The 53,702-nt window shown below is 42.7% G+C and overlaps 1 protein-coding gene across 4 annotated transcripts; it reads right to left on the bottom strand.

The window, feature by feature from the left end:
- Positions 1–7,463: 7,463 nt before the first annotated feature.
- Positions 7,464–50,397, bottom strand: ZCCHC8 (zinc finger CCHC-type containing 8). Of its 4 annotated transcripts, none has more exons than XM_067473106.1 (13): positions 47,775–50,397; positions 47,160–47,234; positions 46,550–46,655; positions 42,393–42,470; positions 41,973–42,076; positions 41,463–41,528; positions 38,947–39,010; positions 37,655–37,797; positions 37,387–37,529; positions 36,066–36,190; positions 16,994–17,077; positions 16,717–16,831; positions 7,464–11,818 (listed from the first exon to the last, which is right to left on the bottom strand). In XM_067473106.1, exons 2-13 carry the CDS (start codon positions 47,177–47,179, stop codon positions 10,932–10,934), a joined length of 1,935 nt encoding a protein of 644 aa, XP_067329207.1. In that variant the 5' UTR covers positions 47,180–47,234; positions 47,775–50,397; the 3' UTR covers positions 7,464–10,931. The 4 variants fall into 4 exon arrangements, with proteins under 4 accessions (XP_067329207.1, XP_067329208.1, XP_067329209.1 ...); XM_067473107.1 differs by having other exon boundaries at positions 38,947–39,007; XM_067473108.1 differs by lacking the exons at positions 41,973–42,076; positions 46,550–46,655; positions 47,160–47,234; positions 47,775–50,397 and having other exon boundaries at positions 41,463–41,550.
- Between the last annotated feature and the right edge of the window lie 3,305 nt (positions 50,398–53,702).

Here is a 53,702-nt window from a genome sequence, read left to right as displayed (position 1 = left end):
ACATGGATTTATCAAAAACAAGTCATGCCAGACTAATCTGATCTCTTTTTTCGATAGAGTTACAAGCTGGGTAGATGAGGGGAATGCCATGGATGTAGCATATCTGGATTTCAGTAAGGCCTTCAACAAGGTCCCCCATGACCTTCTGGCAAACAAACTTGTCCAATGTGGGCTAGGCAAAACTACGGTGAGGTGGATCTGTAATTGGTTACATGGACGAACCCAGAGGGTGCTCACCAATGCTTCCTCTTCATCTTGGAAAGAAGTGATGAGCGGAGTGTCGCAGGGTTCCGTCCTGGGTCTGGTCCTGTTCAACATCTTTATTAATGACTTAGATGAAGGCAGGCATGTAGCTGGGGGGGGGGGGGGGGAGGCTTGAGGGGCTTCAGCCCCCCCCCCCCCCCGAAATTCTCATGGTGGTTCGCGAAAAGGCCTTACTGGTGCATTATTTAAACTGTTATGTTTATTCATATCATGATCTGATCACCATACTCAATATATCCCATATGCATGGGGGTAATGGGGTAATGATACAAAAGGTTTGCTAGGCTAGACCCTCTTTCACTCAGACTCCCCCCCCCCCGAAATCCCCCTGAATTTTTTTTAGCCCCCCCGAAACGAAATCCTGGCTACGGGCCTGGATGAAGGGTTAGAAGGCATGATCATCAAGTTTGCAGATGACACCAAATTGGGAGGGATAGCCAATACTCCAGAAGACAGGAGCAGGATTGAAAACGATCTCGACAGATTAGAGAGATGGGCCAAAACTAACAAAATGAAGTTCAACAGTGACAAATGCAAGATACTCCACTTTGGCAGGAAAAATGAAATGCAAAGATACAGAATGGGGGACGCCTGGCTCGAGAGCAGTACATATGAAAAAGATCTTGGAGTCCTCATGGACAGCAAGTTAAACATGAGCCAGCAATGTCATGTGGCAGCAAAAAAAGCCAATGGGATTTTGGCCTGCATCAATAGGAGCACAGTGTCTAGATCTAGGGAAGTAATGCTACCCCTCTATTCTGCTTTGGTTAGACCACACCTGGAATATTGTGTCCAATTCTGAAGAGATATCGACACACTGGAATGTGTTCAGAGGGCGACTAAAATGATCAAAGGTCTGGAGAACAAGCCCTATGAAGAGCGGCTTGAAGAGCTGGGCATGTTTAGCCTGAAGAAGAGAAGGCTGAGAGGAGACATGATAGCCATATATAAATATGCGAGAGGAAGTCACAGGGAGCAAGCTTGTTTTCTGCTTCCCTGAAGACTAGGACACGAAACAATGGCTTCAAACTACAAGAAAGATTCCATCTCAACATTAGGAAGAACTTCCTGACTGTGAGTCGTTCAGCAGTGGAACTCTCTGCCCTGGAGTGTGGTGGAGGCTGCTTCTTTGGAGGCTTTTAAACAGAGGCTGGATGGCCATCTGTCAGGGGTGCTTTGAATGCAATATTCCTGCTTCTTGGCAGAGGGTTGGACTGGATGGCCCATAAGGTCTCTTCCAACTCTTATGATTCTATGATCTTTTAAATTGGTGTATATGGTATCTAGAAAAAAAATGAAACACATTAAACTGTCTGAGATCACTGACTATGGATGGACATTTGCACACAATCAGGAAAGTTACATGGTCTAGGACCACCTTGCGAAAGTCCAGAAAAATCTAATATTTGCAGTAGTTGTTGTGGCTGGGAGAAACAACAAATGTACTATGTATTGTTGAAGGCTTTCTCCTGACATTTTGCCTGTATCTGTGGCTGGCATCTTCAGAGGATCTTCATCTGAAGATGGCAGCCACAGATGCAGGCAAAACGTCTGGACAAAATGCTGCTAGAACACATTGGCCATACAGACCGGAAACCACACAACGCCCCAAATAATTTATTGCTTTTTCATCTGTTAATCCAGGGTGCTTATTACAAGCAAAAAGTTGTCTCCAACATGTATTTCCTTAGTTTATTCCTTTTATACTCACCTTTCCTGCCCACAAGGACTCAAGTGGCAAAGCAAGGGAAATTATTAAGAGGGATGACAACCCCCCCCCCCCCTTTTGTGGAAATGGCACTGTGGGTGGTACCAGAGCAAAGCCAAAGATCCATAGGGCCCAGGAGAAAATGCTACAGAGGCTTTGAAAGCGGAATCCCACTTATAGTTTTTATTCTACAGGAGCACAGACACCCTTCCCTGCTCAAGCACCCCAACTCTTGCCATTTTCTGAAAGAAGCTGGTAATGACGGTGAGTTAAAATACTGCTTCTGCCAACCGCACACTGCAGCCATAGCGTTGTGAGGCTGCAATGATGTGCCTGTCTCTGCGAAGACCTATCCCAGTTGAGAAGACTTGTTGACAGCAACAAGTGAACCCTTAAGAACAACTGTTCTTACCTTTTTATTGTAGAGTAAAAAACTGGTTGAAGAGGCAACCTAGACAACCCATGGCCACCACTGTTCTAGTGCGTCCACCAAGAAAGCTGGTAAGAAGACAGGGCAATTCCGTTTTGTTCTGATGTGGGTCACAGACATATTTTTCCAATAGTCACTCAAGTCCTGGAGCAGCAGTAGTAGCAGTTGTTACAATACTAGATCCGGTGTGAAAACTTGGAAGCCCTTCCTTTCACTACCGTCAAGGAGGAGTGCCTCATATTTTGCTGCCTCGGAGAAGAACAAGACCTCTATGTCATCTGGAGAAAGTAGGGAAACTGAACTGATGCGGTCTGTGGAGGCTCTCACAACTGATAACTGGCCTCTATCTTAAAATGTAGAGAGCAATGCCTTGTAGACGGCTTTCTCCAGATGGAGAGGCATTTAAGGAATCTTTTATAATAATATAATAATAACAACAGTTTATTTGTACCCCGCTACCATCTCCCCAAGGGACTCGGTGTGGCTTACATGAGGCCGAGCCCAAATACAACAATACAGACAATAAACAACAATACAAGCAATTAAAATAAAAACACAAGCAATAAAATGTACAACATTATCACTAAGACAACACACAATTAAAAACAGTGGGAAGGCCAAATGTAAAGTTAAAATTGGAAATAATGTTGGGACCTGGACGAAAGGAAATAGGGTGTTTGTGAAGGGCGTACTAGCAGACCTAAAGAAATGTAAAGTGCTTTGGAGGACAAAGTGCTATGAGATCATTATTCCGGGAAGGCACACTGGAACAGCCACGTCTTCAAGCTCCTCCTGAAGACTGCCAAAGTTGGGGAGTGCATTCCAGAGTCGAGGGGCCACCACCGAAAAGGCCCTCTCTCGTCCCCACCAATCGCGCCTGCGATGCTGGTGGGATCGAGAGCAGGGCCTCTCCGGATGATCAAAGGGATCGAGTGGGTTCATATATGGAGATGCGGTCACGGGTCCCAAACCGTTCAGGGCTTTGTAGCCAAGAACCTGCACCTTGAATTGGGTCCGGTAGATGAATGGCAGCCAGTGGAGCTCCTTGAACAGAAGGGTTGTCCGCTCCCTGTAAGCAGCCCCAGTTAACAACCTGGCTGCCGCCCATTGGATCATCTGAAATTTCCGGGCCATTTTCAAGGGCAGCCCCACGTAGAGTGCATTGCAGTAATCCAGTCTAGAGGTGACCAAGGCGTGGACCACTTTGGCCAGATCCGCCTTCACGAGGTACAGTCGCAGTTGGCACACGAGTCTTAATTGTGCAAAGGCCCTCCTGGCCATCACCGACGCCTGAGCTTCAAATGTCAGTGAAGAATCCAGGAGGACCCCCAAACTGCGGACCTGTGACTTCAGGGGGAGTGCAACCCCGTCCAGCACAGGCTGCCACCCAATACCCCGGTCTGGTTTACGATCGACCAGAAGGACCTCTGTCTTGTCGGGATTAATCTTCAGCTTGTTCCTCCTCATCCAGATAGTCACAGCTGTCAGGCACTCGACTAGCACCCGAGGGGCTTCCTTGGAGTTAGGTGGAAAGGAGTAGTAGTGTTGTGTGTCATCTGCATAGAGATGGCATCCAACTCCAAAACTCTGGATGACCTCGCCCAGCGGTTTCATGTAGATGTTAAAAAGCATGGGTGACAGAATGGAACCTTGCGGGACCCCACAGGTAAAAGGCCAGGGGTCCGAGCAGGCGTTTCCCAGCTTCACCATCTAGGATCGACCCTCCAGGAAGGACCGGAGCCACGACAGAGCCGTACCTCCAAGGCCCATCCCAGAGAGGCGTCCCAGAAGGATACCATGATCGATGGTATCGAAAGCCGTTGTGATGTCCAAGAGAACCAACAGGGTCACACTCCCACTGCCCAGCTCCCTGCGGAGATCATCCACCAAGGCGACCAAAGCCGTCTCAGTGCCATGGCCAGGTCTGAAACCAGCCTGTGACTGATCCAGGTAATTGATGTCATCAAGGAAGCCCTGGAGCTGAGCAGCAACCACCCGCTCCAACACCTTGCCCAAAAAAGGGAGGTTTGAGATTGGTCTATAGTTATTCAAGACCGTGGAATCAAGGGAAGTATTTTTCAGGAGTGGTCCAACCACAGCCTGTTTTAAGCTTGATGGAAAAATTCCTTGCTCCAACGATGCATTAATGATTAACATAAACCAATCAATCAGACCATCCTTGGCTGATTTAATTAGCCAAGACGGGCAAGGGTCCAGAGCCGATGTATTAGCTCTCACTGCCCCAAGGGCCACCTCCACGTCCTCAGAACCAACAAGCCGGAAGGAATCCCACAAAACTGGACAAGCAGATGCCTCGGTCACCTCTCTTGGAACTGCGATCAAACTGGAATCCAGCTCAAGACGTATCTGAGCAACTCTGTCTGCAAAGTGCTGTGCAAATTCGCAGCACTGAGTTCTTGGGTTGTCGAAGGTCTCCTCCACCTCAGGAGGGCGAAGAAGCTCCCCCACAACCCGAAACAACTCCGAAGATCTATTAGATGCAGATGCTATACAGGCAGTCGTGAAGGACTTCCTGGCTACCCGTATAGCCACAGAATAGGTCCTAAGTGAGGCCACAGCCCGTGCTCGGTCAGATACATCCTGAGATTTCCTCCATTTGCACTCTAGCCTCCTTCTTGTGCGTTTCATCACTGCCAGCTCCCCAATGAACCAAGGAGACGGTGTGTCTCTGCGCAACGATAGGGGGCGTTCGGGAGCGATCAAGTCTATCACCCTGGCCATCTCACTATTATAGCAATCGACCAGAGTATCAACATGATCGCCAGGCTCCACGGCAGGAAGAGCCCCAAGATTCCTCAGGAATCCTTCCGGATCCATCAGTCTTCCTGGGGCGGATCATCTTAGTTGATTAAAGCATTTAAAGAATTTAATCCTCCTGGAGCCAACAGTAATAATCCTGGAATTGTTTGCAGGCTTTGCTTCTCCTCATTAGCTATGTCCTGCTCTAATAAAGCAGTCGACAACTTTGAGACCAGGATCTAATGGGTGACACACACTGGCTAGGCATAAGCATTACTCCTTGCGAGCTGCTCTGTCGCTGACAGGGATGGGAATCATACAGCCTTTCAGATGTTGTTGGACTGCACCTCCCAGCATACCTCACCATCGGTCCTACTGGGAGGGTGGTCAGGACTTGTAGGCAAATGACATCTGGAGGACCACATGATTCTCACTCAGCTCTTTTGAGCAGCATCAGAATGAAATTGAATTGTTTGTTTTTCTCCTAAGCATCTACTGCAGTTTAGCTGGATTGCTTCTGCTTCAGTACCTCTCCTGTAAAGCAGGCCACTGCTCAGCTCACATTTAAAGAGCACATAAGGACAGTATGCACCACAAGCACATCGCCCCAAGAAGCAGACTGACAAGCTGTTACAATGGGTCCAACTCTGTAGTAATTGCACTTATGAAAACAAAGATGTAGCAAGCACTTTTATCTCAATCTCTTATTCAAGATGGGCTACATCCGCCTGGCTGTCAGTACGCCAGCGGGGCTGGCTTTCCCAACCAGGAGAGAATGACATTCTGCGATCCTCAACAGATGTTTCCTTTCACTCCTAGTCAATGCAGTACTTGTGAGAAGTGCTGCTACATTGACAGCCCCACACAGGCAAGCTCTTTGTTCCCCGACATGCAGCACAAGCGGAGTCTCTTGTGGCAACGAGACCAAGTAATGCTTTCAATCCCAAAACGGCCTGAAGAGAGTGCATGAATCTGTGCAATGTGTGTGTGTTTAGGAAGGACAAACACTTACAGGCTCTGAGTGGTCTAAAGGAAACCTTCACCTGATGAAGTGGACTGGAATCTAGGTGAGCTTAGGCTAGAAATGTCTTTTTCTCCATTTCAGAGCCCCTCTGGGATTCCTTCACATTTTTTGTGCTGCAACCAATTAACATGGCCCTGCCAAGAATGCTAGGACAAATCATATACATATGCTCAGCCAAAGAAAGATGTAAGAGTTTTGTAGTTCAGCAACCTAACTTCAAACATGAGGCAGGAAACTGGGAACAGAGAGGCCTTTCTGGTTGGTGCCACCCTGCCTCTGAAATGTTTTCTTCAGCAAAGCTTACCTGGCACACCATCAGGTACTTTTAAGACCTCCAAAAAAAGCCAGTGGACAAGGCCCAAGGTCTGCAGTTGTGTGTGCACATTCCTTGTTTGTTTGTTTTTTTAATGTGTAGTGACTCTTTTTTTAACCTCCTGGTCTACTTTTTGCTTGATCCTATTTAACTTCTTGCCAAAATGGCCACATTTTATTATTTTATATGGTTTACATTATTTTTTTTAACCTTGAATTTAATTTGCTTTTCGAAGGAGTGGGACCCAGGCTAAGTTAACAATGTCCCACTGAAACCAATGAGACAAATTAGTAATGTCAAATTTTAATTCCAACTCATTTCAATAGCAGGAAACATCAAGGCCAGTTTACTTCTGCTTTTATTGATTTTTATATATTAAGATGGAAAGTAAGCATCTAAAACAAAGGAAACTACAGTGCTTAGAAACGAAAGCAACTCCTTCAATCTAGCTAAACCCAGTTGCAACTGACTCCGATTAGGATGAAATTCCTTTTATTTTCAGCACAGCTCAGACCCAACAAGTGATTCTGATAAGCAGGAATCTTTGCCACTCACTTTTTTGTTTTATTTAAAAGATTGATAAGCTGCCTTGCAGACTAACCATCGCTAAAGCAGCATATAAAGGTTAAAACCACAAAACACTGAACAATGGTAAAGGAAAACCCAACACTTTGAACCAAATAAGCACAAGATATAGACTATGCCCACAAAGGTGAACAATTGAGGGTCTGTTTGAAATCCTGAAATAAGCGCTGACAGATATCACTGACAGTTTCCACAACTGAGGGGCCGCTCCTGAAAAGGCACTTCCAACTCACATTCTCAGCGTGGAATGAACTGTCGACGAGTGGAGTGGAGAAAACGTCAAGGCTGGCTCATCTCACTCTCATTCACATCAAGCATTGTAGCTCACTTCTTTTAATAATCTTGCCTTAGTTCTCACAGAACACACACACAGACACAGTCAAGGATAAGAAAATCATAATTTTAATGAAGCTGGCAATAAAAAAACTCCCAAGCTAATGGTCATAGAGTGCGTTTTAAAACCAAGACTCCGAAAAAGACCTGAAACTGAACAAATGTGAAATATATCAGGGAAGCTTATCTGGAAAGAGCACCAAATCAAGAGGCAACGACTGTACCCACATCTGGATATATGCAGCAAAAGGTTACCTTTCTTTTGGAAGATATAATGGTGTAGGCGTGGAAGAAACAAAGGAATTACTAGCACACATTCCATTGATCCATTGAGCGACACACACAATTGCTATTAACATTTTTGCGCCCTTCTATCAATAATGAAATAACCTGTAGAAATCCTGTGCCATGGCATCTCCAGTTAAAAATGTAGGAAGTCAGGAATGGGAAATCTGTCTGAAAGAGATCAAGTGTAGCTGGAGACTGGCAGTCCCTGGTGCAAAAAACCCAAACCATCAGTTAAGAGTCTACATCTTAATTAATTTTCCAGCGAAAGCAGTATTTCCTGCAAATCTGGAGTACGTTGATGAATTTTTTTTTAAAAGAGAATCTCCTAAGAAAGTAGATGGTGGTGAAAGAGGAAGAAGAGGGTTATGTTGTACTTTTAACACTGCCGTAAAGGAGGTTTAAGAGAGCCAGTGCAATGTTGTATTTTGAGTACTGGACTCTGGAGACCAGAGTTAGGAATGGAAACCTACTGAAGGACACTGAGCAAGTCACACTTTCTCAAAAGGAGGCAGAGGCAACAGCTTTTCTAAACAAGAAAAGCCCATTTACTGTTGTATTATTTCAGGTTGCGTTCGACTTAAGGTATCCCTAAGTCATAAACAATCTGAAAGAATACAGCAGCAAATGGGAAAGTTAAACAGGTTCAGATTTGCCAACCATATATGCCACATTCTCTCTCTCACTCACAAAGATATACAAAATAACACAAGGGTTCCTTGTGGCACTCTAATCATGGCAGAGTTTTGCTTCATTCCAAGGTTGACTTTGATCCTTTCTTAACAGTCATATTCAGCATCACTCTGACAGAACAGCAGCTATGCACCATCAAAATTAAAAAAAAAAAAAACAGTGAAATATGCCCCACATCTCAGTATCAGCAACCTACTTCCTTTTTGTGGGCAATCCTCCCTTGCAATCTCCCAAGCCCTGGCAGTTCCTATTTAGGCCAAATTTTAGAAACCCAGACCAAGCCCAGTTGAGGCGGTACAGCATGTGCACTCCACAGATCACATCCAATATAGTCAAGAGCATGGACACGTTTCAACAATGTTTAGCTGCTCCACCCTTTCTCTAATAAGCCACACAATCCTGTAGGCTTGTGGTTCAGCCCCACTGCTAATTTTTTGTGTGAAACCTCAAATATGTACACATAGATTGAATGCAACCCACCCGAAGAGTTAGACAAGGAACTAAATTTTCAAACATTCTTATTCCGCCAAGAGAGATGGCGATACAACTTCTGCGTACAAAGACAACATATTCCAGGATTTTAAAAAAACATAGGGGAAACTGGTCTTTCCATCATCCCCTGTCCAACCAAAAAGTTGTTTGCTGGAAACAAAACACCACACTGTTCACATCAAGGATCCTTAAACCATTGGCTCCTCCAGATGTTTTGAACCACAGCTCGAACGCTTCCTTTCAACCACATTGACTGGGCCTTCTCCAAACATCTGGCAAGTCAAGAGTCCCTCATTCCTAACATAGCTAGATTACCAAAGAGGCATGTTACGTTCTTACTTAATGTCCTATTAAATCACGAGAGAGTTCAAAATATCACAATAGGTGTTTGGACAAATTTTTAAGCAATATACACCCAGCACTTGTTATAGCACTTAAAAAGCAAATTCATTGTGTGTTACTTGAGTGTCGCTGGGAAGGATTGTTTCAAAGACACACGAAAGCATCACATAGAACGAACATCTGTCCTGACACTAGTTCTCTCTGAATAGTTCTAAGACTTTTTTTCAACTTCAAATGCTCATCCAATTTTCCCAACATCTAATGTGCTATATCTAAGACTAGTGATGTGGACTGATCCTTTCAGAGCGCTACACATTACAACCTTACACATTCATATAACTGAGTGGAATGTCCTAATAATGTTGGGTTTTCCCACCTTAAGATCTATATATGAAAACAACCAGTGTAAAGTATTTTTCAAAACATGGACCACATCCAGGTGTCATCCAGATGCCCAATTTGCATGAGAAATAGAACAACAGGTAGAGGAAAGATCATGATAATTGGAAGCCAACTCTGAGACACATTTGCTGGAAGAAAATAATGCAGACCCCTTGTGGAAGGCAAAAGACAGGGGGTCTGGTGAGTGGATAAGAGATAAATATGCCACTTGATTTCTATAGTTAAAAGAAACAGAAGATATAAAAGTCAACGAGTTACCCTTTCTTGCCTTACATATGCATGGAACAGAAGGCAAGAGCGTATCATTGGTTTGCGTTATTTACAGGCATATGTCTCCTAATGACAATGCTGGAAACTTTCCTGGCCATAGAATCATAGAGTAGGAAGAGACCACATAGGCCATCTAGTCCAATCCCCTGCCATGCAGGAAAAGCCATAGCTACATTAAGGTTTCCTTTAACACCCACATTAAAAAAAAACAGGAAGAGGGAAAAATCCCACAGAACAGTATAATGTTTAACTACAAAAGGCTTCCCAAACTTGATTTTCTAACAGCAGGATTTCTAGTGCTGACGCCAAAGCTTACATAAGCGAAAAATTCCCCCCCCCCCCCCAAAAAATATCATGTTTATTAAACCACTGTACACAAGCATGAAAACGTATGTACAGGAAGTTCAACTGTATGACAACTTTACCAAGGAAAAAAAAAGCAGAAGTGGCACTAAAAAGACAGACCCACATAAATTACTTATAAAACTCCTCAAAAGGGTACCCACAAATGCTAAATCATCCCTGATGATTCCCACTGGAATTTTCTTTTTTTCCAGTTGGAAGGGAAAACATGTTAAAAAGTTAATAGCTTTTTAAAAACTACCAACAGCGAACTTATTTAAGGGAAGAACCAATCACGATGGAAAGCACAGGGTTTTACGTTCACAGAGCAATGGCCTCCATTTTCCGCTGCTGCAAATTCACAAAATCAAAACACAGCCAGGAAGATCAACTGCGATTGGGGGAACCATTTCAGAGGATGGAAGGAAATGCGATAAGAAGCTCTTTCTTATAGTTGTGGAAATGTTTGTCCTGATGCCGTCAGTTGCTCGAAGGTCAAAATGGAAGCCCTATACATCGAAAAATAACACCACACAATTTGAGGAAGAACAAAGTAACTGCTTTTGACTTGTCTGCCCTTAACAATGTTGTGTTCTTTTTAAAATGTAAGCATCTACAAAACAGTTTCCCAAGCCAATTGAGAAATGGGCTTCTTTTTGGGTAAACCTGTGCTGCAAGAGCCAGGTAATTAAAGGGAAGACTTCTTATTCTTTTGCTGGTTCCGCGGGGAATTCTTTAGCACGCTTCTTATTCGGAGATAAATCCCAGTGGACTCCGCCATGTTCTCGAATTCAAAAGGTGTTATCCCTGCTGCAAACTTGCTCATGTCAGGGATGGGGCTGGTGATTTTCAGGGCCACATCAGCACCGGGAGCAATAGGAGGATCACCACCACCCTTCTCATGGTTTACTTCATTCACGGAAGTGGAGAGGCAGTTCTCAGCCGTCTTTTCAGAATCCACGCAATCAAGCTCTTCCTCTTCGGTTAAATCAACCAGTTTCTCAGCTGAGATTGGCTTGTTATTGCCATGCTCTTCTGTTAAATCAATCAATTTCTCAATAACCATTGCCTTATTCTCAGATTCTTCTGCTTTCAGTTTCAGCTCTGTGTTGTCCGAGAGCTCTGGTTCCAATACTTCCACATTCTTGGGTGTTACTTCTTCCAAAAGAATCTCAGGCTCAGCCCTCAAGGGGGATGATGCCACCGAGTTGCCTGTTAAAGGTGTCCCCCCTGGAAGGTCAGAGTCACTGTTGGCTCCATCAGCCTGCTCCAGGGCGGCCCAAATGAGGCGCTGCTGCTCTTCCAGCTCTTCCAGCGTCAGAGTGTCTTCATCCATGGCAGAGCCCTCTGTTCTCAGGGCAGCAGAATTGTTGGCTGTTGCCAAAGCAGAAGCATTGCGGGGAAGCACTGAAGATGTTGATATTGGAGGCTGAGGAGGGGTAAAGTTGGGCGGCGTGGCAGGTGGGGTACCTCGCGGCAGCGGCGGAGGAGTGGCATTCAATGGAGACCCTGGAGGCAAGGGAGGTTGGAAATGGAAGCCATCATAATTGGGAGAATTCTGCACCATTTCAAAGTCTGGAATGAAAAGAAAGAGCACTTTTTAATAATGGTCCTGCCAGTATTCCTACCTGGAGCTGTTCGACTTCAACCACTAGAACTTTTTTATTAGAGGATGATTATGATTCTTAAATGTTCAATGGTTAGGACAGGGGTATGAAACTCATTTTCATGGAGGGCCACATAACCTCATGATTGCCTTCAAAGGGCCACTGAATCCATGGATGGCACATCCATGGATACAGAGGACCAACTATATATACATACACACACATACACACACACACACACACACACAGCAGTCAGTGTTCTTTAGTGGTGACCCAATTTGGGTCTCCAGATGTTACTGAATGAAATCTCCCACCCTTTTTGATTATCTGGGGATAATGGGAATTGCAACCCAACAGCCCTTATGGCTCTGAAGTTGGGAAAAGTTAAAGAGCATTTTAGCCACGAGACTTGTATATCAAACCCCTCTCTCCTGATTAAACAGAAAAAGCTGGAACCTTCCAGATGTTACTGCATCCCAACTCCCATCAGCTTTAGCCATGTCTAATGATGAGTACAGGACTTGAAGTCCAGCATCTGGAGGGCCACATAAAATGACATGGTGGGTTGCATTCAGTTCACGGGTATTGAGTTTAACTCATGTGGGCTAATATCAAGCTGTTATTAAATAAGATGTACTGACATTTTGAAAACCCCCATCTTCCACCCCTCTAGAGATTGATTTGTATACCTATTTTTATAACTTATATGTTATAAGATATATATATATATATATATATATATATATATATATATATATATGGAAATTGCTACAAAACAGGAGCTTTTTTGTTGAGTTCCAGGATCAGAGAAGCAGATGGCGAGGACAGAAGAATGGCCTGCCTCAGAGGAGCGTGCTTGCTCCATCAATCTCCCCTATTTGGGCAAAGTCCTGGAACGTGTGGTGGCCTCGCAACTCCAGGAGTTCCTGGTAGACACGGATTATCTAGATCTGGCGCAGTCTGGCTTTAGGCCGGGACATGGTACCGAGACAGCCTTGGTCGCCTTAGTGGATGATCTTCGCCGGGAACTGGACAGGGGGAGTGTGTCCCTGTTGGTTCTGCTGGACCTCTCATCGACCTTCGATACCGTCGACCATGGTATCCTTCTGGGACGCCTCGCGGGAATGGGCCTTGGGAGTACTGCTTTGCAGTGGCTCCAGTCCTTTCTCGTGGGGCGATCCCAGAAGGTGTCGCTAGGGGACTCCTGCTTGACCCCACGGCCATTGTACTGTGGAGTCCCGCAGGGTTCAATACTGTCCCCTATGTTATTTAACATTTACATGAAGCCGTTGGGAGAGATCATCTGGAGTTTCGGGGTGCAATGTCATCTGTACGCAGATGATGTCCAACTCTGTTACTCCTTCCCACCTACTACTAAGGAGGCTATTCAAGTCCTGAACCGGTGCTTGGCCGCTGTAACGGACTGGATGAGGGACAACAGATTGAAACTAAATCCAGACAAGACAGAGGTACTCCTGGTCAGTCGAAAGGCCGAACAGGGCATAGGGTTACAGCCTGTGCTTGACGGGGTCACACTCCCCCTGAAGGCGCAGGTTCGCAGCCTGGGAGTGATCCTGGACTCATCGCTGAGCCTGGAGCCCAGGTTTCAGCGGTGGTCAGGGGAGCTTTTGCACAATTAAAACTTGTGCGCCAGCTGTGCCCGTTCCTTGGGAAGTCTGACTTGGCCACGGTGGTCCATGCTTTGGTTACATCCCGTTTAGATTACTGCAACACTCTCTACGTGGAGTTGCCTCTGAAGACTGCCCGGAAGCTTCAATTAGTCCAACATGCGGCAGCCAGACTACTAACGGAAGCGGGGTACAGGGAGCACACTACTCCTCTGTTGCGCCAGCTCCACTGGCTGCCAGTCTGCTTCCGAGCACAATTCAAAGTGCTGGTCTTAACCTATAAAGCTCTAAACGACTCCGGCCCAATTTACCTGTCCGAATGTATCCTCCCCTATGAACCATCAAGATTGCTAAGATCGTCTGGAGGGGCCCTGCTCTCGATCCCACCGGCCTCACAGGCACGGCTGGTGGGGACGAGAGACAGGGCCTTCTCGGTGGTGGTCCCTCGACTCTGGAACTCCCTTCCACTGGAGATCAGAACTGCCCCTTCTATCTTAACGTTCAGGAAACAGGTGAAAACTTGGCTTTGGGGATTGGCATTCGACGAATGTGCCATGATCCTGTGATATGGATGGATGACGACGAATAATGATTTTTGAGGATGACTGACCACTGTAATTATATTATTGTATTTTGCTATTTTAATGTTTTAGTGTGATTTAGAATATGATGTTTTAATGACTGTCTGTAATATTGATGTTGGAAACTGGCCTGAGTCCCTCGAACAGAGGTGAGATACAAAACTGCTAAATAAACAAATAAATAAATAAATGTTTAACATTTACACAAATGATCAGCCACTGCCAGAAGGGACAGAAAGTTTCATCTATGCTGACAATCGTGCCATCACCACTCAAGCAGGGAGCTTTAAAATGGTTGAACAGAAGCTCTCTGAAGCTTTAGGTGCTCTTACTGCCTATTACAGGGAAAACCAGAAGATTTCTAATCCATCTAAAATGCAGATATGTGCTTTTCACCTTAAGAACAGACAAGCATCTCGAGCTCTGAGGATGACCTGGGAAAGAATCCCACTGGAGCATTGCAGCACACCAAAATACCTGGGAGTTACTCTGGACTGTGCTCTAACTTACAAGAAGCACTGCTTGAATATCAAGCAAAAAGTGGGTGCTAGAAATAATATCACACGAAAGCTGAGTGGCACAACCTGGGGATCACAACCAGACAAAGTGAAGACATCTGCCCTTGCGCTTTGCTACTCTGCTGCTGAGTATGCTTGCCCAGTGGATGTGGCTCTTAATGAGACATGCCATATTATCACAGATGTCTACACCCTACACCACTGGAAAAATTATTGTACCACCTGCTATCTGCTGGGAAATAGCAGCCTGCAGTGAAAGGACCAAGGCATTGACATATCCGGTCCATCCTCTGTTCAGATATCAGTCAGCAAGCCAACACCTTAAATCAAGAAACTCCCTCCTGGGCACACAGAAGAATGGTGACCTGGAAGGTGCTGAACAGGCTGCACTCTGGCACCATGAGATGCAGAGCCAATCTTAAGAAATGGGGATACAAAGTGGAGTCCACAACATACGAGTGTGGAGAAAAGCAAACCACAGAACATCTACTACAATGCAGCCTGGGCTCCGCCACATGCACAATGGAGGACCTCCTTATAGCAACACCAGAGGCACTCCAAGTGGCCAGCTTCTGGTCAAAGGAAATCTAACACAATGCCAAGTATTTAACTTTGTGTTTTTTTATACATTGTAACTGTATTGCCAATTTGCTTCTGACACAATCTATGTGTGTGTGTGTGTGTATAAATATAAAAATAAATGTTCTGTGCATAATGAGTACCTTAAAAACAAAAGAACCAATGAGCGAAATCACACCAAATTTGGCAACAAAATGTCTCACTACACAAGGAGTGACCATCAATCAAAAAATTATGATTTTGTCATTTGGGAGTTGTAGTTGCTGGGATTTATAGCTCACCTACAATCAAAGAGCATTCTGAACTCCACCAACGATGGAATTGAACCAAACTTGGCACACAGAACTCCCATGACCAACAGAAAATACTGGAAAGGTTTGGAGGGCATTGATCTTGAGTTTGGGAGTTGTAGTTCACCTATATCCAGAGAGCACTGTGGACTCAAACAATGATGGATCTGGACCAAATTTGGCATGAATATTCAATATGCCAAAATATAAACACAGATGGAGTTTGGGGGAAATAGACCTTGACATTTGGGAGTTGTAGTTACTGGGATTTATAGTTCACCTACAATCAAGGAGCATTCCAAACCTCACCAACGATGGAATTGGGCCAAACATCCCACACAAAACCCCCATGACCAACAGGAAATACTGTGTTTCCTGGTGGTCTTTGGTGACCCTTCTGACACCCCCCTGGTGACCCCCCCCCTTGGTGTATTGACTTCCCAGGTTGAGAAATGCTGCCTTAAGGCCATCCAGTCCAGCTCCCTTCACCAGGGCAACAAAACAAAGCCCTCCTGACAAAAGGCCATCCAGCCATTCACACACACACATATATGTATATGACAGATGCAGTATCAAAGATTTCAAAGGGAGCCCTAAAGAAGGACAATGATATGTTACATGTTCCAGTGTAGGCAAACCAGACAATCTCCACATCAACACTGGCAAAGAAACAACAAGAAATACTGTTTACCCTCAAACATAAAGACATTACATATATTAGAAACCAACACATTCTCATTACTTCATTTCCAGATCACCAGACTGGGCCACAGCAACGCGTGGCAGGGGACAGCTAGTAAATACATAAAATTATATATCTCACTGTTTCTTAAACTGTGTCCCGACCCCAAATGGAGCCCCCATCTGCTCAATGTTGCGGTCACAAAAAAATTGGAAACAGTAAAAGGTTTCTGAATGCAATCAATTACACAAGTTTATTAACAACAATGTACAGGTTTATAGTGGGCTATGCAGAAAGTTGTACTCCACAAAAAGAGAAAATTCGCCTATCTAGCATGCCTTGTAAATACTGATATATTATTAATAAATGTCTGATTTCTATGCCTATTTTTTAAGCCTGTATACCCGAGGTCATGTAAAACTTTATCGAGCCAAAAGGGGTCATGAGCAGAAAAAGTTTAAGAACCCCTGATATATTTTATGAATCTTATGAAGATAGGATATAAATAAATATTACAATGATTTGCAATGATAATGATAACACTACTACTACTACTACTACTACTACTAACAATATAGGAATGAATACCTGAATCCATCTCCATGTCAGCTGATGATAGTTCGGCATTGTTTCCTTTCTGTCTTTTTGAATGATGGGAGCTCTGGTGAGACGAAAGTCTTTTACTGTTGGACTTTGGGCCGGCCTGAAGACACATCATAGAAAGAAATGAGAGAAATCAGGAGCATTACACACTCACAGACAAGTATGTTTTGCAATATGGGAGAAGGCGGGAGAGGACAAAACATTTTTGTTAAAGAGAAAAACCACCATGCAGGGATTTTACTCCCATATTGAATATATTCACCGAACGGTAGGTAGAAAGATAGTGAGCAAAGATGTCCTTCTGCTGAGATGGCTGAAGGGGCACCGAACCAAACAACCTCCATTCCTGCAACAAAAGAAACACAGATCTATTGAGAAAAATTGGGTATTTAAGAAGATACAAGAGCAGAGTAATTGAGAAAGGGGGAAATGAACTGTTTTCAGTACATTTATCTCCCACTGTTATCTGGCGGTGTGAGAGAAACCACACAAGGAGCCTCACAACGAATTTTTTAAAAAAACACATTAAAATGAAGTCAAAAGAACAGGTGATCCAGTAAAATTACAAAGCAGAAGGGGATAAATGTCTTCTGGAAACTAATGACGGGCCATGTGTACCGTGAAAGGGGGGTGATTCTAAAAAGCTGAGGAGCCATCGGTAAAGAGCCCCTGCCCCTTGTATCTCTCAATTGATTTTTCTTTTTCTAGGTTAATATTTTTATTAGTGATTACATAGAAATAACATGAAACAAAAGAACATTATATATACAATATTAAGACTAAAAAAAGAAAGAAAGAGAAAAAGGAAAAGAGAAAAAGAAAAAAAGAGAATATATATAAAAGTATACATATCTTAAAAAGTTAAAAAAAATGCTGACTTCCATTCCTCTTCCTAGTGCCCGTAAAACATTCTATTTCTATATATTCTTAATAAAATAAAATTTCCCCTCAATTGTACAGCCATTGGTCTTCTTATTTATAGTCCTTGTTTATATAGTCCTCAAAGACTGTCCAGTCCATCCTTTTTATTCCATTTTCATGATTCTGTTTTAACAAGAATGTCAATTTATCCATGTCCTTAATTTCTATTGTTTTGTCTATCCATTGCATTTTAGAGGGGATTGGTTGAAGTTCCCATAATTTTGCAAAAGTCATCCTAGCCGCCGTTACAAAAAAAGTATCAGTATTGGAATCTTTAAATGTATGTCAGTCAAACATTTCTAAAAGGTAGAATTCCAGCTTAATTGGAAAATCAATTTTTAACATTTTTTTTACATTCATTATGTACCATTTTCCAATATTCTGTTGTTTTTTCACATGTGGTGGTCCATGTATGAACCTACTTGTGATTTACATTTCTAGCATTTATTATCTGAATTTTGTACACCATTCCTAGTTTTTTAGGTGTAATGTACCACCGATGCAACATTTTTAGCCAATTTTCTTTTAATCAGTAGCATAAGTATATTTTAGACATTTTGTCCAAATTTGTTCCCACTCACTTAAATTAATTGTTCGACCAATATTCCTTGCCCATCTGATCATAGTTTTTAATTTTTTCTGTTTCTGTAGCCCATCCAAGCAGTTTATCATACATTTTTGTTATTGTTTTCTTTTCCAAAATTCTTTCTTCTCAGTAAATCCATTTTTGTCCTTGTTAAAATATTTCTTAATTTGCTTATATTGAAACTTAGAGACATTTTTAAACTGTAGGGATATTGGTAGATTACATACCTGTGACCATCTTTCTTCAAGTGGTGCTCTGTGAATTCACACATGTGGAGTGACTGCGCCTGCGCAGGCACCAACGGAAAACTTCTCTAGTTTAAACTTTTCAAGTTTTGGCGGTAACCCTGCCCAGTCACCGGCAGGCCATAAAAGGCGCCCCGCGTATACGCTACGCAATTCCTATGCCGCAAGGCAGCGAGAAAGGCAGAGGGGAGAGGGGATGCTGGGCAGGTTTGTGTGAATTCACAGAGCACCACTAGAAGAAAGATGGTCACAGGTATGTAACCTACCATTTTCTTCGTGGTCTCTGTGAATGCACACATGTGGAGACTAGCAAGCTAAGGTCCCAGAGGCGGAAAGAACAAACCGACCCCTTCCTTTGAAGGACCAAACAACTTTATTGTGGTATCAAGACCTTACACAAAGTAAAGGACAGAGTGTCCCAAGCATAGCAATGCATAACGATTCATGGCCCAGCTGCCTACCATACATCATAAACACGTTCATACCGACATACATATGGAGGTAATCGAAAAAGCTTTTATAACAAAGAAATACGGCATCGGGGAGCTTCCCAATAGCGAGGCCAAACACAGTTTCAAAAACATGTGAATTATCACAAACATTCGCAATGCCTCAGTCGAAAAGGCATTGGGCACATACTAAAGAACAAACATTACTTGGATACCCAGCATGTATAGGAACAGGCAAGGAATCATAGTTACTTCTTTCCCCCATTAACACATGGGATATTTCCTTGACAGAAAGAGAAACTGGGTACAAACAAGTGATCGCATAGAACCACATATGGTTCAGTTCAGGAGAGTCTGTTCTCGGTACCGAGAGTCCTGGTACCGGGAGCTAGGGAGGACAAGGGGCCAAAATTGCACGACCAAACACCGTGTCTGTCCTATGCCTAGTGTCCCGTCTATGCCTAGTGTCCAGTCTGTAATGAGACACAAACGTCAAAGAATTGGACCAAATGGCCGCTTTGCAAATCGAGTCCAAAGGGATCCCCCTCAAAAAGGCGGTCGAGGCAGCCACAGCCCTGTTCGATCAAGCCCAAACGACCGGTGGCGGCTGACAGCGGGCCAGCTGGTAGCACAGTTTGATGGTCGAAGCAATCCAGTTAGATAAACACTAGGATGATACTGGCAGGCCCAGCTTGTCCGGTGCATAAGCTATAAAGAGTCTCTGAGTCTTTCGGGATTGTGACGTTCTGTCCCTATAAAACAATAACGCCCTTCGAACATCGAGAAGGTGTAGTCTTTTCTCCGTCGGGGTGGACGGAGATTGAAAAAAGGAAGGGAGAACAATGTCCTCATTAACATGAAAGGGGAAGACAATCTTTGGAAAAACGATATATCCACGCGGAGAACCGCCCTGTCCGCATGGAAAAGCAGGTGTGGGTCGTCCACCTTAACGCCGCCAGCTCAGACGGGCGGAGGTGACTGCCACCAGAAACACCAGAAACACCACCTTCCAGGAGAGCAGACAAAGGTCGACTGTCGTTAAAGGTTCAAACGGCAGTTACACCAGCCAGGAGTTGAGATTCCAGTTGAGATTCCAGCCAGGAGTCGGGTGGTGGACCAGGGGATGCAAGTTGTTGTACCCTTTTAGGAATGTCCTGACCAAAGCGTTGTGGAAAGGGATGTTCCTCCCCACTGCTGAACGTGCCAGGAGATGGCTGCCAGATACGACTTCAGTGAAGACAGAGAAAAACCACGCTCGGTCAAGGAGAGCAGGAAGTCGAGGACTGTCGGTATTGAGGGTGGGAGCTCTCGATCCCCTCTTTACCGGAGAAAGTTCTGGAACCGGGTGAAGCAGGCAGCATAAGTTCTCGCCGTTGATGGCTTGTGGCCGGCCGTAAAAATGGACTGCACCGCTGGGCAGAGAGACCTCAGGGCTGGATTCTCCATGCCGTGACGTGGAAAGATGGCAGATCGGGGTGGAGAAGTTGACCCTCTTCCCTCGAGAGCAGGTCCTGCCGAGGAGGGAACCGTCGACACTGACCGCCAGAAAGCTGCAGAAGAGCCGGATACCAAGCTTGCCTTGGCCATGCTGGAGCCACCAAGATGCAGTTGGCCTGGGACATCTGGATTCTCTCGATCACCCAGGAGATGAGAGGGAAGGGAGGGAAGAGATAGAGGAAACCCTCCGACTAGTCCAGAAGAAACGCGTCGCAGAGACACCCGGGGGCTGCGTCCGGCGGGAGATGGGCACCGTATCGAGGAAGTTGAGCGTTCACGGGAGACGCAAAGAGATCGACCTCTGGCCATCCCCACTCATCGAAGAGGCGAACGAGTTCTTCTGGAGCCACCCTCCACTCGTGCGACGACGACCGGGTTCAGCTGAGGGAGTCCACCTTGCCATTTAGAGAGCCCAGGAGATGCAGTGCCGACACCAATACCGACCGGGACACACACCAGTCCCAAAGAGTCAAGGAAAGCGCCAGCAACTTCCTGGAGCCTGTGCCGCCCTGCTTGTTTACGTAGTACATGGCTAACATGTTGTCTGTGAGGATTTGGACCCTCCTGCCCAAGACCAAGGGGGCAAAGGCCTTCAGGGCCTTGAAAATCGCCAAAAGCTCCAAGTAATTGATGTGGTGTAACTTCTCCTCGGGCGACCAGAGGTCTTGCACGGAGAGTTCTCCTGTGTGGCATCCCCAGGCGAACATCGATGCATCCATTGTGAGGGTGATTGATGGGGGTTCCGGATGGAACAGAATTCCGCTGCAAACATTTTGCCGAACCAACCACCAATTCAGGGATTTCCGCACGGCCATCGGCATTGAGAGATGTTTCGAGCCGTGATCCCTGACTGGATTGAAGTGGTCTAGGAACCATCTTTGGAGAGGTCGAAAACGTAGTCTTGCCAGCGGAGTCACCATTACTGTCGAAGCCATATGCCCCAGAAGGATCTGGACACACTTGGCCGTTACCGTGCGGGCTTGTCTGCAGTGACGAGCTTCAAGATGGAGTGCTCAGAACCTTGCTTCGGGAAGGTACACCGACTGGGTCAGCAAATCAAACATGGCGTCGATGAACTTTATAGTGGTCATTGGCGTCAAGTGTGATTTCTCGGTATTTAATTGCAGGCTGAGGCTTTCCAGGAGGGAGAGGGTTTTATTGTATCTGGGCCCTCAGAATCACCGGTGACTGCGCTGCTAGAAACCAATCGTCCAGGTACAGAAAAGCCCAGATTTTCTGCCTTCTGAGGTTTGCGGTCTCTACCGACATACATTTTGTGAAGGTTCTTGGAGCCGTCACGAGGACGAATGGAAGGACGTTGAAACTGTAGGTTTGGCCTGCAACTCAAAAGGCAAGGAAATGTCTGTGGCCTTTCCTTTTTTTTTTTTTAAGATAATTTTTATTGTGATTTTTGATTGTTGTACATCAACTCGGTGTTAATCATTGACATAACCATTGTATCTTAAAAACCCAAGGGAGGGGGAGAGGTGGTGGGAAGGGGAGGAGGAAAAGAGCCTAACTCCTAGTGACGGGGGGATGGTATAGGGGGATGGAGATATAAAGGGGGTAGCCCTTATCTAATGGGGAATGGGGAGGGAGGGGAGTGCATGTGGTGAGGGATGTGAGACGTGGAGTGTGTTAATATTTATTAGTATATTTTATTTACTCATTGTTTCCCTCATGGTTAGTTAGTGCCAGTGTTATCTTTTTTGCTTTTCTTCTGTTTTCTTTTGCTTGTTTCCTTTGCTTCCGTTTGTGACCTTAGTTTTATTCGAGATAGTTTTTAATTGGGGAACAGTCCGTTTTTTCCTCTTTAGCAGATTGTTTTGTTCTTATGTGTTGTGTTAAAGTATCCATATTCATTATATCCATTAAGTTTAGTCTCCAGTCCTCTATCTTAGGATTTTCCTCGTTTTTCCATTTATTTGCTAATACTAATCTTGCTGCGGTGGCTATGTGGAATAAGAGTCTGTCTTTGTTGTTGTCTGTTTCGAAATCCAAGATTCCAAGTAGATAATATTCCGCTTTCTTTTCTATTTGTAGGTCTAGTATCTTAGTTGTTTCTCGATGTACCTCCGTCCAGAACTTTTTGCTCTTCTCACACGTCCACCATAGATGTAGGAATGTGCCCTTTTTCTCTTTGCACTTCCAGCATTTTTCGTCAACATTTTGGTAATACTTAGCTAATTTGTTTGGCGTTAGGTACCACTGAAACATCATCTTTAACCAGTTTTCCCTTAAGCTGAAAGAGTTTGTCCATTTTAGTTTGGTCTTCCAAACTTTTTCCCATTTCGCTCTTTCAATTGGGCGGCCTAGAATACGTGTCCACTTTGTCATGTAATCTTCTGTGCTTTTCCCCCCTATTTTCCAATTTAGTAACATCTTATACAGTTTTGTGATTCCCTTTTTCTCCGTTTTCAAAATTCTTTCCCATTGTCTTTCGTTGTCGTCAAATCCTTCCTTTTTATCTTTGTTGAATACATCTGTTATTTGTCTATATTGGAACCACGTAACTTCGCCGTATGTTGCCTTTATTTCTTCTAGTGTTTTGAGTTTGTATCCATCTCTTTCTTTTTTTAGGATGTCTTTATATCTGGGCCATTTTTCCCATCCTAGCTCTCTTCTTTGTATTGCCTCCAATGGGGAGATCCAAAGAGGGGTCTTTTGGTAAAATTTACTTTTATATTTATCCCATATTTTAATAAGTGATGATCGAATGAAGTGGTTGCCAATTTTTTTTCTATATTCTTCTTGTTGTACCATAGATACACATGCCAACCACTGCGTAGGTCATGTCCTTCTAAAGCTAAGCTTTTTGGCTTATTGATGTTCGCCCAGTCCTTTACCCATATCAAGCCGCAAGCGTCGTGGTAAGTTTGAAGATCCGGGAGTCCCAGTCCACCTTGTTCCTTGTTCTCTATCAGACTTGTGTATATTATTCTTGGTTTTTTCCCACGCCATACAAATTTAGAGATCTCTTTGTTCCAATTTTTGATTACTTGTGAGTTTCTGATTATTGGGATTACTTGGAATAGAAAGAGGAGTTTTGGTAGTGTTATCATTTTGATAGCTGAGATTCTGCCAAGCATGGAGAGATTGAGGTGCTTCCAATTCGCTAATTCCTTCGTGATTTCTTTCCGTTTTGCATCATAATTGTTTTTTAGCAGATGTGAGTTCTTCGCAGTTAGGGTTACACCGAGATATTTTATTTTTTCCGTAATTTGTATCCCGCTTTTCTCTTCTAGTATTTTTTGTCGTTGTTTGGAAACATTTTTTGTTAGCCATTTTGTTTTCTTTTTATTTATGATTAGCCCTACAAGTGTGCCAAATTCTTCAATCTTGTTTAGCCATAATTCAGTTTTCTACAGGGTCTTCAATTATGCATATTATGTCGTCCGCGTAGGCTCTCAATTTGTACGAATGTTTCCTAATTTAAGCACCTTTAAGTCTATTATCGTTTCTTATGTTGTTCAATAATATTTCCAGGGACATTATGAAAAGCAGTGGCGATAGCGGACATCCTTGTCGCGTACCTTTTGAGATCCGTATGTTGTCTATGGTGCACCCATTTATGCTTATTTTGGCTTCTTGTTTGTTGTAAATTGATTCTATTGAGTTGATGAAGTGGTATCCCATATTTAATTCTTTCGCTAAGGCTATAAAGAACTCCCAATTAATTCGATCAAAGGCTTTTTCCGCGTCCAACGAAAGCAGTGCACATTCCTTATCTATATTCTTTTCGTAGTATTCTATGATGTTCACTACTGTTCTCATATTGTCTTTGATTTGACGGTGCGGGAGAAAGCCTGCCTGTTCTTCTTGGATCCATTCTTTCAAGAATTCCTTTAATCTTTCGGCTATTATACTTGCGTATATTTTATAGTCCACATTAAGCAGCGATATCGGGCGATAGTTCTTTACGTCCCGTCTATCTGTCCCTTCTTTATATATCATTATAATTTTTGCTTGTTGCCACGAATTTGGGATTCTTTTTGTTTCTAGAGCCTGATTCATTAATTTTTTCAATTTAGGTGTTAGTTCTTTCTCATATGTTTTATAGTATAGAGCTGAGAAACCGTCTGGTCCTGGTGTTTTTGAGACGTCTAACTTCTTTATTGCGTTTTGTATTTCCTGGTTTGTTATTTCTTTGTTTAAGTTCTCTCTGTGTTTTTCGGAGATTTTTTCCAATTTTTGTTTTCCTAAGTAATATGTAATGTCGTCCATTCGGGATTGGTCTCTTGAGTATAACTTACTGTAGTAATCGTTGAATTGCTTTATTATGTCTTTGTCTTTGGTGTATTCCTTATCCTCTGTGGCTATCTTAGTGATGTATTGCTTTTGCTTCTTTTTTCCAATTCTTCGTGCCAACCATGCTCCAATTTTATTTGCATTATAAAAATACAATTGTTTCACAAATTTTAGTTTTTTTGCTATCATTTCTGTTTCCAATTCTATTCCCATTTTTTGTAGTCTTGCTATTTCAAAGGTTAGTTCTGGGTTTTGGGGAGTTAATTTCAATTTTCTTTCAGCCTCATCCAGTTTTGTTGTTATCTTATTCATCTGTGCGTTTCTCTTTTTATTTCTTATCGCCATTTGTTGTATACACATTCCTCTCATCACAGCCTTTCCCGCGTCCCAGACTGTTTGTAAGTCTATATCTTCTGTTTCATTTGTGGCAAAGTAGTTAATTAGATGTGTTCTGAGAATTTGTTGTGACTCTTGGTCTTTCATTAAGTTGTCGTTCAGGCGCCAGGTGTTTTGTCTGCCTTTTTGATTGTATGTTACCTCTATTGGGCTGTGATCAGAGTCTTTCCTGGTGAGTATTTCAATACGGTCTATCTTGGACGATAATGAAAATGAGTTCCACACCATGTCTATTCTAGACCAACTTCTATGTCTCCCCGAGAAAAAAGTGAAATCCTGCTCTCCCGGATGGTGCGATCTCCATGCATCTGAAAGATTTAGTTCTTTTAGTAGGTTAATCATAGTCTGGGGAGTAAGTTTGTCTTTGTAATTTTCTGTTTTTTATTCTCCGATTTTCTATCTTCATTGCTGTTTATAACTCCGTTGAAGTCACCCATTATTATTAAATGTTCGTATTCTATTTCCTTTATCAGATTATTGAGTTTTTGTGTGAATTTTGTTTTTGGACCATTTGGTGCATAGATATTGCACACTAAGATTTTTTGATTGTCTATTGTTAGTGTAATTCCTATTATCCTCCCTTCGTCGTCTTTAAGTGCTTGTTGTGGATTTAGTGCTGGATTTGCATATATGATTACCCCTCTTTTCTTTACTTGAGCTAGTGAGAAAAATTCTTTACCTAGTTCTTTTTGAATAATGTGAACAGCATGTTTTTGTGCAATATGGATTTCTTGCAGGGCTATCAGGTCGTACTTCCCTTGCTTGATCCTATTAAAAACTTGCCTTCTTTTATTTGGCGAGTTCAAGCCATTGATGTTCTGACTGTAACACTTAATTGACCTTTCCATATTCCTCCTGCTTTTCCGCAACTTTCTCCAGCCTTACAATTGATGATGACGTGCATGGGGTTACCTCTGATTTTTCTGGGGATTCTGTCCTTGATCGTTTTACTTGCATTTTTTGTCCTGGGTTATATTCATATTCCTGTTCTTCTTTGTTCCTCTGTATGGTTTTCAGAAAGTCCACCGCCTTCTCCTCTGAGGTTATCCATATTTTTCGTTTTTATAGGTCGCCATTAAGCCTTCACCTTTTCCCCATCTGAACCTAATGTGTTGTCTTTTGAGTTCGTCCGCTAATTCCTTGTATTTTTTCCTTTTCTGTAGTGTCGATTGTGTATATTCTTTCAGGATGATTATCTTCTTGTCTTTGAAGAATGGCGGGGTTTTTGCGCTTTTCCTAAGAATTTCATCTCGAATGTGCTTCCTACCAAATTGTACTATTACATCTCGTTCCACTTTATGTTTTTTTGCGTATTTCATTGTGATCCTGTATGATCTGTCAATATTTGTTGCCGCGTCTTCTTTGGGAATTTCTAACAGTTCTGCTGTTATTGATGTTACTATTTGCCTCAGATTTTCTTGTGCCTCCTCTTGGATGTTGCGGAATCTTAAATAAGATTCCAGTTCTTTTTGTTCAGCTTGTTCCTGTCTTGCTTCCAGTCGTTCTTCTCTTATTTCTATTTCTTCTAATTTATCTTTTATTTTTTCTTGCATCTTTTCTAGATTGGCCACCTCCGTCTGGTTCTTCCTCATTTCTTGTCTCATTGCATCCATTTCTTTTTTTATCTCTCCCAATTCATTGGTAATCTCCTTTCTCATTTTAGCCATCTCCTCCGTTATGTCATTCTTTAGTCTCATTCTTTGGTCTTCAGCTACCTTTTGACATGCATCTTGTTTCTCTTGGTATGCCTCCTGTTGTTCTACTATTTTCTAAATTTCCTTTAGGATTTCTTTGCCTGTTGGGTTGCCCGAGACCGATCCTCTTCTTTGTTCTGTTTGCTCTTTTTTCTCGCTTGTTTCAATTTTTTCTATTTTGGTCTTGGGCGTTGCCATATTTAGCCAAATTTGTAATTTTCTTGTGATTTTTGCGGTCGTGGTTTTTTTTAAAAAATATATATATTTATTTAGTTTTTATTTGTTATTTATTTATTTGTTTATTGTTTTTTCCCTTTGTTATTACTCACCCCTTGTCGGTCTTGCGGTCGCTTCCTGCCTCTCTGGGCTTTCCTTCTCGGTGCTTTTCCTGTGTCTCACTCCTTTCTCTTCCATCACTTCCGCCTTCTCCCCTTCTGGAGCGCCGCGTGGCTTTGTTTCCTTTCTCTGAGGGGGAGCGCGCCTCGTGGTTGCACCACTTCCGCCTTCTCCCTTTCTGGAGCACCGCGTGGCTTTGTTTCCTTTCTCTGGGGGGAGCTCGCCCTGTGGTTACACCACTTCCGCCTTCTCCCTTCCAGAGTACCACGCGGATGTTTTGCTCCTCCTTCCCTTTGCTTCGCCACTATCCGCTCTGCTCCCTTGCTATTGTCATGGGGGGAGTGCGCCTCGTGACTCGCTCTTATCTCGGCGTTATCAGGAGACCTTCGGGAAGCCACTCAGAGGTATTTGAGGCATTTTCAAGGCTAATATGGCGGGTGGACCCTCCTCTGCCTTATTCTAATCTTTTGATTTTCCAAGTCTTTAGAGCCTTTGGAGCCCCAAGGTCTTTAAAACTTGGGGCTTTTATTTTATTTTATTGTTGTAATTATTGTAATTTCCCTATTACTGTTATTTCTTCCTCTGTTCCCTTCTGCCCGTCCACTCTTCTGTCCGTGTTTGGATTTTGGGTATTTAAATACTATCTGTTAACCTTGTTTTTCTTATTTCTTCTTATTACTCTTATTACTCTTGGTTTCTTGTTCTCTTATTCCTTATTGTATGTTGTATTCTGTTCTTTCAGTCTGGCTAGACTCTGCTAGCCCTTGCTTTGCTTTGCCCGCTTTCTCTCTGTATTTTGCTTTACCTTGCTTTCTCTGATTCTCTAGGTTGTCTATACTGTACTGTCTCAGTCTTCTCAATCTTCTTCTTTCCTTTCTTTCTGAAGTCCAGCCAGCCGCCATGACGCCAACTTCCGGTATCCGTCTGTGGCCTTTCCTGATGGACACCTGGAAGTAGGTGTCCCGGTCAATGGACGCGAAGAAGTCCCCTGGCCGGAGGAGAGGAGGTATGGACGACACCGTCACAATTCTGAAAGTTTGGGCCTTGATGAGAGTTGAGATCCCTCAAGGCGAGGATGGGGCGAAGGGAGACATCTGTCTTGAGAACGGTGAAGTATCTTGAGAAAAAGGCCTGCCCATTCAAGTATGTTAGAAAGGGAGAAATTGCGCCCTTTCGAAGAAGAGTGTTGACCTCTGATAAGATTGGCGAGGAAGGTTCGGTGTCGACGATGCACCCCATAGGAGGGAATTCTTCGAACTCTAACTGTTGTAGTAGAGCCTGCGATAACAATGCTAACAGTAGTTTGGGCATTAGAACGGGTTACGCGGGAGCAAGAGTTTGATGAGGAACAGGAGAGTAAGAGGATCCGGTATATACTCACAGCTCCTACAGATGAGGATTCATTTGAGGGTTTCTCTGGGGATGATGGGTCAACAAGCGAAGAGGAGGAAGGAAACATCATGGTTTGGTCTAAGGGAAGGAAAAGGGTTACTCGGGAGCAAGAGTTTGATGAGGAGCAACAGAGGAATAGGATCCGGGATACACTTACTGCTCCTACAGATGAGGAATCATTCGTGGGTTTCTCTGGGAATGATGGGTTAAGGAGTGATGAAGACGGGGATGACACATTGGACTGGACTAAGGTGAAAGAGATACAAGCTGTATGTGCGGAGTCAATGTCCAGCGATACTTTTGTAGGGTTCTCTGGTAATAAGGACTGGCAATCGGGGAATACATCTGAGTCTTGGGGGGGAATCTAAGTCTTGACAGAAGATGGAGAAGGTGGAGAGATGGGAGTAGGAGTTCACGTGTGGAGTCAAGAACAGCTGCAAGGGATAATGATGGGGTGGAGGTCAGCTCATCTTCTGATGATGATGTGTAAGATAAAAGTAGGTTCAGAAATGATGAATCTTTGCAGAAGGCAAGGAATTGGTGTACGTTCGTGATCTTGTATGGGACTTGTCGCTGCCTGTTCGTGTTTGGAATTGGGTCCGGGATCTGCAGGTTGGAGTTCCTGATCGTGACTTGGACTGACTTCTCGTGAGTGTGAATTTCCCCCCTCTTGACTTTGGAATGACTTGATTTCGACGCTGCTTTTGTGGATATCGGAACGACGCTAATTCGGATTGCTGCTGCCTTGACCTCGGACTCTGGCTTACTACGCTTCCTGCTTTTCGGCTTCAATGCTTTGTTTACTGTTTGTGAACTGTGCCTTTTTGTTTTGGCCTCAGCGCTTCCTGTTTAATCTGGTTCTTTTGTCCGGATAATCCGGGTTTTACTTCTGTTGCTTATTTTTGAACCAGGACTCGATAATGCTTTAAGTTTTGACCAGAGGCACTGCAGCTAAGTATCTCTGTGTCCTTTTCCTTTGTTTAATAAACTCTGTTTTGAGAACTAACTCTTGAGTCTGGCCCTTTGAGGTGTCTGTGTCCCGACAATAACGCATAACCATCCTCCACAATCTTGAGCACCCACGAATCTGAGGTGATGAGTCGCCAGGCATCGATGAAGTATGCCAGTCGGTCGCCGAATGGTGGTTGTTGAGGTCGAGGGCTGGGATGGCGGCGTCTATGGTGGCAGCATCTATACCGAATGAGGAAACGGTATTGTCCAGGGAAGCGTCAAGCCTTGGGTGGTTGCCTCCAGAAGCGTGTCTAGCTCGCTTCTGCTGCTGCTGCTGGGGGCGCTGCTGCTGCTGTGAGCGACGCTGTTGTTGTTTCTGTTGTTGCTGTGGCTGCTGTAGCGGGCTCACAAGAGAGTGAAGACTCTGACGGTATGGGTATTGTTGGTATGGGGTCCCATGCCGATGTCGTGTATACTGGAACCAACGTGTTCTTTGCGCTTGGGCTTGATTTCTCGATCTCACACTTCGCCGCTAGAAGCTTAAAATCTTGGTTCGCTTTCAGCTTATCATTAGTTCCTGCATTGAACAACCCCAGTGCATCAAATGGGAGGTCCTCAATGACCTGCCTAGATGAGGTCGATAAGCCCGAACACTGGAGCTAGGCGTGTCTTCTGATGGCGACTGCATGGGCTATCATCTTCCCTGCTGTGTTGCCCGTGTGCTTGGCCATCTGGATCTGGTGATGTGCCAGAGAGTTTGCGTCCTGCGCCCGGGTGGTCAAGACAGTACGATCTTCTTCCGACATCCGTTGGAAGAATGGGAGGGCTTTCTCCCACAAAATTTGCTGGTACGCTCCCATGCATGCAGCGTAGTTAGCCATCCTGGCCAGAAGGAGGGTGCCAGAATACAGCTTTTGACCTACTGCGTCGAACCTTTTGCCTTCACGGTCAGACAGTGTCGAAGATTGTCGACCAAAGGATTGTGCTGCTTTCACGACCACCGAGTTTGGGTCGGGATGGTGCTTCAGCCACTCCAGGCCCTCATCATCCGTCCGGTACCATGCCTTAATCTTCTTCGAAGTAGGCGGTATGGATGATGGAGTTTTCCATGAAGAGTGGATAACGTCCAGGAAGTAAGGGAGGAAAGGAAGTAGGGGTGCCGGTGGCACTTCGGCCTGGACCCGTTTGAAAACAGGGTCCATCACGGCCTTGGAAGTATGCTTTATCTCCAGGCCTAGAGTGTCCACCATGCGGGCCATCTGATCTGCGAAGGCACGGATATTATCTGTCGGAGATTGTGGGTCTGCCTCGTACACATCATGTGTCAGAGATCTATCAATGCCCAAAGACAGCACCGAGCCGGAGTGCACCGATGCGACAAGTTCTCCATCCTCTTCTTCTTCGGCTTCGGATGCAACAGGCGAGGAGGAAGAGAGGGGTTCCGGAGGTGGAGGGAAACGAGGTGAAGCTGGTGGGGGTGGTTGTTTTGAGGCCGAGGATTGTGCTGCATGTGCCAATCTGGCCGTTTGAAGAAGGCTGTGGTAAAGACTTTTTCTTCGCCGGGGGTTGTGTCGAAGTTCCTTTCGACATCGCTTTCCCTGGAGTAGGAGGGACAGACGGCGGGGCAGTTGTGGCCTGGCACAATTCCTCATGCACCCATTTGAATGCAATGCGCACCACTGTGGAGGATGGCGGTGTTGCCGTTGTCGACCTCGTGGAGCGTCCCGAACGTACTGAGCCCACAGAACTTGTGGAAGAATGTTGAGCCCGTATGGTCTCTGTAGTTACCGTGAACGGCTGCTTCAACTGCCACGTCAGCCTCAAAGCCTTCGACGCCGTCGACATTGTCGAGAGGGGGTTCTTTGGCGGTCTTTTACCCGCTGTTGTTGGGCGGACCGAGGGGCCCGGAGCCGTTGAAGTCGATGGAACTGCTGATGTCTTTGCAGATGGCGGTACCACTGTCGACACTGATGGCACAGCAGACTACATCGATGTCGACAGTGCTAGAGATTGTTGGTACAGAAGGTACCTCAGCCAGTGAGCTCGATTCTTTCGAGACTGTGCCGTCAAAGCGGCGATATGTGCCTCGCCGAGGCAGAGAAGGCACTTAGAGTGCTTGTCAGATTCCGGTATCTTTCTCGAACACTGCGTGCAGTGCTTGAAACGGGAAGTTCCGAAGCGAGCCTTCCGGTGGAAAACAGCAACTGCGGAGCGTACACGCAGGGCACCTTTTATGCCCTGCTGGGGACTGGGCGGGATTACCGCCAAAACTTGAAAAGTTTAAACTAGAGAAGTTTTCTGTTGGTGCTCGCACAGGCGCAGTCACTCCACATGTGTGCATTCACAGAGACCATGAAGAAAAATTCTTCTTGGGTTTTTAATTCATATATATCATTTCTTTTAATTAAAATGTCCTTATAAATCGGCCATTTTATCCACCCTAATAACCTTCTTTGATTTACTTCTAGTGGAGATACCCACATTAGGGTCTTGGTATACACATTTCTTTTATACTTTTCTCAGATCTTAATCAGTGAGGATTGAATAAAATTATTTTCAGAGTTTTTTTCCCCAATTTTGTCCTCCTGTACCACAAATAGGAGTGCCATCCTTTTCGTAGATCAAAACGTTCTAAAGTTAGTTTTAATTTTTGTAAGATTTGACCAATCCATAATCCATATGAATGCACATGCTTCATAATACAATTTAAGATGTGGGAGGCCGAAGCCTCCTGTTTTTTGAATCCGTCATGATTGAGACTTTTATTCTAGGTTTTTTAAATCTTTCCATATAAATTTCATTATTTCTTTGGTCCACTCTTTGAAAATTTTCATGTTCCTTATTATTGGGAGATTTTGAAATAAATGTAACATATTAGGAAGTAAGTTCATTTTAACTGTGGCAATTCTTCCTAATAATGATAAATTTTGTTTTCTCAAATTTCCTAATTATTTTTTTATTTCTTTCCATTTTTCCAAATAATTGTTCTTTAATAGACGTAGATTTTCTGGTGTGATCCAGATGCCGAGGTATTTAATTTTCCCCACAATCTTTAAATCCAAAAGTTGTTGTAGCTCTTCTTGCATATATTCTTTGTTAACATCATAGTTTTCTTTTTATTTTAAATCTCACTAATTCTCCATATTCTTCTATTTTATGAAGCCATTTGGTTATATTCGCCCTGGGATTCTCAATAATACATATGATGTCATCCAGAAAAGCTCTTGCTTGAAATTCTTGTTTATCGATTTTTAAACCTAACAAGTCTGGGTCTTCCCTTATGTTCCTTAAAAGAATCTCCAATGCAAAAATAAAAATAAAAGGAGATAGTGGGCATACCTGACGTGAACCTTTTTCTATTGAGAATTCCTGTGTCAAATTTCCATTTATTGATAATCTTGATGTTTGCTTTTCATAAATCGCATATCCTGCATTTTGAAATTGATGGCCAATATCTATTTCCTGAAAGTCATTTTAAAAAGTCCCAATTTGTGTTGTAAAATGCCTTCTCCACATCTATTGGGAGCAAGCCTAGTTCTTTTTAATGGTGCATTTTGTAATACTCCAGGGTGTCCAAAATTGTCCTTACGTTGTCTTTAATGTTTTTATTTGGAAGAAAACCATTTTGATCTTCTCCGATCCAATCTTTTTTAAAAAAAATTAAATCTAGTAGCAAGTATATGTGAAAAAAAATTATAATCGGTATTTAGTAAAGAAATTGGACGATAGTTCCTAATATCCTCTGAATCTGTTCCTTCTTTATGAATTAATACCACCTCTACCATCTTCCAGGATTCTGGTATTTCTTTAGCATTTAGCAAATTATTCATTATTTTTTTAAGGGTTGGTAGTATTTCTTTTTGCATTGTTTAATAAAAACAGGGTGTATAGCTGTCTGGACCTGGTGCTTATTATTATGTAGATTTTTAATAGCATTTTCCGTTTTCTCAATTGAAATCTCTTTATTCAGTTGTAATCTTTGTTCCTCAGAAATCTTCTGGAGCTTTTGATTGCTTAAATATTGTGTTATCTTTCCTTTATCTCTTGCCTCTTTTGTCTATAATTGTGTAGAGAAGTTTTGAATTTATCCCCGTATTTCATTTTCTTTAACTAATACCTTTTCTCCACTTGTTATCTTTAAAATTTGCTGTGACTGCCTCTTTTTTCTGATTCTCCTGGCAAGCCATTTTCCAGTTTTATTAGCATTTTCAAAGGAGCATTGTTTTATATATATTAACTGTTTTGCCATCTGTTCCATTTCTAAATTTTGTTTTTGTTTCCTCAATACCTCTAATTGCCTCCTTATCTTCCAACTATCTTGGTTATTCTTTAATTCTCTTTCATTTTTATAAATTTCTGATTTGATGTCATACATTTGTTTTATTTCTCCTTCTATTCTGTTGAATCAAGTGGCCTCTCATTACTGCTTTATAAGCATCCCAAACTGTTTGTATTTTAATCTCTGGTTTATCATTAAGTTGAAATAACTCCTTTGTTATATCCTTATTCTTATTCATATCTTCTCCTAATTTCAAAAGGTTCTCATTTAAACAGCATTTTCTAGTATTCCTTTTGTAATTTATGACCATCTTAATGGGACTGTGATGTGATAAATCCCCAGGGAGAATTTTAATTTTCCCAACTTAATTTTCCCTACTTTCAAACATATAGTTTTTGATGACCATATAATGTCTATTCTAGACCAACTTGAGTGTCTATTGGAGTAAGAGATATTATCTTTTTCTTCAGGGTTGTGAATGCGCCAAGTGTCAGACAAATCAAATTCCTCCATCAGAGACATAATTTTTTTAGGTAATACGCTTGGGTCTTCTCTTTTTACTCTTTTTGTTTTGTCTTATCCATTTTTCTGTCCATAACTCCATTAAAATCCCCTAAAATTATGATATGGTCAAATTGTTCTGCTGACATTTTTTTCTCTTAGCAACTTTAGAAATTTCGATTTTGGGCCATTTGGAGTGTAGATATTACAGACCAAAATACTCTCCAAACCAATTTTCAATTTGACAGCTACTAATTGACCATCCTGATCTTTAAATTGTAATTCCAATGGAATATTTTCATCTATATATAATACAACACCTCTCTGGTGAAGAGGAATAATATTCTTTTCCTATTTTTTTTGGGTCAAGTAGGCCACGTGTTTTTGATTAATATGAGTTTCTTGGAGAGCTATCACATTATATTTTCCACATAATATTTGATTAAAAACCCTTTTTCTTTTGTTCAGCAAGTTAAGCCATTAACGTTACTGGAGTAGCATTTTATTAGTTGGGTAAAGTCAGACATCATTATTTCCATCTAGTTCTTCTTCCGGATCATCTATATCCTCATCATCACCTCCATCTTCATTGGTTGACTGCAGGCCTAAGGTCGCTTCTTCTTCCGGGAAGTGAAATCTCTTTCTTTTTGTTTTTTTCTTTTTCTCCAGGGATTCTTGTGGGCTTCTAAAATCTTTCTCCTTATTTAATCTTTTGTAGAAATCTTTTGATTTTTCCTCAGATGTAAGTCAAAATTTCTCATAGGTAGTCATGATGCCTTCATTTATTTCCCGTTGAAATCTTATATTCAATCTTTTGAGCTCATCAGTTAGAAAAAAAATATTTTTGTCATCTGTTCAATGTTGAGAGGAAGTACTCTTTAAGGATAATTACTTTATTCTCTTTGTAGAAAACTGGTTTCAAATTATTTTGTTTTAACACCTCATCTCTTGTTCTCTTCCTGACAAAATTTACTATAATGTTTCTTGGGACCTTATTTCTTTTCGCATAATTAGTTTGTACTCTGAAAACTCGATCTATCTCCACATCAACTTCTTGTTCAGGAAGCTGGAGGAGTTTTGCCATCAGTTGAACCATAACTTCACGAATGTTTTCTTTCATCTCTTCCATAACATTTTGAAATCTTAATTGAAATTCCATTTAGTTTAACTCTAATATTTCTTGCATTCTTTCAAGCTTAACATTTTTATTATCCAAATTTTCTAACTTTTTTTTTAGTTTTTATTTGAGCTTTCTCTATTTTCATATTGTCTGATTGTAGGTCTTTTATGTCTCCCAATGCCTTGGTTAGTTCAGTTTTCATGGTACCCACCTCGTCTTTTAGTTCTTTTTTCATTTCAAGTACTTCCTCCTGTATAGCTTTTTGTTGTAGATCATGTTTTGTTACCATTGCCTGAAATTCTTTTTGTAAGTTGTCTTGTTTTTCTGATAAGTTTTGAATCTCACGCATAATGTCCTTCATACTTATCTACTCAGCCAGTGAGGTTCTCCTGGGCAGTGTTTTATATTCTTTTTGTTCTTTTTCTATCTTTGATTTTTGGTTGGCCATAGTTTAGAGTGATTATTATAGTCTTTGGAATACCTTCCACCACAGGAGGGTATTTAGTTCCCCCTTTCAATTGATTTTTCTTAATGTCAGACCAGAGATCAGGATCTTCAATGCTGGCCTCAACGTCCAGGCAGATGCATATGGGTGCACACAACCCTTCAAAATACACTTTAAAAGGAATCCCAGAGAGCCAATGCACCCAAGAACCATGTCTGCTAGCCTCAATCCTTTGGAGGATGGAAAGAATCAACACATAAACACTGCTACTTACATCTGTTACTCCATTTGGAGTGGAGATATTAAAACCAGGATAATTTATCAGCTTGGAGATGTCGTATGTGACACGTCGATTGTGACTGTAATCCTCCTCCTCCTCGGCTTCATCCCCAGGTGATGCTGTACAGAAGCATCAAACATATTACTGACACCACTAACTAGACAGGGCTTGGCAAATGTATCAGCAATATACAAGTACAGTAGAATCTTGTTTATCTGACCTTCGCTTATCCAACATTCCGTCTTATCCGACGTTCTTATCCAATGCCTCCCTTTTCCTCCAGCATTTCCCCTTCAATTAAAGGAGTGCTCCCCAACTCTCTCTCCATTCCCAATAAGTGAAAAAGGCAAGACAAGGAGGAGGAGGGAGGAAAGGGGGAAAAGGGGAAGGACCGAAAGCGGAAGTGTTCTCCCTCCTTCCCTCTGTGATTTCCACAGTCTTCTTCCGCATCCAGGCACTTCCTGCTGGGCTGCTCTAGCCCCATGATGTTGGCTTGCCTTAACCCTTTGAGTCCCTGTTGTTAGTATTCTAGTTATCTAGCACCGCATTGGACAGGTAACAGTAGGAGACTGTTATCCAACATTTTCATTTATTCAACATTCTGCTGGCCCATTTATGTTGGATAAATGAGACTGTACTGTAGCTTCTAACCACCAAGTGTCAGAGTGCACAGATTCTTTCACTCCTTTATATGGGTCTGGGTAACCGATCAACCATTGCCTTACATATCACTCTGATGTATTCAGAACTGATAACTGTAACACCATTTGGATGAGCTCGAAAGGCACAAGTCCCCAAGCTGTTCCTTAAAGAGAGGGCCAGTCATTACATAAAGACAATGAAAGAGATCTCAAGCTAGTGGGATTTGATCCAGGAGGGGGGAAATCCATTTTTAAAATCCTATCAGGGGTTGTAGGTTCAACATAGAGCAGCCAACATTTTATTTCTCTAAAGCATAGAGCTGCAATTAAAACCCTGTAATGAGTGGACAAGAACATTAACTATATAACCATATTGGAAAATGCTACTTGAACTAAGCGAGTGCACTTATGGTCAATTCTTAAGGCATCAGAATGCAGTTGAAATCTGTACTGTTTTCAATAAATTTGTCTACTTTAATTAGAAAACAGTGGAGTCAAACTAGAAACTGTGCAGTCAAACACACTGTTATGGTTTTTAATGTTAGTGGCGTCGGGTCTCCTTTAGCAGAGAAAAAGTGGGGTATAAATACTACTACTAATACTAATTTTTTCAGAAGGCTTTCAACAGGGTCATGGAAACGCAAAAGACAAGCCCTTCTTCCGCACTCCTTTACCTTTTCCATCATATAATGTCAGTCCAGACTTTTCCATTTCTGCCTCTTTCAGCCAGCCTGGGGGATAACCCAGCTGCCGCATGCGATAGATGAAAGGGGGAAGACTCTTCTCGGTGACACCGAGAGCATCTTGAAGTTCCTCACTGTTTGAAGAGGGGGGAAAAACCCTTATTAGAAATACAAAGGACCTGAATACTAGGACTTGAGCCATTTCAATTGAGCAGCCAGATTTCAAGAAAACATAGTCATTTAGCTAAGGAAGGATTACCTAATTATTCCTGGCTTAAACCTTCCAAATCTTTCTTCTATTTCATCTGTGTGGTACCGCTGCTGGAAGTTTTGGTTATTTGCTTCCCCACAAGCATCCAAAAACTCTTTTCTTTTTTCACTGATACGGGCAGCATTTCGTGGCTGAAACACAGTTGGAAAAAAAACCAGAAAGTCAAGTTACCAGGAGCACTGAAAAGGCTGTTAATAAACTGCATTCTGCTTCTTTCGATAAAGTAGCACTGATTTATTTTTACAGAAAAAAATAAACACACACATATATATATGAGGGTGGTTCAAAAAGAAATGCCTCCATCACTCTAACTTTGCTTTCTTTGCCAGCTACTGGACTACCTATGCATGTTATTATAGTGATCACCTTCTTCTACTGATATGGTCTTTTCTTTTTCCAATAGACTGGTTAGAACCATGAATCTGAAGCTAAAAGAAAGAGTCATTGAATTTCTGGCCAAAGAAGGTTGTGCACCTAAGGAAATCCATCATCACTTGAAGAATTTTTATGATTTGACCCCTTCTGACTTCGACCTGTTTGGACCTCTGAAAGACAACCACGTGGTTTCAGATTCAATGACCTGAATGATGTTCAAACAGCTTTGAAATCATGGGTCACAAAGCAAAACCCTGAATTTTGCCAAAATGGTTTTGATGCCTGGGTTAAACAATGGTGTAAATATGTCCAAACCGATCGTGACTATAGCGGTAGTTTTGCATAAAGTTCAGGCTATGATCTGTAGCCACTTCTGCTGTAATATGTTCATTCATAACATTTTCACGACACAAGAGGCAAAGCTTTCTGACCCACCCCTGTATATTTAAATGCATATAAATATAATATAAAATAAATTCACTTTTTCTGTAAAAAGTTATATTTCTATAACATTGTATACTGCAAATTATATATGTTTAAATGTATATATATATTTATACAGTAGGCCAATTGAAACTATAGGATTTACCATTTAGTTGATCGTGGGTCTTTGGTAATAAAAACACTGGAATATTACTGTTGTTTGTTTTTTGTTTTTGTTTTGTTTTTTTGCCATCTCTGACTAATGGCACCCAATGAATGAGATAATGCCACGATCCCCGAGCTCCCTCTTTCCCTGCTGCCTTCTATTTTACCAAGCATCATTATCTTGTAAGTCGCAAGGCAGAAACGGGTTGTGCAAATGTGATCTCTGATTTTGCCAAAGACTTGCAAATTCACCCACTCCAGATAATATGTTACCATCCCTCTGGGGATAGAGTAGGAGAAGCCTGAAGTATCTTTACCTGTGGACAATCTTTCATTTGGTGGTCCTCCAAGCCACAGTTGAAGCAGTGAGGTTTGGGCCTGCTTTATAAAAGTAAGAATTTTACAATAGAAACAGTCAACATTGCAATAATACCTTACACTGGGGCAGGAACCATGCAACCCTATGGATGATATAGAACTGCACATCTCAGCGACCTTAGCCAATGCTGAGAATACTGAGAGGTGTAGTCCATCAACATCTCAGGGGCTCCGTAATTCCCGCTCCTGTCTTATGTTTACAGTGCCCTTTTGAAAATCTGTTTGAAAAACTACAATTCTAAGCCTAGACTCAGATGTGATAACAGTGCTTGCAGAGAAGCACTCCAACAGCTGTGAAATAATGGCGTTTAAAAGAATGCACTTTAAGAATGTTACAATACTAGCAAACCAAATACTGGAAACAAAAATGCCTTTTGATTAAATCTGTATTCAATAATATGTAAGAAATGCCAGTAATGAAACCCAACTCATAATAGTCCAGGAGTAGGAAAGACTATAATCAGGTGTAACGACAAGATTTTTAAAACTTAAAAGGTTTTCCCCAAATCTGAATTGGAAACCGGCTTCGAACCACACGTTCCGGTTTCAGTCAGGAAGGAAATGATTGCCTGAATGCAAGGAATGGAAGGAAGGAACCAGAGCAAGCTAAAAGAGCAGGGACTCTTGAGAAAATTCCATCCCACCATGGTCTGGTCATTAAGGCAGCTCTAAAAAGGCACTGCCATGTTTCAACAGCATCAGAGCTTTGAAATTCAAAAGATTTGGGGGATAACTACTTACATGTCTACTTAAAGCACATAGAAGTACCTCAAGTTATAGACCTGAGTAAATCTCTTTTTTTTAAAAAAATCAATATTCAAAAACTGGTTCAATCTATTTTAATACACTTCTAAAGAGAGGAGCTCAATATATGCTTCTAAAAGAGTTTATCAAGTTGGGTTGCTGTGAGTTTTCTGGGCTGTATGACCGTTTTCCAGAAGTATTCTCTCCTGACGTTTTGCCCACATCTATAGATCAACAGAGACTCCGCCATAGACATCAGAAGAGCTGCAAGACCAAGAACAAGTCTCGAGAAGAAGGTCAAAGCTCCACCCAGAGGAAAAATGTTCTTACCAGACATCAAAGGAACCACTGGCTGCATAGGGAAGCTGATGAAGAAACACAACCTACAAAGTATCTACAGACCCACTAAGAAAATCCAACAAATGCTATGTTCAACAAAGCATAAGCGGGATCCTCTCACTTCTGCAGGAGTTTACCATATACCATACAGCTGTGGACAAGTCTACATATGGACCCCCAAATGCAGCGCCCAAACACAAATCAAGGCACTGCAGACTGATTCAACCAGAGAAGTCAGCCATAGCAGAGCACTTGATTAACCAAACCAGAGACAATATATTAATTTGAGAACCCAAAAATGCTGGACCTCTCTAACAACCACCATGTCAGAATACACAGAGAAGCCACTGAAATCCACAAGCATGTGGACAATTTCAACAGAAAGGAGGAAACAATTAAAATTAACCAAATCTGGTTACCAGTATTAAAAAACTCTAAAATCAGGACATTAAATAAAGAGCAACACCCAGAAAACAGGGAAATTTCAGACAGGAAACAATCAGGGACACTGGGGAATCCTTTGTTGGGAGGTGTTAGCTGTCCTGATTGTTTACTGTCTGGAATTGCCCTGTTTTCTGAATGTTGCTCTTTATTTAATGTCCTGATTTTAGAGTTTTTTTAATACTGGTAGCCAGATTTTGTTCATTTTAATGGTTTGCTCCTTTCTGTTGAAATTGTCCACATGCTTGTGGATTTCAATGGCTTCTCTGTGTGGTCTGACATGGTGGTTGTTAGAGTGGTCCAGCATTTCTGTGTTCTCAAATAATATGCTGTGTCCAGATTGGTTCATCTGGTGCTCTGTTATGGCTGACTTCTCTGGTTGAATTAGTCTGCAGTGCCTTTCATGTTGCTTGATTCGAGTTTGGGTGATGTGTTTGATGGTCCTTATGTAGACTTGTCCACAGCTGCATGGTATACAGGCTAGCTAACACCTCCTAACAAAGGATTCACCCAGGCAGGAAGCAGCCAAACTTTGAAGCTGTAAGGCTATTCAATGCTAATCAAGGTGGCCAACTGCAACATTCCCACATGCCCCCAACAGACAGGAGTTCTTTCTCCCACCCTGAATATTATTCCACAGGTATATAAACCCCACTTGCCTTGTTTCCAACAGACCTCACAACCTCTGAGGATGCCTGCCATAGACCTGAGTGAAACATCAGGAGAGAATGCTTCTGGAAAATGGCCAGACAGCCTGGAATACTCATAGCAACCCAATGATTCCAGCCATGAAAGCTTTCGACAACACATTTATCACGTTAATTAATTAAGGAACATACATTTATTCCAAGTCACATGTAACTATCTTAACCTGTAACTAACCACTTCAGGTTTTGACTAGAAATCTTGATAAGCTCAGAGAAATACACACCTTTTAGGCTTTACTTGTATCTCTTGTCCATCTAGAGAAAGGATCTGCGTGAAAACTTGCTGGTATCTTAGAAGTCAATAAGGAATTGCTATTGTATGAAGCAGAATTGATTGTTTTGTTCCAGTGTCATTCAAACTACAACCCAAAGTATTATTATAGACTTTTTTTAAAAAAAAAAAGTAATACCAGAATCGTTCCTGATAAAGTGATGGTGAGATTCTGCTTGAAAGAGTGGCTTCATCGGTGTTGAAAACTTGCCTCCTCTTTCAAGCAGAGTCTAAGCCTACTTATATATTATTCTTTCTGGAAATGCAAAAATAAGAGACAACAAAGGAATCTGTCTGCCAGGGATTATTTCTTCACCAAACCAATATGGCTTCTAACATTTGACCCATTTTATACAGTTAACCCATTCAAAATATGTAGATCGACTCAATCTCTTTTACTACTGATTGCATTAAATAGCAAGGTTAGCACAAAAAGGGAATGACATTGAACTAAATAGGATACTTGGGTATTTCCCATCCGTCTGTCAGCTGAGGATTCTCATTTAATATAGGCTGCCCCAGTTTATCAAGACAAAAATTGGTAAAATAGAGAACACTTCCTACAACCTGCAGAAAGAGTCAGAAATGTCAGTATTGCATCAAGCGAGCAGAAAACATTTTTTTTTAAAAATGTACTTAAATATTTCATTTAAATTCTATTGTGATATAATTAAGTACATTAAAATAATGGCTCTCGTGTTTAGGCTTCACAAATGAGACCTTATATTCCATACACCCAGTCAACTGATAAGGGATATAACATTTACTAATAAAAATAATAAATGGCAAGAAGAATTATGTTATTTACCAATTCTGTCCTAGTACCATAGTTGGAAAACAGCAAATATTGGATTCAGATAAGCAAAGTAGAGAAGTAACTTACGCTAAATGCTTCCTTGATTTTTTTGGACATATTTGCGCTTGTCACTTTAGGGTCTTCTTCCAACACAAAACTAGAAGGCTAATTTTTTTTCAAAAATAAAAGAAAACAAGACATAGTTTATAAAAGGTTACGGTTATCATCATCCAATAGTGAAGTATAGACTTCCATATATTCTCCCTTGCAACCCTTTAGGCCTGAACTCACTCCTGGAACATACATATCAAGGTGGGGAACTGCGGTTCTTCCAAGAATTACTGTACTTCAATTTTGGTCATCCCTAACTTTGGCCATGCTAGAGAGAGGAGGACAACACAGTTTAGGCCACGGTCTTCCCGATCCTTGACCAACATTCTCTCTTCCAATCTCAGCACAAAATCTCACTGATGGAGCCTCTGAACTAATGGCATAATTTCAAACATGATACTGTATCCTTCATCTCCAGAAATGTAAATTGAGAAGCTCTTATATATATATTAAAAACTCCCAAGAAGGCATTGAAGGGTCTATGGTTCTCTAGTATGGGACACCGCTCAGTCAGATATCATATTTTTGTATGCATCAGATGTGGGTTTCACTGGTGGAAAAGACATTGTATAGCAGAGCTAGGGAAGAATCATATATGCCCTCCTTCAACAATGAAAGCCTCCAGAGCTGGTTTCTCACAATACCAACACATGCCCTTATGTCAAACCTCCTCCATTTATACACATAATACAAGTGAAAATATGTATGCGTGTATGTGGCTGGAGTGTCCACTTAAAGTGAAAATATATATGCATGTATGTGGCTGGGTCATCCACTTACACAGACAAGCTCCTGCCTCCACAAACAGCTATAGCTCACACTACTCAGGAGACATCAATGGCACTCCCTCCAATGACACTGCACCTTATAGTGAGCACCATGAACATGTCCATGAGCCTTGCCAATGTCCTCCACAAACACCATACTGCCCGCTACCCAAGTGAAGGCTTTCATTCAGGGACAATTTCATCCTAGATTTTATGTGTTTCCTCCACCACAGACTTCCCAGTGTTTCTGACGCTCTCCATTGCTGTGGAATTTGTATGACCCTGACCACTGTGTCTCTCTTCACCCTTTCCTATCCTTTTCTATGCCACACAGCAAATAAGTATTTATTTCCAACATTTCTACCCCTTCTCAACCCCCGAAAGGTGACTCAGGGCGGCTTACAATGGCCACAATTCTATGCCGACAACAGACAAAACACATTACAACAACATGCAAAAGATAAAACATTGGATTAAAATACATCAAAATATTATTATTCATCATGTAGCCAAATCCAAATCTGATACAGCAACCAACAATTCGGTCCAAAGCCTGTCCTTGTCAGAGTTCAAACATTGTGAATACTGCCAAACCTACTGTCCAAATGCCTGGTCCCAAAACCATGTTTTAAGCTTCTTTCTAAAGGAGAGAAGGGATGAAGCCAACCTAATTTCGCTAGGGAGAGCATTTCGCAGGCGGGGGGTCACCACTGAGAAGGCCCTGTCCCTCATCCCCGCCAAACGCGCTTGCGAAGATGGCGGGACCAAGAGCAGGGCCTCCCCGGACAATTTTAAATTCCGAGGTGGAATGTAGAGGGCAATACATTTGGACGGTTAAGCTGGGCCAAAACCATATAGGGCTTTATAGGCCAAGACCAGCACTTTGAGTTGTGCTCGGAAGTGGACCGGCAGCCAGTGGAGCTGATATAACAGAGGGATAGTATGTTCCCTGTATGTCACTCCAGTTAGTAATCCGGTTGCCGCCCATTGGACTAGTTGGAGTTTCTGAACCGTCTTCAAATTCAACCCCACCTAGAGTGCATTGCAGTAATCTATTTGGGATGTAACCACAGCGTGGACCACTGTGGCCAGATTAGACTTCTCACAGTTTTAACTGTGCGAAAGCTCCCCTGGCCACCGCCAGACCTGGGGTTCCAGGATCAGTGATGAATCCAGGATCACTTCCAAGCTGCAAACCTGAGTTTTCAGGGTGAGTGTAACACACAGGCTGTAACCCTATGCTCTGTTCGGCCTTTCGACTGACCCGGAATACCTCCGTCTTGTCTGGATTCAATTTCAATTTGTTAGCTCTCATCCAAACTGCTGCCAAGCACCCGTTCAAAGTCCTTGGTGACGGGTGGAAAGAAGTGACAGATTTGGACACCATCCGCAGAGATAACACCATATTCCGAAACTCCGGATGATCTCCCCCAGAGGCTTCATGTAGATGTTAAACAACATCAGGGACAGTACTTAACCCTGTGGGACTCCACAAGACAAAAGTTGTGGGGTCGAACAAGTGTCACCCAGTAACACCTTCTGGGACCAATCCTCCAGGAAGGACTAGAGCCACTGCAAAACAGTACCACCAAGTCCCATACCTGAGAGGTATCCCAGAAGGATACCGTGGTCAACAGTATTGAAGGCCGCTGTGAGGTCCAACAGAACCAACAGGAACACACTCCCCCGTCTAGTTCCCGGCATAGATCATCTACCAAGGCGACCAAGGCTGTTTCAATTCTATGACCCAGCCTAAAGCCAGACTGTGCCGGATCTAGATGTCAGTGTCTTCCAAGAACCCCTGAAGCTGAGAGGCCCCCACACATTCTATGACATTGCCCAAGTAGGGGAAATTGGAAACTGGCCGATAGTCCACTAATTGAGTAGGGTCTAGTGATGGTTTTTTCAACAACGGTTTTATAACACCTTGTTTTAAGCTTGCTGGAATCTTGCCCTCCTGTAGGGAGGCATCAACCACCACCTTAATCCACTCTGCCAAAACCTCTCTGACTTCTTTTATCAGCCAGGAAGGACAGGGGTTTAGGATGCATGTGGTAAGCCTCGCCTCTCCAAGGATATTGTCTGTGTCATTGAGCTGAACTAATTGAAACAAATTCTTCAAAACCAGACAAGCATGTGCTCGTACTACATCCTCAGAGACTGCTGTTAACGTGGTGTCAAAGTCAGGAGTGGATCAGATCGACTTTGTCCACAAAGAACTGATCAAATGCTTCACAGAGAGTTGCCGAGTTATCAGGGGTTTCGCTCTGAGGCAGATTTAACAGCCCTCCTGACAACTCGGAACAGCTCAGCCGGATTTTTTTTTTTTGCAGACGCAATACTGGCCGCAAGAAATGATTTCTGTGTGGCCTTTATTGCCACGTCATAGGTTCTTAGGAAGGCACCCAGGGGAATTGATCAGCAACTGAATGTACCAGAGAGGTTTGGAAAGAATTCAACATGACTTATAGAAGCTGTAGTATGTAGTGGGATGTATAGTTCACCTGCAGTCTAAGAGTACTCTGACCTCCACCAACAATAAACCTGGAACTAACTTGGCACACAGAACTCCCATGACCAACAAAAAATACTGGAGGTCTTTGGAAGGATTTAAAGTAGTTGTAGTTCATCTACATCCAGAGAGCACTATGAACCCTAACAACGAGGGATCTGGACAAAGCTTGGCATGCATACCCGAAATTCCCAAATTTGAATACTGTTGGATTTTGAGGGGAATTGGCATGGACATTTTGGAGTTGTAGGTACTGGGATTTATAGTTCACCTACAATCAATGAGCACTCTGAACTCCAGCAAAGATGGAATTGGACCAAACTTGGCACACAGAGCCCCCAGGACCAGCAAAAAATACAGGAGGTCTTTGGGGAAAATTCACCTTGATTTGGAGGAGTTGTAATTCATCTACATCCAGAGAGCACTGTGAAACCAAACACCGATGGATCTGGACCAAACTCGGCACATATACCTGATATGCTGAAATGTGATTACTGGAGGAGTTTAGGGGAACTGACCTTCCTTTCTGGGGGTTGTAGTTCACCCACAACCAGAGAAACAGTGACCTCCACCGATGATGGACCTGGACCAAACTTGTAACACAGAACCCCCATGACTAACAACCAACTGGAGGGGTTTGAGGGGAGTGACTCACCACAGTGGGAGTTGCAGTTTACTCTACAGCCAGAGAGCACACTGAACCCCACCAATGATGCATCCAGAGCAAACTTCCACAACATAACAAACTTTAACTACTGATGGAGTTTCTTGGGGTTATCCTGGCCTGATGTGAATTGACTTTTTCAAATAACCCAGGCAACACCGGGTACCCAAGTTAGTTAACATATAAATACCTGTGGCTTAACATTGAAGTAGGTCTTGTCAGATTCAGCCCTCTGTTGCTCCTCATATCTCTGAACCAAACTCACTATAAAATCCTCTATTTCTTGATGATATTGCCTACACAAGAGATCATCAGAACAGAGAAGAGATAAAACCACCCTGTCTGTGTTAGAAGATGATAAAGCATATCCCTAGGTTCCCTTAGTTGAGGACAAGAGAGAGAGAGAGAGAGAAACATAAACCAAAGCACAGAAACACTTGTTCCTATGCAGGGCTGGGGTCACATTGTAGAAATTCAAGTCATTTTCATGTTGTAAACAATTTATTTTTTCTGACAGTTAGTAAACCTCAAGAAATCAAGGCTACTAAGGGAAGTTTTGAACAACTTTTCCTTAAACATCTAAATAAACCTGTCCTCTTTTTTATACCTGGCCAAAGAATACCTAACTTTTTAAAATAAAATAAATAGTTATGCATGTTTTCCCTCCCTGTCTCCAGTTCTCATTGAAAAAACATTGCCCCATAGTCTTAGTTAAGAAGGCTTCCAACAGCCAAAATTGTGCGCTGTAGAGCCAACTATTCTGACCAATGAACTTAAACCAATATGAGAAATATACTTACTTGGATACACTATTGTTCATGGATAAAATCTGCAGCAAAGGCCCATCAACTTTAGCATCATCTATTGTAAGTCCACTAAAAAAGGAAGCATAAGGCTTTACAGTAGGAATTAGCCAACCCTCCAGAATGTCTCTGAGATGGCTTGGGAGCTTTATGCCCACTTTATCCATCACAGGAACGCAGTTCAGCATGCAAAGGACAGCTTAAAAGCTAACATTCATTCTGCATTGATGAAACATGCCACAAGTGCCAAATTAATACCCAAAGAGAACTGTAACAACTGTGAAAACCTGATTTGCTAGTCTTCTTCGGGGACCACAACACATCTAAGTGACTGATAACAAAACAATAATTTCCAAGATACAACTGAAGTCCCCAAACCTGTACAAGGAGCTTCACCATCACAAGGGGATTCTGGTGCATGTAACATATTTAACCCCTTTTTAAATAATGGTAAAAAGAACAACAAAGTACAACTATCAACTCCATTATGTCATGCATTTATAACACCAGACAACACTTCTGAAAAACAAAGGAGCTTCATGTAGGCCTGTGGATCATAGCTACTGAATCATAAACCAAAAAATGTACATATACGGAACCATGTACACCTACCTTGGCCGAGTCAGTATGTTCAGTTTTCTTCTAAGTTCGCGATGTGAATCATTTAGTTAAGGAATTTAAAATTTAAAAAATCATAACAATCAATCTGGAATTATTGCCACAGCCTTGAACTGCATGTACAATCAGTAACTATTTTTCGTTAGTCCAAGGCCGTAGATTCCAGAGTGGGAATAGTGCGCCACTCCAGAAGTCATCAAACTACAACTTCCAGAGTTCCTCACCATTGGCAATGTATCTAGAATTGCTTGGATTTGAAGCAGCCAATATGAAAGGCTACATGATTCCTACCCATTCTAGATGTATATGTTAACAAGCACTGAAACAACTGTGGAAGGAAAGTACATTTTTAAACCAGCCCTCAGCCACAATTGTGTTGGTCATGTTCTCAGCGCCTAACTACCTCAGTGTGAAAGCATGAAATTTACACAAATTGTTTCCCTTGGTAGCAAAAAAAGAATCATAAGACAAGCAGATGAGGCAACTTTCTTCGGTGGTAGTAATAGAGGCTCTGCATGGCCCTCAAGTCCTGGTTTAATACAAAGGTTTATTAAAATACAAAAACTTTGTTTTTCCGGGACATTCTGCAACATAGTTTTTCAATCAATATCTCAGAATCTCAATCACTTCAACTTAGTTCGTGGCAGCCACAAAAACAAACTTTCTGGAGTAGAACAACAGTTTTCAAAGTAAGGACTGCACAATTAAATAGGAAATAATACTTTCAAACCAGGAACAGAACATTTTTCAAATTTTGTTACATAATGTTATGCAAGGCATAGGGTACAGCTAGACCAGTGGTTCCCAACCTTTTTGTGACCATGCCCCACCTTAGCCTCTCTAAAATCCTGACCTCCCCCCACAACATATAATTCTTATTACTCAAAAAATAAACTCCTGTTAATTCACACTGAGGAAGCCTAAAATAAATTTCCAAAGAACACGGCATCCATGAAAGAGAAAAATAAAAGAATGAATGGATTTGAGTCATCTGTCTCGAATGCAGGGTAACTTAAGTGTCCCGCTTCAATGCACGTATTTGGTGAGAAAATGACAGAACATTGTGGATTATCTGCCTTGATATTCTGAGTTATATGGATGTGTGGAAGGGTCCAAAGACTTCCTTATATATTTTGTATGGTTTGTCACATCAAAAGAACACTGAGAGGAGTGGGGTGTTTGGCATGAAAGTGTCCTCCCTTTTCTGGATTCCTGCATCTCTAGTTCACTCTAGAATCTCCCTACTCCTTCCTCTCTATGAGCAGGCTTTCTTTTCTGCAATCTCCAGACCCTTCCACACAGCGGTATAACCCAGAATATCAATGCAGAAAATCCACAATATTTGCTTTGGACTGGGTCATCTGAGTCCATACTGCCATGTATTCCAGTTCAAAGCACATAATGTGGGATTTTATTCAGCTGTGTGGAAGGGGCCTCACATAACCGGATTTTATTTTTTAAAGGTGTATGTCACAATATATATTTACTTAGATGAAGAGTTAGAAGGTATGATCATCAAGTTTGGAGACGGGACCAAATTGGGAGGGATCTTAACAGATTAAAGAGATGATTGGCCAAAACTAACAAAAGGAAGTTCAACAGAGACAAACGCAAGATAAGGACGTGTGAAAAAGATCTTGGGAGTCCTCGCGAGGAGGAAGGTGAACACGAGCCAACAATGTGCTATGGTGGCTAAAAAAGCCAATAAGATCTTGGCCTGCATAAATTGGAGTCTAGTGTCTAGATCCAGGGAAGTCATGCTCCCCCTCTATTCCGCCTTGGTCAGACCACTCCTGGAATCACACTGTGTCCCATTCTGGGCACTGCAATCAAAGGGAGATGTTGGGGGAGCAGGCTTGTTTTCTGCTGCCTTGGAGACTAGGACACTATGGAACAATGGCTTCATACTACAGGAAATAAAGGAGATTCCACCTGAACATGAGGAAGAACTTCCTCATGGTGAGAGACAGAGCTGTTCAGTAGTGGAAATTTCATTCTGCCCCAAACTGTGGTGGAGTCTTCCTTCTTTGGTGGCTTTTAAACAGAGGCTGGAGGCCATCTGTCAGGGGTGGTTTGAATGCGATTTTCCTGCTCCTTGGCTGAAAGGGGTTGCACTGAATGGCCCACCAGGTTTCTTCCAACTCTAGGATCCTATGATTCTATATACTGTATATGAGGCTACTGGAACCATAAGAAAGGCAAAGGAAATCATCGTTAATAACTCTCCCCTTACAAATCAAACTGCCCCTGTGAGGCCTGTGGCCCACATGGGTTCTAGACTGTGGAATTCACCGTTTGGCCCCACTTGAACAGGTGAGGCATTGGTCCCTCCCACACAGCTGTATAAAATCCATATTGGATTATATGGCAGTGTGGACTCAGGGCCCTTCCGCACAGCCATATAACCCAGAATATCAAGGCAGAAAATCCCACAAGATCTGTTTTGAACTGGATTATCCGAGTCCACGCTGCCATATATCTCAGTTCAAAGCAGACAATGTGGGGCTTTATTTAGCTGTGTGGAAGGGGCCTCAGAAGAGTCCGAATGGCTCACAAGAGGCTGTGCCCCAACTTGGAGCAGAAGCAGTGGTGACAAGCGCCTCCCTCCCTCCCGCACGAGCCCTCATCCGCGGCTGCAGCGCCGGAGGATATTCTCGGCCTGCAGGGTCCGCACCGCCTCCTGGCTCTCGTTCAGCCTCTGCCGGAGCTCCTCGCTCTCCTCCACGTCACTCTCCCCGAAGCGGGTGTGAAGCGCGGCGGCGGCGTCAACCTCGGCGTCCAGTTGCTGGAAGAGCTCGCGGTCCCCGAAGTCCACCCGGGCCGCCATGGCAGGGGAGCTGCCGCGGAAGAAGACGTCCCCACCGAGAGAGCAGACCCTAGGCCCGTGCCGTCTCACCCTCAGGCCCGACAGACTCCAATTCCCAGCATGCAACGCTGCCGGCTCTCACAAGCTGGCGGGCCTTTCCGAGCTGGGCCTTGTAGTCCAAGGGAGGCGGCGCGCCCTTCCGCCCAAGGAGCGGAAGAGGTAGCCACTGGGGCAAGGCGCCTTTGCTTTCGCTTCCCCCTCAGCCAGCGCATGCGCAGATCAAAAAAACTTTGATTTCGGTAGTTGGCGGGGACTCGAATCCTGATTGGACCTCCTGTTGAAGAGGCAGTATTTCGAGCTGGAATTGGGTGGGTGCATTTTTTTTGGTAGGAAAATTTACTGTCTAGGCCAGGGGTCCTCAAACGTTTTAAACAGGGGGCCAGTTCACTGTCCCTCAGACCGTTGGTGGGCCGGACTATAGGTTTTTTTAAAAAGCTGTTATCGAATTCCTATCTGCACATACCTTATTTTGAAGTAAAAAAACAAAACAGGAACAAATACAGTATTTAAAATGAAGAACCACTTTAACTCAATGTTAAGGAATCCTGGAGCTGCAGTTTGATCTTTTGTAGAAAAGGTGAAGCTTATAAAATTTTAAATCCCAGGATTCCATTGCATCATGTTAAACTGGTGTCAAACTGCATTAATTCTGTAGTATAGATGCACTCTATTTTTCACTAATTTAGCTGTGCATCATCAGGTGGCCCCTCTTCATATACACCAGTGGTTCTCAACCTTCCCAATGCCGCAACCCCTCAATACAGTTCCTCATGTTGTGGTGACCCCTAACCCTAAAATTATTTTCATTGCAATTTCACAACTGTTATTTTGCTACTTTTATGAATCATAATGTAAATATCTGGTATGCAGCATGTATTTTCATTGTTGCAAACTGAACGTAAAGCATAGTGATTAATCAAAAACACAATATGTAATTATATATTGTGAAAGAGGGAGAGCATGAGGGGGAGACAGAAAGAACGAAAGGAGCTCTGCCTGCTCCTCAGTTGGCTGGATAAATGCCCTCGGCAGGCCGCATGTGGCCTCTGGGCCGTAGTTTGAGGACCCCTGGTCTAGGCAGAAGTCAAGGTGGATCTATAGGAGTATAAATAGTAATTGCTGACTTCAACAGCCATAGCCACAGATGGGGCTATGCTCAGGAGGATAAAAACTGAGAGGCAGTCATTTCCTGGACTGAATTGCACAAACTATCACTTATTCATTATAGTAAGCTCCCAACATCCTACAACAGTGGGAGATGGCACTGAGGATATAACCCAGACCTCCTATTTGTGACAGTATTGTGCAACAATGCATTGGGAACAACACCAAAAACACAGCATTGGCTGATAATATGCCAATTGTTTCCAACTCAGGGCTCAGGAAGTTCGATTTAAACGAAGATTCAATTTCAGAAAGGCAGACTGCTTTCTCAAAATAGTAAAAACCTGCTCACAGACTTCTATACAGAGAGGCTGCAGAACACACTACCTTCAGAGCATCACTCCTGATACAGTTCCCTTGTTGGAAGACTATTAGAGGCTACACAATGAAGATCCATTTAGTGAGCAAACTCTTGAGAGCATTCTGTCCTCCATCTCTGAAGCCAAGAAAGCATTCGCTAACACTGATAACAGAAGTTGACACGGGCAGGAGTAGTCAGAAGGCAGGGAGGCTGCTAAGACAGTTGAGCAATGATCCGTTACAAACTAATACCCATGCCAACGTAATGCCAGATCAAATAGCACATCAACTTCTGAAGAATAGGGAGGAAACCAATAGACAACCAGATAATGAGAACAACAACCTTCATGAACCATATCTACCAAATTGGAAATGGCTCTCAATAAATGTAAAAATAGCAAAGCAGCTGTCCTGGATGATCTACGGATGGAACAAATTAAGAACTTTGGCCCAAAAGTAAGGTGCTGGCTGCTGAACAACTGCATTGCATCCTGTCAGATCCCTAAAACCTGGAGGAAAGCAAAAGTCATAGCCATCTTGAAACCAGGCAAAGACCAGATGATCCAAAAAGCTATAGACCAATCTCCCTGTTGTGCTATCTCTATAAAAGTTCTGGAGAAGCTTATTCTGCATAGAATTTTGAAAAAATAGATCAATTTATGGTTCCACAGCAAGCTGGTTTCAGGAAAGGGAAAAAATGCACATCACAAGTGTTGAATCCGACTCAGCACATAAAAGACAGTTTTGAAAGTCAGCAGATTACAGGAGCGGTCTTCATACACCTGTCAGCAGCTTATGAAACTGTAAATCATCGACTTCTCCTGAGAAAAATGTATATCACAAAGAATTACCACCTCACCCACTTCATAGGAAATATGCTACAAAACAGGAGCTTTTTTGTTGAACCCCCGGGTCAGAGAAGCAGATGGCGAAAACAGAACGGCCTGCCTCAGGGGAGTGTGATTTCTCCATCAATGTTCAACATTTACACAAATGGTCAGCCACTGCCAGAAGGGACAGAGATTTTCATCTTTGCTGACGATCGTGCAATCACCACTCAAGCGGGGAGCTTTAAAATGGTTGAACAGAAGCTCTCTGAAGCTTTAGGTCAGTGGTTCTCAACCTGGGGTCCCCAGATGTTTTTGGCCTTCAACTCCCAGAAATCCTAACAGCTGGTAAACTGGCTGAGATTTCTGGGAATTGTAGGCCAAAAACATCTGGGGACCCCAGGTTGAGAACCACTGCTTTAGGTGCTCTTACTGCCTATTACAGAGAAAACCAACTGATTCCTAATCCTTCTAAAATGCAGGCATGTGCTTTTCATCTTAAGAAGAGACAAGCATCTCAAGCACTGAAGATTACCTGGGAAGGAATCCTACTGGAGCATTGCAGCACACAAATATACCTGGGAGTCACTCTGGACTGCTCCAGAAGCATTGCTTGAATATCAAGCAAAAAGTGGGTGCTAGAAATAATATCATACGAAAGCTGACTGGCACAACCTGGGGATCACAATCAGACACAGTGAAGATATCTGCCCTTGTGATTTGCTACTCTGCAGCTGAGTACTCATGCCAAGTGTGGAATACATT

The sequence above is a fragment of the Anolis sagrei genome, chromosome X, assembly GCF_037176765.1.
Source record: "Anolis sagrei isolate rAnoSag1 chromosome X, rAnoSag1.mat, whole genome shotgun sequence".
Classification (NCBI taxonomy): Eukaryota; Metazoa; Chordata; class Lepidosauria; order Squamata; family Dactyloidae; genus Anolis; species Anolis sagrei.
This window is presented reverse-complemented; position numbering and strand designations above follow the sequence as displayed.

What these genes read in the sequence shown, in the direction of transcription:
- ZCCHC8 (XM_067473106.1), bottom strand. Translation starts at nt 47,179, where the DNA reads ATGAACAATAGTGTATCCAA. An exon ending in AAATCAAGGAAGCATTTAGC is followed by an intron (nt 42,077 to 42,392) that starts GTAAGTTACTTC and finishes CTCTTTCTGCAG; the next exon opens with GTTGTAGGAAGTGTTCTCTA. An exon ending in TGACATGGAGATGGATTCAG is followed by an intron (nt 11,819 to 16,716) that starts GTATTCATTCCT and finishes TTTTCATTCCAG; the next exon opens with ACTTTGAAATGGTGCAGAAT.